This window comes from Lactuca virosa, chromosome 2 (genome assembly GCF_052849685.1).
Source record: "Lactuca virosa cultivar CGN04683 chromosome 2, Lactuca_virosa_CGN04683_v6, whole genome shotgun sequence".
Taxonomy (NCBI): domain Eukaryota; kingdom Viridiplantae; phylum Streptophyta; class Magnoliopsida; order Asterales; family Asteraceae; genus Lactuca; species Lactuca virosa.
Window position 1 is genome coordinate 17968241 of NC_136427.1, and position 72089 is coordinate 18040329.

At 37.4% G+C, this 72089-nt stretch overlaps 1 long non-coding RNA gene and 1 pseudogene across 2 annotated transcripts; both read left to right on the top strand.

Annotated features, from left to right (window-relative positions):
* The first annotated feature begins 4829 nt into the window (after positions 1–4829).
* Positions 4830–14062, top strand: LOC145158937 (DNA-directed RNA polymerase III subunit 1-like; annotated as a pseudogene). Its single transcript, XR_013737369.1, has 27 exons — positions 4830–5062; positions 5154–5289; positions 5849–5998; positions 6074–6251; positions 6473–6654; positions 6840–6952; positions 7493–7592; positions 7748–7966; positions 8045–8193; positions 8291–8432; positions 8517–8657; positions 8757–8945; positions 9036–9252; positions 9782–9875; positions 10017–10251; positions 10372–10563; positions 10694–10792; positions 10911–11114; positions 11214–11468; positions 11746–11893; positions 12064–12215; positions 12482–12640; positions 12894–13013; positions 13104–13177; positions 13274–13478; positions 13552–13754; positions 13891–14062. The product of XR_013737369.1 is annotated as a DNA-directed RNA polymerase III subunit 1-like (transcript).
* Positions 14063–14990: 928 nt separating this feature from the next.
* On the top strand, positions 14991–16584 carry LOC145156259 (uncharacterized). The gene is made up of 2 exons (XR_013736573.1): positions 14991–15170; positions 16027–16584. It is a non-coding gene; the product is annotated as an uncharacterized LOC145156259 (long non-coding RNA).
* The last annotated feature ends 55505 nt before the right edge of the window (positions 16585–72089 follow it).

Consider the following 72089-nt stretch of genomic DNA (forward strand, 5'->3'; position numbering starts at 1 on the left):
CGATCTTGAAGAACTTCAAGAGTCTAGCGATGAAGGAACCTCCAACACTGGCGCTCAACCCGAGGAGGAAACTCCGGTTGAACCGATTGACGAGTCCTTACCTCTTAGACGTTCCAGTAGAGTTAGTGTTCCGCCCGTGTTGTATGGTTTTCATATAATGAGTGAGGGTGATACGTTTATTAGTGATAGTACACTAGTGAATTTGGACGAACCTAACAACTACAAGGAAGCCATGGTAGGCCCGGAGTCTGCAAAATGGAAAGAGGCTATGAACAGCGAGATTCAGTCCATGTATGACAACCAAGTTTGGAATTTGGTTGACAATGTGCCAGGTCGTAAGACGGTCGGGTGCAAGTGGATCTTTAAGAAGAATACCGACATGGATGGGAATGTGCACACTTATAATACGCGATTGGTTGCGAAGGGTTTCACTCAAACTCCTGGAGTTGATTATGATGAAACCTTCTCACCAGTTGCGAAGATAAAGTCTATCAGGGTAATGTTGGCCATTGTTGCATTTCATGACTATGAAATATGGCAGATGGATGTCAAAACCGCTTTCCTTAACGGGAAGTTGGCTGAGGATGTTTTCATGGCTCAGCCAGAGGGTTTTGTCAATGCGAAGCATCCCAATAGAGTGTGTAAGATTGAGAAGTCCATCTATGGACTAAAACAAGCATCTCGCAGATGGAATCTTTGTTTTGATGAGAAAGACAAAGAGTTTGGTTTTCTGCGAAGCGAGGATGAATCGTGTGTATATGTCAAAGCCGGTGGGAGTATAGTAAGCTTCCTCGTATTGTATGTCGATGACATACTACTCATAGGAAAACGACATCCCAACCCTGAAGGAAGTTAAATCCTGGCTTGGGAAGTGCTTCGCTATGAAGGACATCGGAGAGGCTGCCTATATTTTGGGAATAAGGATAGTGAGAAACAGAAGTAAGAGACTAATAGGACTTAGTCAGAATACTTACTTGGACAAGGTACTAAAACGTTTTAGTATGGAGAATTCAAAGAAGGGGGAGTTACCAATCCAAAGTAATGCCAAATTAAGTAAGACTCAAAGCCCGAACCGAAGTCGAGATAGCAGAAATGAGTCGAGTACCATACGCTTCCGCAGTTGGCTCGATTATGTATGCTATGACTTGTACTCGCCCTGATGTGGCCTTCGCTTTGAGCATGGTCAGTAGATATCAAGGGAACCCTGGCAAAGCGCATTGGACCGCAGTCAAGAATATTCTTAAGTACCTTCGGAGGACCAAGGAATGGTTTCTAGTACTCGGTGGGAGTGATGACTTAAGGGTGCGAGGGTATAGTGACGCCAGTTTTCAAACCGACAGGGACAACTACCGTTCGCAGTCGGGCTGGGTCTTTACCCTAAATGGAGGAGCAGTGACTTGGAAAAGTTCCAAGCAGGAGATCGTAGCTGATTCAACATGCGAATCAGAGTATATAGTGGCGAGCGAAGCGTAAAAGGAGGCGATATGGTTGAAAAACTTCATCGAGACCTTGGAGTTATGCTAGCCATAAAGGAGCCCATGGAAATTTTCTGTGATAATGAAGGAGCGGTTGCCTTGACCAAGGAACCGAGGGATCATGGCAGATCTCGACATATCGACAGAAAATATCACTTTATTCGACATCGGGTGGAAGAAGGACTCCTCGTAGTGAAGAGGGTATCGTCGGAGGATAACCCAGCAGATCCCCTTACGAAGGGACTGAGTAGGGTTAAGCACTTGCAGCACGCTAGGAGCATCGGGCTGAAGGACAATATTAGTTTAGATTAGATAGTTTAGAAACATGTAATAGATAAATGTAATTGACATTTGATGATTAAATAAAAGAGTATTATTTATAAGTAATGTTACTGTTTTATGTTGATTATTTACCTATTGTTTCATTTTGCATGTTTTGACTTCCTGAATAATAAGATTATTCGAATGTTCCACAATCGTTCATATTTTGGGAGTAGGTATGAAAGAAGATTGTCATGAATTGGTGTTTAGATTGTCTACAGTGTATTAGACATAGCAAAGGTTTGCTACAACGTTCATGAGTGCTTATGAGTTTGATTTGAGCATTGGATTAGACCCGTGCTTGCTGGAATCACTTCATGGAATTTATCACGAGTGATCGCAAGACGATAATATCATATGGTCTTAAAACCTAGATATATGGTTTGTTGTTTACTAATTGGTTGTGCATTGATAATGCGTAAACGCATCAATAACTTGATGTTATAAAACACATTGTTGTGTATGATTTGATTAGTGAATAGTAAATGCATATAAGTCGAAGTTTATTTGTTCCTTTTATCCTAAGAGGGTAAAAGCGATATCAGGGCCCCTCGATGATTTTGTTTTGACTTATGTGCCGGGCCCGGTCAGGATTGAATTGATGTGTTCAATTAAGTTCTATGTCAGACGAATCAGAGATCGAGAACAAACTGCTGGACAATAAGTATGACTATGTTCCATGTAATTGTCCGCACGATATCTAGAACAGAGGATTATACGATCCCTTATTTAAAAGACTGGTTGCTGATAAGATCAGAGTTCGACAACGTCTTTGAGAGCTACGATTGCTAATCAGATTGTATTTACATTTGTAGTTACTAGACTTATCCAAGTGGGAGACTGTTGGATTAGTGTCTAAGCCCGTAACTATATGTGGTAAGTATTTGAACCGGTTGTGCATGGTCCTTTTGGGTTGCCTTCACCAAAGCAACATGATAGGATGATTTATGAATAAAGATGTTATTATGATTTATTTATATGTTATATGAATAATATATTAAAGAAGAAATCATATAGTTTAATTAATATTAGATAAGAATTAATTAGGAATTAATTCTGTGGCTAAAAGAGATTAATTAAATAAAGGGGACTGGAACTGTAAATTGTGTGATAGTTGATTTGGGCTGAGAATCCTTATGGAATTAAGGGGTGGACGAAATTAGAGTGGGAGCCCATCTAAATTTCGTCCAAGGCCTTTATTCTGGAAGGTTTCGTGGACTGCTTAAGGCCTAAGCTATCCAATTAGGGTTTTGACTGAAACCCTAGCAGCACAAGTATAAATAGACCCCTTAGGCTTCAGAAATCGGCTAAACCTATTCCTAAGAGTACTAGAGCCGAATTCTATAGCCTCCAACCTCTCTCCAAGATCATTCACTTGCTTGTGGTGTTTGTAAGCCATTAGAGGAGTGACATTTGTGACTCTAAGCTCAAAGGACAAGAAGATTCAAGCTTTGAAGAAGAGGTAATCATCTAGATCTGTTTTGTTATACTAATTTCGAATTATATACACTAGATCTAGGGTTTGCAAGACTTGGATGAATTACATGTACAATAGAGAAACCTAGATCCAAGTATTAGGGTTTACATGAGCACATAAGATGTTCTTTTGGCTCAAACCCATCAGTTACGCCATATATCTTGGTTCCAGTTTAGTTTCTTGGTCAGCAAGAAAATAGAAGACCGTCTCTTGGTCATCTACTGAGGCTGAATACAAAGCTCTAACTGACATTGTTGTTGAAGTTACTTGGCTTGAAACACTATTACGTGAGCTATGCATACCGGTAACCAAAGCACCGATATTGTGGTGTGATAATCGTGGTGTCACTTATTTATCCGTTAATCATGTGGTCCATGCACGTACGAAACATGTTGATGTCGATTTTCACTTCGTAAGAGAAAAGGTTGCTGCGAAAAAGCTCTTAGTACAGTTCATATCCACAGATGACCAGATTGCTGATATATTCACTAAGTCACTATCTTCACAAAGATTTGAATGGTTACGATCCAAGCTACAAGTTCTTACCCGACCTTAGCTTGCGGGGGAATATTAGATATGTATTATAGTATAAGGATTAGAGTGTAAATATATTTATTATATATTCCTATTATATTACACGTTAATGATATCAATCACAATTACAACTCTGATTTTTAATTTCAGTTTTAGTTTAGAAATAAAAATTCTCAAGTAGTCAAATGTTGTGCAAGTCTGTTGTTTCAGTCTTTTAAGAATGTTAGGAGAGCCTCGCAATTTATAGAACGTTTATTATGAAATTAAATAGAATGACCTACTTTACATATATAAATCTTACTAAAATGTGGATTTTAAATTTATGAAAATGAAAAATATAAGAAAATGACAAGTGGAAAAAAACTAATTCAAAAACTCTTAGAAAATTACATGTGTCAAATTCAATGACAATATGACATTTGACAAAATTATTTTCATTTATTAGGGAAGATTTAATATATAACACAATATTATAAGTATTAAATATTACATTTAAATAATAATTAGTAAGTAAAAAAACCAGAAATATATAAATATATAAAACGAGGGACTAAAACCGACAACTCAAAGTTCATCCTCATTTTGGGGGAAATGAATAGTATAACACCAAATATGGTGTTATACTATTCATTTCTTCCAAAATGGGGGAATAAATGGGGTAGGGTTGAAGAGGAATGTGTAAAGAAATGAGGGAAATAATGAAGAATGAGAATGGATTGGAGATGCTTTTAAAATGGTATTTTGATTAAGTCCGTATAAAGTCCAGGTTTTAATTACATATCGTGTACGAATGCAGGTAATGTATATTTTTTCGGGTGTAACTTTGTTTCTTCGGAGAATTATGGTTTAATTATGTTACCGAGTTGAATTTCTCGTTTTCAAATAAGAACATACGATGATCATTTATTTTACCCAAAACTAAACTTTAAGAAAGATATTAAACTAATTGATGAATGCAAATATAATATTATTTGCATGCAGCCGCTAGCCCGCTACACAATTATGAAAGATACGATCACCTCTTAATTACTTTCGTGCCAAGTTATAACTTTCTCGTTCAGATTTTACTTTAGAACCCCCGTTTTCAAAAACCCTAATCTGTTAACTCACCCCTCCTTGCTCGAACGAACTGCAAAACCAAATCGTTCAACTTATGATCTATGGCAAATGCGATGAATGAAAATAGAGGAGAAGCTGACAAAACCCTTACATTCACGAAACAACCTTATGTCGTAGATGTTGGCCCCCGAAGGATGTAAGAGTTTTCCTAATCATTTCACACTATTTTCGATTGTTCGATTGCTAATAATCATACTGATTCTGCTCAATGCTTGATTTGATAACAGCAAGGACGTTAAATTCTCAATGTTTTCTGGCGAGGATGTTCTCAAACTGGGGGAAGTTCAGGTTTCTCGTTCCCAATATTATGTGAGTCAAGAGGACAAAAGGCCTGTTGATAATGGTGTGTTGGATGCGCACATGGTAATTCGTTTTGCTCTGCATTGCATACATGTTATGTCATCTGTTCTAACTGTAATTGATTGATGGTTTGATCACTACCTGCAATTTGAAATCAGATCCCATTTTGCGGATGAAATATGTAATTGTTAGTGGTAGAATTGAGGATATTATTGCGTGTTATACTAAGGGGATTTGAAGAGTACACAACTTATTAACTGATGAAAATAGCAAGAGTTTTGAAATAAACACTAATGTTTAAGTTATGAATGAGGGTTTAGTGTTGAAAAGGTGGCTATTTTAGTACTTGGTGTATTACTATCATAATTTCTGTTTGTCAGGCCTGTGAAAAGATGTCCTGTTGTCCAAGGACCTTGCCACCTGAACTGTACAGGTTGTTTTCATCTCTTCATCTTCTGATTTATATGGGTTCTTTGAATTGAATAAGAACCTATGTGGGTATGTCTTTGCTTCTCACCTTATGCTACATCTTTTCTAGGTCTCTTGGCTTACTGTATTATTAATCTACTTTTACTTCATATTGTGTGTGAGGTTCTGAAAGGCATCTTTGTTGGTATCTCAGGGTCCTACAAACAAGCTCGGTACATGTGAGACATGCCATGGGGATTTTCATAGTTGCCCTGGTCACTTTGGCTACCTGCCACTTGTGCTGCCAGTTTATAATGTTGGATATATGTCTCATGTTGTGGACATTTTGAAGTGCATATGCAAGGTATGGTAGCTGCAATTTATGTTTGCTTTTCCCCTTACCCATCCCTTTCCCATTTACATGGTTTTTCCTTTTCAGTTTTGTTCCTGCATACTGTTGGTGGAGACAGAACGTGTAAACTTCTTAAAGAGGATCAGAAATTCAAATTTGGACCATTTGAGGAAGACTGGAATTTATAAGCAGGTAGTTAAAAGGTGTACCGCTATGGCAAGTAGTAAGAAGGTGGTGATATGCTCAAGATGTCATTATGTAAATGGTTCGACACTTACCCTATTTCTGTATCTTATTATCTTTTAAGTTTCTGTGTCTTGTTTACCTCACATAAAAACTTAATAAACTTTTCCCTGTTCCTATTTGTCTCTTATTCATGAACACGAAGACAAGTTTATATAACCATCAATTTTACCACTAAATATACCATAATTCTTTTATTTAGAAAATACATGTAAGTTAATGCTCATTTATAATACATTATAGGCACAGTGAAAAAGGCTGTGGGAACAGTAGGAGTCATACATGATCGAAGCAAAGTTCAAAATACTACCTCAAATGAGTTCGATGATACTATTTACCTGAAGGGGTCGAATACACCTGCCAAATTGTCACCTTCTGTAGGCCCTGACAAAGCTCTTAAGCTTTTTAAGAAGATGCTGGATGAGGTACATTTTTCTACCTTCTATGACTCTAGTTGACTTCTGTTTCCTCTGTCTCAAAAATGATTTCTTGCATGTAAACTGGAATGGGCTATCATTGGTAATCCTTTCTGTTTTGGAGAGAACTTGCAACATAAATAGTAGTTATTTACAGTTGTTGATGTTTACTTATTTTTTTTATTGTGTTACAGGATTGTGAATTGCTTTATCTTGCTGATAGACCTGAGAAGCTCATTATATCCATCATTCCCGTGCCTCCTATATGTATTCGTCCTTCTGTCCCAGTTGCTGGTGGAGCAATGAGGTGCACTTCAATTACAAATTTCTTGCTGAATTTGAGCTTTTCTATACTATTGTAGTATTGTGAAGGATTTGCTTTGTGCTTTGTATGATACCATGGCCTCATATAGGAGTGTGTGGAGGCTTAAAATCAGGGTAGTGGCGTATTTACCTGCTTACCCTTGCCCCACTTTGCTCAGCTTTATTGCTTGTATCTATTTTTTCTTTAGTCAAACATCATTGTCTACCTCCCCCTTACCCTTGTTCTTATGGGACTTGGATATTGTTATATTGTATGGTGGCATGTTTTATTGCAACTGCATAATTTAATGCCCTCCTAGAGGCTGTAGTAGACATAGTCTTCTGCAATTATTGGCCTTGTACCTTTAGTGATTGGTGTAGCTATGCAACTTCCTTTGTGGTCCAACTCACCAATTCATAATACAAGTTTTGCCTTTTTGTATCTAAGTAGGTTACATATTTTTGGAATATGGTTTCTTCTTTTTGTATTCTTTTTGTTATTAAGCTGCTATTTATCTTCTCTTTTCTCTCCTCTATGTTGCAGCAATGAGAATGACATTACATTGAGATTGGCAGAAATTATAAGAGCCAATGCATCTGTTCATGAGGCGTTATCAGGAGCAAGTGTCCATAACAAAAGCTTGGTACTGTTTTGTTTTTCTATTTCTATTTAATCTTATTATCCCTCTTAACTAATCTTTTTTCTGTTTTGTTTATTCATTGATACCCTGTTGTGAAGTGTTGAAGCAGATTAGCTAGACTATTAATCCAGATGTTCCTTTTCATGATGTTGTTGCAGGGTGTTTTATGGGATAATCTGCAACTTAGTGTTGCACAATATGTAAACAGTGATGTCCGTGTATCAGATTCATCTCAGCAGAATGGAAAACGAATTACTGGTCTTGTTCAACGCCAAAAAGGCAAGCAGGGGCGTATTCGGAAAAACTTATCTGGGAAACGTGTTGAGTATACTGGAAGGACAGTTATCTCCCCTGACCCTAATCTAAAGATTACAGAGGTTACTCACTCTCACTCACTTGCTTCCCCATTTTTCTTTTTCTTGAATTCTTTTTTATGAGAGTATTTATTGTTCCAGGTTGGAGTTCCTATCAAAGTGGCTATGACTTTAAGTTACCCTGAGCGTGTTTCAGATCACAATATAGAGAGACTGAAGCGTGCTATCCGTAATGGAACTTATGTATACCCTGGTGCAAACCATTTAAGAAAGTCAAATGGTAGCATCATGTAAGTAAGGATTGCTTGTTCTCAAGTGTTATGAACTTATGATGAATTCTGATTAAAAAATGAATTTTGGTTTGATGATATGTAATGCTTTTTGTAGGTCATTGCGTTTTAATGCTAGAAAGCGTTTGGCTGAGGAGTTGAAACTTGGTGACATAGTTGATCGCCATTTAAAAGATGGTGATATTGTCCTCTTTAATAGACAACCCAGTTTGCATCGTATGTCAATGATGTCTCATAGGGTGAGTAATTGAGTATAATGAAACTTTTCTGCATTAAAATTTTTGTTATTATTATCTCATGATTTGGTATGTGTATGTATGTAGGCAAAGATTAAGCATTGGAACACGTTTAGCTTCAATGAATCTGTTTGCAATCCTTACAATGCTGATTTTGATGGTGATGAGATGAATATTCATGTTCCACAAACAGAAGAGGCTCGAACAGAGGCTCTTATGCTAATGGGGGTAATCTTCATATCATCATATGCACTTTTACTGCATTGTATTAGTTATCAACTTATCATATCACATATTACTAAACGTTTGTTTTTTTGAATCATGAAGGTGCAACACAATTTATGCACACCAAAGAATGGGGAGATTTTGGTTGCATCCACTCAAGATTTTTTGACAACTTCTTTTCTTATAACAAGGAAGGACACGTTCTATGATCGTGCTTTGTTTGCACTTATCTGTTGTTATATGGGTGATGCAAACGATCCCATTGATTTGCCAACACCTGCTATTCGTAAGGCAAGATAAATAACACAACTTGCTCCAATTATTTTGTTACATTTGCTTATATGCAATTTGTTTGTTTGACATTGGTTTATTTTTATGCAGCCAATAGAGCTTTGGACTGGTTAACAGCTGTTTAGTGTGTTGTTGCGCCCATATGCAGATATGAGAGTTTATCTGAATCTCAGTGTTACTGAAAAGAGTTACACTAAGCCAAGTGGAGAAAGGGTGAAGCCTTATGAGACAATGTGCCCTAATGATGGATACATCTATATTCGCAATAGTGAACTCTTAAGTGGGCAGCTTGGGAAGGCTACTTTAGGTCAGTTTTCTTTCTAGATTACAGCTTGCTATATATACATATCATCTACATAAAGTTATATTCCTTTCTAGATTTGTTTCAAAACTTGTAATCTTTATTGTTTTAGAACATATAAGTATAAATATAAGTATATTACTAGAATCAATGTTAAAAAGATCGAGTGGTTACAGAGTACTTCCCAGTAGTCACTTATCTTGTACTCTTATTGTCCCTCAAGGAGGTAGAAGGGATGATGGATTAAATTTTAACTTTAACCATGTGCTGATGAAAATGCATCAAGAGACTAGAGTGGTAAGTTACCATTTTGCCCTTTTAAAGTGAAGCAACCGTATCACTTTGACACTTGATGCTAATGTTATGTTGAGAAGAAGACTGAAATCAGATAGGATTGACATTTGACAATACTTATTTTGAAACTCAAAATGAGTATGATCAGATCTTTTAGAAATTTCACAAATACTTTAATGTACATATGTTAGAAAGGTGTCCTTATTACAATGAATGTACTTTTATTATATGATTGCAACAGGGAATGGCAACAAGGATGGACTTTACTTGGTTCTTCTTAGGGACTACCATTCACTTGCTGCTGCTGTTTGTATGAATCGCTTAGCAAAACTAAGGTACTTTTCTATCACCATCTGCCATATGTTTCTTCAATCTGATGCAGTTAGTTTATACTACATATGTTATAGCATAGTTATAGATTATCATCTATGTTGTAATGTTTGCTGGAAGTGTGTGCTGATATTATTTTGATGCAGTGCTCGGTGGATAGGAGATCATGGATTCTCAATTGGAATTGATGATGTTCAACCTGGGGATAATTTGAATCACAACACAAACATAATCATTTCTCAAGGGAATAAAAAATGTGATAATTTCATACTCGATTTTAATAAAGGAAACCTCAAGTGTCAACCTGGTTGCAATGCTGCTCAGACCCTTGAAGCTCAGATCACAGGTGTCCTGAATAAGATCAGAGATGAAACTGGAAAGGTAATAGTAAATACCTCCCTCCATTTGTTTGTTTTCTATCAACTATTAATGCAAGAATGTTATGTTAAGACGAATGATGAAGATTGTTTCACTGATGGAAAACAATAAATTTTTGGACAGGTGTGTATGGAAAAACTACATTGGAGAAACAGCCCCTTGATTATGTCTCAATGTGGGTCGAAAGGTTCTCCTATCAATATTAGTCAAATGATTGCATGTGTTGGTCAACAATCAGTTGGAGGTCAACGAGCTCCAAATGGATTTATTGACCGAAGCCTTCCCCATTTCCCCACAAACTCTAAGACCCCTGCTGTATGTTTTCTTCTCTCATATTCCTTCTTAAGTATTAATATGATCACTTGCTTTATATCTATCTATCTTTCTGCATGGTTTCTTAATGTTCTTTTTCATTCTTTATTTTCTTTTCTTTTGTCAAATGCAGGCAAAGGGGTTTGTAGCAAATTCTTTCTATAGCGGTTTAACTGCTACTGAGTTTTTCTTCCACACAATGGGTGGACGAGAAGGGCTTGTGGATACAGCTGTAAGGAATAGGATCCTTTTACATGTTTATGAAATATGAATGGTAGCACTAGTTTTTGCATATCAAACCCTAGAAAAATGGGTAAGTAAAGTAATGCTTATGATTTACACTTTTACAGGTTAAAACAGCTGAGACAGGTTATATGTCTAGAAGACTGGTGAAGGGAATGGAGGATCTGTATGTCTGTTATGATGACACAGTAAGGGATTCCAGTGCAAGTATTATTCAGTTCACATATGGTAGTGATGGAAGAGACCCTTCTCAAATGGAAGGAAAAGCAGGATTTCCTCTCAACTTTGATAGGTTGTTGAACAAAGTCAAGGTCTTATATACTCTCATTCTAATTTCACTTTATCATAATTACTTTTTGCTCCATCCGTTTTCATATGTAATAAGTTTTTTTTATTGTTATTTTGAAAAGGCTACATGTCCAGCTGGACAACACAGAGGCATGTCTCCTACTGAGATCTGTGAAATGGTTGATGAGCGTCTTTCAATGCATGATATGAGTACAGAAGGAGGTTGCTCTGAGGATTTCAGGAGGAAGCTAAAAGAATTTCTTGAAAAAAAAGCTGCAACACTAGAATTCACTAAGAGAGTGCTTAATGGTGAAGAATCCTTAGTTCTAGAAAATGTTGCTCAAAGCATATGTGGCATCACTTCTCAGCAGCTCAAGGTATTTGAAATGTTTATCATTTTTCATTATGCATGCTCTCCACCAAAGACTTTTAGTTGCTATTTGCATTCTCTGTTAAGAAGGATTAGATAGGCTTACATGAATAAAAAAACTATTATATTTTTGTCAGTGCTGTGGTTTAACCACTAATACTTTATTTTTCCAGTCAAACCTTTAAACTTACAGACCATTTAGTCCTAGAATCAAAGTAGTAGGTATCTAATCTATTTAGGTTGTAATTAACTGATTGATTTGTTTGTTGTTAAAATAATATTAGGTATTTTTGGAAGTTTGCATTTCACGTTACCATAATAAGAAGATTGATCCTGGGACAAATGTTGGTGCAATTGGTGCTCAAAGTATTGGAGAACCAGGAACACAAATGACCTTGAAAACTTTCCATTTTGCAGGAGTTGCATCCATGAGTATCCTTTTTCTCCTCATACTTTTCTTCATACCATTGCTTTTGTGTTTATGTTTTGCTACTTTTCCCCCTTTTTCCTACTGCTTTTTTCTTTTTATGCACCATTTTGGGTATTATTGATGCTGTAGACACCCATACATACACATAGTTCCCTCCTTAACTCTTTGACAGATGTGACTCTTGGTGTTCCTCGTATAAATGAAATCTTAAATGCCACCAAGAAAATCAGGACACCTGTCATTACTGCAAAGCTTACATGTAATGACAGCATTCCATTTGCAAGGCTGGTAAAAGGCAAAATGGAAAGAACTCTCTTGGGCCAGGTCAGACTCACTCAGATAGATAACTAAATTACAGTTTTTTTTTTCTCTTAAAATGTCTGCCTTTTTCATTATGTCTAATACTTCATTTTCTTCATGAAAGATTCATTCAGTAATTATTAATGAATGAATAAGAGTAGGCTCAAAATTATACATACAATATAAAACATGTATTTCATTTCCTAGAGGCCAGACAAACATGTTAATGGAATATACAAGTGTTATGACATGTGTGTATCTCTTGAGATATTTTTGTTCCTTTTATGCAGGTTGCAAAGAGTATAAAGCTTGTAATGGGATTAAGATCTGCATCTATTATTATTTCTCTCGACACTGAAACAATTGGAGCACTACACCTCTCCTGTATAAATGCAAAAACCGTGAAAGAATCAATACTAAAGACTCCCAGAATCAAACTGAAGGACCAGGTAAGAATTGCCAACCTACTTTTATTGATTTCTTTATTATATATAGCATCTTATTTCCTGATAAGAAAAAAGTGAATGTACAATTCTCTACAATTGAGTAAATTTTTATAAGTACCTAAATAAGAAAAAGAAAATGAAAGTATGTTGCTATTTCTTGAAGTTATCCCTATATTTTTGTTTTGGCAATTGTTGAGGTGTTGTTGCATATAATTAATTAGCTAACAATTATTTGTAATGGATACATCCAATACAGCATATCCGCGTGGTGGATGATAGGAAACTTGAAGTGAATAATCCATCTATATGTGATAGAAACAAACTTCTTTTCGATCTTCAAATGCTCATAAATAAGCTTCCATCAGTCATTGTGATGGTGAGTCACATTCAAGATGAAATCTATATAATCTTCATTTAGATTTAATAAATTTAAATTATAATTTTCTATTTTGTGGTTTGTTGGCAGGGCGTTGGCACAATTGAACGTGCTGTGATAAACAAAAAAAAGGAGCGTGACAAGTTTAACTTGCTTGTAGAAGGGTTAGTTTTCACTTTACACTCTACACTTTACAATACAAAAGAATACTATTCCCTTTGTAGAGGGGTATTTTAGACATTTTTGATTGAAACTGTCAGGACGGGGCTCCAAGCGGTGATGGGCACGGAAGGAGTGAATGGACATGAAACGACAAGTAATCATATTCTAGAAGTAGAAGAGACACTTGGGATTGAAGCTGCAAGAAGGTCGATTATTAAAGAGATCCAATACACAATGGAAAGCCATGGAATGAGTATAGATATTCGACATATGATGCTTTTAGCTGATCTCATGACATATAAGGTAATAACTTTTTTTTGTTTTTTTTACTGTATAAAATTGTTGGTGGATGTAATGTAAATATGTAATGTAACAGGGAGAAGTATTGGGGGTGAATCGATTTGGGATTCAGAAGATGAAAGAAAGTGTGCTGATGTTGGCGTCATTTGAGACAACAGCAGATCTCCTTTTTAATGCAGCAGTGAAAGGACAAGTGGACAAGGTAGAAGGCGTGAGTGAATGTATTATCATGGGCATACCAATACAGACTGGCACAGGAACAATTAAACTCAAACAAAGGTAGGTAGCTATATATGGTATTTTTTATATTTTAAAATATACATACATACATACATACATACATTATTGGTGTCATAAGTTCTCGATTAATTCTGGGTTGAAAGGTGTCTAATATGATAATGATAATTTTTGGCAGGGATGCACAAGTTGAGAAGATGTGCAAGGGATTGGAGCTCATTTTATCTGAATGATTCATTCTCATTTACATTTTTATCTGAGTGCATGAAAATACTTAAATACTAGTGTGCAATTTTTTTTATATGGATTAATTTTTTGGTTCTGAATATATTGGTGATCTTTTTTGTGTTTGGGTTTATTTTCCTGGATGCATTTATGAATTAACGTGGAACTTGATTGTGAAATGGAATAAAAAAGTTTTCGGAACCAAAATCAAAAGTAAACTAAAGTTTCGGCTAAAACTGTAAAAGAAACAAAGTTGGGTGGGCAATGTGTTCGGATCTGGGCAAATGGGCGGGGAAACATGGTCTGGTTTTTTGACCCGAGCTAAAAATTTTAGGGGGGATAAACTGAGCCCTCCACCTTTAAGATGCAAATCATGCCAACCATCTCCACCATTGGGCTAGAGGTATTTTTGTGTGTAAAATGTCAGCAAATGCTTATAAAAACTAAGTAAAGTTATTAAAGTGGTTTCATAAAAATTAGTATTCATAGCCAAATTCATAAGTTTAAGTAGGGGACGTTAAAAAGAGCATTAATTTTTTATGAGGGGGGAAATTTCCTATTGTGGTCATCACTAGGGTTATTTATTAAATAAGTGAAAATTCTATAAAAACCATTCTAGTTTGGTTTTTATTAACCGTCTATTTTTTATTTATTTATTTATTTTTTTCTATTTTATATTGAAAATTTGTTTTTATTTTCAAAAAAAATCGCTACATAAAACTTTGAATTGAATAAAAGGAAAATTTAAAAATTATTTGGTTTAACTACTTGGAAATTTTCTTTTCAATTTAACCATAGAGTTTGAATTTTTTTTAAAAAAATCACCTAAAAATAATATTTCTTTTGTTATTTGCAACTTACTAATGGAACATAGAGTGATTTTTTGAAAAAAAAAATGCGAAATCTCATTAAACTAGAGAAAAAAAAATCAGTCATTAAACCAAAAAAAAAAAAAAAAAAAAAAAAAATCCAAAGGTTTTTTAGAATTCAATTTGACCTAAGTTAAACAAAAAATCAGTCATTAAACCCTAACTTAAACAAAATAAGATTTAGGAAATTTTATTTTTTGCATAAAAAATCATGAGGATTTACACAAAGAATCAGTCCCAGAACAAGAGATACACATAAATCGATCATCTCTCCGGTCTCAACCCCTTCACCACCGGCACGCGGCGGCAACGAAACTTCCTTCCTCGGAATCCAGTCCAGTTAACGGTGCACGTGGTGGAGAAGGTAATTGAATATAGAATGCTATTCCTATTCTATTGCCTTTAAAAACCTTATTTATATCATATGGCCATTTTACAATTTTAAATCTCTGTTATCCGATTCGATTGTGTATCTTTCACTCCCAGAAGGATGATGATGCATGAATGCTTCGACTTTACATCTTTCTCTATTCTTCTTCTTCTTCTTCGTGGAAGAAGACTGTAAAATTTGATTCGTTGAAAGTACTTTGTTTCAATTGCAATGCCTCTGATGATGTATGTTATATGTCATGACTACTTGACTACACTGAGACAAATCTTCCCGAATATTGAGCAAATTGATTCAGAAGTTTTTGCTTAATTTAGAAAGAATTGTCTGGATGGATTAAGATTAAATCCTCTTTTTTCTTCATCTCTTATTCATCAACATGACAATCGTGTTTGTGTGTGTGTGTGTGAATTTCTCATGTTAATTGGTTGTATGATTCCCATGAGATCATTTGTACAAGTACATTAACGTGATCCTCACATAACTTAAAAGAGTATATTTGTTAATATTAAGTTAATGTCAACTTCTGAAATTGCATTAGATTTTTTGGATTACTACATGTTTGTTTGGATAGTGATGTTGAAAATTAAAGTACTGAAACCGCATAGATTTTAGATTATATCTGGATCTGGGTTAGGAGTGATCAATAGGCTGCCTGCTTTGAAATTCTTTTAGCAAATGGCTTAATGTGATAAGCTATATCTAGTTTTTTCTTCGACTTAATACCGAAAGAATGATGCTTTCCCTATTAACTCTTTAACTTTTTACAAATTTCCTTCATTTAAATTATGTCTTACATTTCTTAAATATTTTTTAAACATCATTTATCCAGACAACACTCTATCGATCCCAAGGATATATATGATATGATGATTATAAACGATGTCACAAGCTCACTGAAGGCAATGCATTTGACCAACAGAGTTGACCATGAAAAAAGAGATATGGAAATTGATGATTTACAGACACCTGATCAGGTTGTTGATGAAATGGAGGTAACAGTTTCAGATGGAAAACGGGAAATGTATGAAATATATTTGGAACATTTATCAAATGAATCAACTGAAGAAATGGAGATTTACTTAAGCATTATGAGTGATGTTGTTGGAGGATATGAGAATGCAATACAAGTACTAGTGGGTAATAAGCATGATATGAATAATTGCTTTTTGGTCAACCTTACAAGAAGTGAGTTAGAAAAATTAGTGAAATTAGACAATGAGAGAATTCGGGGTATCTACCCACCCTACAAACCCATTTGATCAGCTTGCTTGTAGTACAAGTAACCACATAGGTTAGTTGGGGTGTGTAACATGGCATGACATAACACGTTGTACTGTGTTTTATGTGTAACATAAGTGAAGCTATGCAGTTGAATCATCTTCAAATATATATACCTAGTTGGATACATAAGCAGTTTATTTTAAATATATGAAGTTATTTTTTTGATCAAGTAAACATACAAATTGTATGTCCCACTTTCTTTGACCGATTACACCTCCTAGATCGATAACAACATACAAATGGTACTTTTTTTTTTCTTTTCCTGAATTAAGCATCATGGGTGTTGAGCGCTATTTGAAATGCAATTGTTCGTCATTAGGTAAGTATTGAGGTTATATTCTTTGTTTATGGATGTTATTATTCGAATTTTGTCTCAGATTGTTCAATAAAAAATTGCCCCTGATGCAGATTGTTGGATTAATTTGCTTGAAAATGTTGTTTTTGGGTAATCTTAATTCTTATACATGGTCATACATATGCAAAATCTATTGATTTTTGTTTGGAAGCATTATTCGTCAAGTCGTCTACAGTCCATATGTGAGCAACCTGTATTTGGAACAGTTAAAAGACGTTTTCATTCTTTCCTGGAATAAGAGGTTTGTAAAGTAGTAAATAGTTTCAAATATATTAAGCATGTCTTTTTTGGTTATTTTATATGTATAAGATAAGTCAAACACTTTTTGAAAAACAACTTATTGGCTTTTGTAATCATAAAAGGTAATCCAAACATTTTTTTAAAAATTCGTTTACCACTATAAGGCTGGACGGAGTGAAGCGGGAAGGGTGTGTGGGAGACATTCTTGCTCGGAGGAACACCGCACCGGCGGTGCAGGATAGGAGGTGGGGGAGGAGGGGTTGCCGCACTCTCTCTCTTTTTCTGATTGGCTGGAATTTGTTTTGTTTTGTTTTGTTTTTTTTGAGTTTGCAGGTTATAACGAGGAAGAAGGAAGACAGATGAGAAGTTTCTGGAAATGACATATTTGGCCCCTATGTTTTGGTCTTATGGCAGAATACATCCCAGTTTTGAATTCTCTTCACAAAAATAGTTTTCAAAAATTACAAAATAAACACTATACTTTTATATTCTAATTATCATTAAAATCAATTAATTTTATTTAAAAAAATCAAAAGAAAGTGATGGAAGCTTCCCACACATTCCTTGGGTTTATGTGAGGGAAATGAAAGTAAGAGAAATGATGTTGTGAATCACAAAAAGTGAGTGGAGTTTTCCACCCACACCCTCGGGTCTAAGTCAATAAACATTTTTACCAAAAAAAAGTTTTGGAGTTAAATAAGCAAATCCAAAACACCCTCTACATTAGACATGTTGGTTCTTTCCTATCTAGACTAAAATGGCTTTTGTGTGTGTGTTTTTATTTTAATATTTATTTATTTTTTCAGTTTGATATTTTCTTTACTTTTAATTTTGTAATAACTCTAATTCACATAGTATAATATTATTATATTCAAATTGCTGTTCCTTCGTAAGTTCGGCCAGATTCAAAATATTAAATGACACAATAAAATTGGTCCCAGTGGTTTGCAAAAAATTATGTGTAGGGTTCAAAAGGTTTTCAAACTTTTATTGAAGGTTCAAAATCAAGAAATTCTTGTGGTTTTGGTCCAAAAAAAGTTGAAATTATCGTTTTGTTCTCTTATTTATTATTATTATTAGTATTATTATTAGTATTATTATTTTGTATTTTATGTATTTCTTTGATATTTTATAATTACAAATAATAGAAAGGCCACTCTTATTATTACTACATCTGTCCCAAATTAACTGTCCACATTTGATTTTTGAAGCATTCTTCAATTTTGACCTTAAATATTTTTGTTTTTAATAGATAATACTTGATGAAAAATATATGAATGAATTGTATTTTAAATGTCTTTTCATTGTTATAACTTTCATCAAGTAATATATAACACAAATAAAAATATTTTAGGTCAAAGTTGAAGAAAAAATATTTCAAACGTCAAAACTGGACAATTAATTTGGGACAGATGGAGTATTGAATTGTAGATGACCCCACAACCCGCCTCAGTCTCTCCCTTGAAACTCGACGTCCTCATCCTCTTCCCAACGACTTCCTAGCCCTCTAACCCCTCTCTTCCTCGGCGAACCGATCTTCCAACATTGTCCTCACCCTTTTTTTTATTACATTATACTCTTACTCCATTCATTAAAACACAAAACCTGTCTCAATTGCAGATACAAACACATTTACACACAATAAAAATCTGCAACTTAAACATAACCCATATACACAGAAAATTAAACACACACACACACACATACATGTGTATACATAAACTCATTGGAAACCTACAACTCAAACACTTTAACACACATATACCCGTTTAGATTTTCATCACTCAACATCTAAAAAAAATCCGATGGCTGCTACATATACGAATCATAATATGGCAGTACATGTGGTGGCAGAAACATCTGAGAAGAAAAATGCAAGTAGAAATACAATTACGGTAGTAAGGGTGTATAATACGACATCGTATAGCTGTTTACCAGAGAGTGAGTTGTGCTGTAGTTGACTGTATAACTGCCCGGTTCTTCATCGTAGGGGTGGAGGTTTTCCTAACTATCTTCAAATCTTAACATGGTGCTGTGTCTTAAGTGTTGGTGGATTTGATTTTTTAACAGAGACAAGAGACTCTTCATGTATACTCCTTTGTCTGGTGGTGGCTGGTTTTCATTTTCCTTCACATAAATCTCAAGTGGCTTTTCTAGCCATAACCAAAGCCCTGAATCACCCATTGCTGCCTCTCTTGGCAATGAATGTATACCCTTTTGTCAACTTCTTTCCACAACCCAGTTCGGAAACAAAGGAACCATCGATTTCAAGCTTCTTTCAGTCGTGACAAGTCCGAGTAACGCCAGAAGGTGGGTTACAATGATAGACCTTCCTAGTTCGAGGTACCATGATCTATGAGCTTGTTTGAGACCGTAGAGTGATTTTCGTAGTTTGAAAATATGGTTTGGGAATTGAGAACGTGTATATCCAAGTGGTCGAGACACGAAGACTTCTTCATGTAGAGTACCGTGTAGGAAGGTGTTGTTGACGTCTAATTGGCAGAGGGGCCAATTTTTGGAAAGAGAAATAAATAGGATAGTACGAATGGTGACTGGTTTGGTGACAAGACTAAAGGTTTCAAAGTAGTCTCTACTAAATTCTTGTAGAAATCCTTTAGCAACTAGACATGCTTTGTATTTGTCAATGATTACATGTGTTTGCTGGTTATTGTTTATGTGTAAATGTCGACATATTTTGGTTGGGTTGAGGAGGTCATGCTTTGTGCTGTAGACCAAGATACCCGGACGGTCCAAGTGTACTGTAGGCCTTGCGAAGCGGTACAATCAGACTGTAGGCCCAAGGGAGCGGTCCACCTGTATTGTAGGCCTTAAGGGGCGGTCCGGTTAGACTATAGGTTCGTGAGAGCGGTCCAGACATACTGCAGGCCTTGTAAAGCGATCCACGTAGATTGAAGGCTCATGTGTGCATTCATTGTATGTGTATTGTTGTATGAGGTATTTTGGGGAACTCATTAAGCATTGACTTACAATTGTGGATTAAATGCTTTTCAGGTACTTTGACAGTTCGTGGGAAGGCGAATGCGTGAATGTACACATCATCACGTGGTTGTTCTGTTTTGAGAGATACTTGATTTTGATACTTTGATTTCATATTATGTTGTGAAACAATGTTTTGGTGACTTCTGGTTTTTTGAAAATGACTTTATCTCCTTTTATGAAAATGACTTGGAACGTTATAGGGTTATAAGTAGGGACATTTACCTTAAGGTGGAACTCCGATGATGCTGGTGAATGGCTGTGAATGAGGAAGGAGCAGACGGTGGGTGAAATCCTCATCATCATGAAATGGAGAAAAGAGGACAAATTGGGGGTCTTAACTGCAAACACCTTCAACGACGACACATGAATTAATTAGAGGGGGGGGGGGAGGGGATGTTCACGGCTTTTTTTTTGGGGGTATTAGTGGCGACTCCAGTCGCTGCTATTGCCTTTTTAATCAACGGTTGGGGTTCGTCCAAAAACACTCACACGGATCACGGTTACCGGGCATTACTGACGATACCTTTAGAGGCGACGCAAGCAATAACGAACACTTGAATGTGTGTGAAATAGATTGTTTTGAGTATAGGAGATAACTATATATATATATATATATATATATATATATATATATATATATATATATATATATATATATATATATATATATATATATATATATATATCGTAATTCCAAAGACTATTGTACTTTATTAAATATGTTGATAAAGTCTAGAGTCAAATATTCTATATTACATCAAGTTGAGTATTTCATATTGTTCTTTTAAATTTCATCTGTACAATACACCTCATATTGTATTTTACTAAATATGTTTGATAAAATCGAGAGTTAAATATTGTATATTACATCAAGTTGAGTATTTCATATCGTTCTTTTAAATTATATCCTCTGCGATACACCTTAATATATTGTTAATATTTCATGGGGATCCAATGTAAAGCCGGGATAGCCCGGAATGTCCCTTAATTTTTTTTTTCAGTAGTGTATTTTTTTTTGGAAATTTTTGTTTTATGTAGTGTATATATACATACATAATATAAATAAATTTAACGAAATAATAATAAAAGCTATAGTTGGAGAGGTGGTAATGACGTTAGGGTTTTTTTCTGGAAGTTGTAAGTTCGAATCTTCTTTCTAACATTTCATTTCTTTTGTTTTCACAGCTCTATAAAAGGAAAATGATTTAATATAATATTATACAGAGTTTATACCTTTATATTATGATGTTGTGAAAATTAAACACAAGTAACAAGTGGTAAAGTGCTAAACTTTTAACTTGGTGTCCATATGTTGAATCTCGACCTTGACATGGGTGTATTTTTTTTTATCAGTTTCTATCCTATATCCGTTCAACTTGTTTCTTATAATTATTAAATTGTCCCACATCGACCATAACATGAAACATATGATAGAAAAGTTTAGGATACTCCTATACATCTGTTATAAAAGCAACACAAACTTCTTAATTCTCAACAAGTTAACTTGCGAATGAGTTTGAGTTTAAATCCGAAATCGAGTTTGAAAAACCGAGAAACCGAACCCATCGGTTTGGGATACTCCTTTACTTTAACCCTGGTTCCGCCACTGACATGGTCCGTTTCTTCATCGATTATCAGTTAATGCTTGTTAACCGATTGCTGCTATATTGTTAAAAGTGAGTTAAAAAATAAATTCAAAATTCATTTATGTTTATGTATAATGATATGCCATAATTAATTTGAACAAAATCGGCAAAAATTGTCAATCATCAAATAATAAAGGGTCGCACATGCAGAATAATCATAATTATATTTAAGATTGTTAAGTGGGAGTAGTTTATATATACATAATAATAAAGCCAACGGTGTTTCTTGTAAATATGTTATAAATGAAGTTGACTTCACTTCTCTCTTTGGTTATATATACACTATTTAACTTCGGTAGCCAATACACAAGTACCCAATCAGAAAACTTTGTTCTCCCGGCTTGAAATGAGTTTTCCTGATGACAGTGGTGCTAGTCTTCCAGAGGTGAATGGCTACAGTTTATGGAAGAAAGATAATTCTGATTCTACTCGTAGTATGTCAGCTGAACGGTATGAGTATTTATTTGCAAAATTTGGTCCAGATTTGAATAGCAAGAATGAGAGGGATAAATACAACAATCGTAATAGTAAATCAGCTGTTGGCGTGGATCGAAGTGTGAATGGCCACCGTCAATCGCATGAATCTGATGATCCTCATAGTATGTCAGCTTTTTTGCATGAGGCTGATTCAAGGGTTGATACAGATGAGAGTAGCAAGAAAGTGTGGGATGAATACGACAATCCTAAAAGTATTTCAGCTTTCATACACGAGGCTGCTTCTGGAGGCGTTGATCCAAGTGTGAATGGCAACCATCGATGGGATGAATCTGATGATCCTCATAGTATGTCAGCTTTTTTTCATGAGGCTGATTCTTTAAGGGTTGATACAGATGTGAATAGGAAGAATGTGTGGGATGAATACGACAATCCTAGAAGTATTTCAGCTTTCACACGCGAGGCTGCTTCTGTAGGCGTTGATCCAAGTGTGAATGGCAACCATGCATGGGATGAAACCGACGATCCTAATAGTTTTTCAGCTTTTAGGCACCAGACTGTGCAGGAAGACACAGACTTTGCTGAAGAAGACAAAACGCACAAGATATGATCCACTAATATGGGGTACGAGGTACTTTGATGGATTTAATCCAACGTGTTCAAAAGAAAGTGTTTTAATTACTGCCAGGGCTATTTTCGTCCATTATCTCAATTTGAATAAGCAAAAGGCCATGTTGGCCATAAAGTCAATGTAGCATTTTCTTTGTTAAGTAGAACGTATCTTTCATTTGTTTTCCTTCGATAGCACTTGGAATAAAATAAGAAAATTTGGCCCGAAAAGTTCTTTATCCTCTGTACACTGTTTTCTTTTTGCACCAGGTCCAAGGGGTTGATTCCAACATACTTTAAAAAGGGATGCATTTAGCGACTGAAATTTTAATCCAACCGTTTGTATACATTTTGTCATTCTAGGATATGCATGTGTTTGAAGATCTGAAAGACAATAATATATTAACGTTTATTCTAAAATCTAAAATAATAAAGCTAATTACCTGTTGGCTGTTGAATGCATTTAAACAACAGCGATCAGTTAACAGGAGAGGCGACAGTGAAACAAGTGTCTCTACAGCATGCCCTGACGCTACCTGAAACCACAACTATATATGAAGCCTGCTGTCAATGGCTGCCTGAAAAACTGACGCTCTTGAACTCACCAACTCAAATGAGTTACTAAGTGGTATATTGACATAAAAGGTTTGTCTTATATTAATTAAAAGTCAACCCAAATTAATTTACCCATGTTACATGTATAAATGTAAGAATTCTATGTATTATATCAAGGTTACAGATCGACTTGTATACATGAGATAGACACAGGAATGTGCACTAATCTAGGAACTATACATGAAAAACATTGAATAGGAGAATCATTGACTCCAATAATCAATGAGCAGTAGTATAGTCAAGAATATCAAGGTATATCCTTAATACGCCCCCGCAAGATGGAGGATCTATCGGATACACCAATCTTGGACCTGAACTTCAAGAAGGATGCACGATCCAACGGTTTGGTGAGGACATTTGCTGGTTGGTCCGGTGTGTGAACATAACACACTTTGAGAGCACCGGCAGAAACCTGTTCGCGAACAAAGTGATAGTCTAATGTCACATGCTTCATACGGGAGTGGTAGACTGGGTTTGCACAAAAGGTAGGTAGCATCGGTATTATCACAGTGAATGGTTCTTTAGAAGACGAGATGCCAAGTTCAACCAACAAGTTTTTAACCTAAGAGAGTTTTGTAGCCGCATTGGCGAGAGCCTTGTACTTGGCTTCTGTGGATGGCCGCACGACCGCCTTTTGTCGAGTAGAGCGCCAGGATATGTGTAACACCTCAAATTTTAGACAAAAATTTTCATTTTTAAATTACCAAAATCAGAGTTTCACAACCAAGTTATAAAATACATAATTATCTCAAAACAACCAGTATCATAATTATCAGAGTTCATAAACATATCTCAGTAGCAAATTCCCCAGCGCATGTGTGTACAATCAGACATTCACCTTCCCGCGGTCCTGAGAAGTACCTGCCACATATAAATCAACAACTGTAAGCACAAAGCTTAGTGAGTTCCCCAAGATACCACATACAACACAACATAAATAAACAACTATAGGTTATCAGCAACCCTGGGGCTATCAGTAGTCCCAGTGGGCTAACAGCACGCCCGATGGGTTATCAACAACCATGGTTGGCTATGAGCAGCCTCATTCACATATAATTAGCATAACATAAACATAACAACTAGACCCAACTAGTCATCATAAATACAACTATCCTACCATACATGTTAGAGTAAGTGAGGAGACTCACCTGATACTGACGACACGAAAACCTAGCACCCGAACTGCCGGATCTAGACTCCACCTAGTCAACAAAATAATTAACCCTAATTAATAATTAAAGTCAAAAACTCACATGCGAGTCCAAATCCCATGGCTAAACCTTCTAAGGGCAAAAGGACCATTTTGCCCTTCTCATGGTCCAAAAACCCTAAAACTTGACCAATGGTCAAAGTCAACAAAAGTCAACACTCAGCGTGTACACTGAGCGTACAACTCATTACGTTGGGCGTACAATAGGGTCAGCATTCATCGGGGAAGGATCAGACTATGCTGCGCGTAGCCAGGAGTACGCCCGACGTACTCCATTAGCCTCTAATTCCACTAAGTTTGTGTCTTAATCCTTTAAGTCAACCAACCTAACCACAGATCTGACTAATTTAAGACTCTTAATCCATAAAGTCGTTGGCTTTAAGCCATTGCATGGCAATGAAAGGCTCAAAGCATCATTTCATCCATTCTAACTTACTTTACTCATGCATGAGCCAAAGGGGAAGATCAAACAAGCATTTTATGAATCTAAATGTCCTAATATGCATGAAAGGACAACTTAAACCCTTTGGAGAGTCCTAAAATCATAAAGGTCCAAACTTGGGGACTTTTAGCTCATAAATCTTAAACCAGAGAGATCTAGAAGAACACTTGTCAAGGTATAGACTTTATACCTGAAAATGATGTACAAAGAGGGAAAGTTTCTGGATCTTCAAGCTTGCTAGTACCTTCTTCTTCTTCTCCAACCTCATTCTTCTACTACAAGAGCCAAGGACACTTAAAACTTGCAATAACATACACACACAAGCAACTCACACGAGATTAGGGTTTTTGAGAGGGTTGGAGGCTGATAAGGGTGGCCAAAAATGAAGTCATGATGTTCTTTAAATAGGGGCAACCCTAAATATTAGGGTTTAACATCTGAGCTAGTACGCCCAACGTACCACATGTATGCCCAACGTACTAGCTGGCCATCCTTGTCCATGCATGCTGCATGAGTACGTTGTGCGTACTCATGTGTACGCCCCACGTACAACCACTTTTTCAAGCCTTTTTCTATGAGGGACCAAATGTGACACTTTTGATAAAGATTCAAGAATGATAAAATGTACCTTATTCAGGATGTTACAATTTTCCCCCACTAAAATCAGACTTCACCCTCGAAGTCATCCTCTAGAAACAACTCAGGGTATTGCTCACGCATCTCGGACTCAGGTTCCCACGTCCACTCCGAACCTCCACGGTGTTGCCACTGAACTTTGACAAAGTTCACAACCTTGTTCCTCAAGGTTTTCACTTTCCGAACCAAAATGGCTACAAGCTTCTCCACATAATTCAGGCGATCATCGACCTGAATGTTCTCCAAAGGAACCCAGCTGTCTCATCGGTTATACACTTCCTCAGTTGGGAAACGTGGAAGATATCATGAATCTGCCTCAGCTCCTCCGTCAGCTCTAACCGGTAGGCCACCTTGCCCACACGGGCAAAAACTCAAAAAAGGCCAACGAACCTGGGGCCCAGCTTGCCCTGCTTCCTGAAGCGGATAACACCCATCTAGGGTGACACCTTCAGGATCACTAGATCTCCCACTTGAAACTCTAACTCAGAGTGTCGCCAATCCACATAACTCTTCTGGCGACTCTGCATTGTATATAATCTATGTCGAACTTGTTGTATAAGCTCAGTCGTCTTGAGCACGACCTTTGTGCTCCCCATGACCCTCCGCCCTACCTCTCCCCAACAAATAGGAGTCCGACATCTCCGGCTATAAAGAAGCTCGAACGAGGGCATAGCGATACTGGCATGATGGCTGTTGTTATACGAGAACTCAGCCAACCGAAGATAAGAGTACCAAATCCCACCAAAATCAATAACACAAGCACACAACATATCCTCGAGCGTCTGAATCGTCCGCTCGCTCTTCCCGTCCGTATGCGGATGGTACGCGGTACTGAAGTGTAGCCGGGTACCCAACTCCTCTTGAAATCTCTTCCAGAATCTGGAAGTAAAGCGCACATCCCGGTCAGAAACAATAGACGTTGGCACCCCATGCCGAGCTACCACCCCTCGAACGTAAATCTCAGCCAATTTCTTTGTAGAAGAGTTCTCACTAACGGCTAAGAAGTGAGCACTCTTCGTCAAACGATCCACTATCACCCAGATAGTGTCGACACCCCTTGCAATCCTTGGTAGCTTTGTAATGAAATCCATAGTAATTTGTTTCCACTTCCATAGGGGAACCTCCAGAGGCTGCAACTTGCCGTGAGGGCGCTAGTGCTCAGCCTTGACCTTCCGGAAGCTCAAAAATCACTCCACAAACCATGCCACATCTCTTTTCATGCATGGCCACCAATAACTATCCTTCAATTCGAGATACATCTTGGTGGCCCCTGGGTGAATGGAAAATCTCGACTTGTAGGCCTCCTCCATCAAAATCCGTCGGGGTCCGCCCACATACAATACCCATACCCGCCCATGAAGAGTCAAAATCCCTCGACTATCAATATCAAATACCGAAATCTGACCGATCAGCCGCTCAATTTTTCGATTTTCCTCTTTTATGGCCTCCGACTGTGCCTCCTTAATGATCTATAAAACTAGAGTCATCACGGTCATCCTCATTCACACATCCCAGATTCGGGTACTTGCCGCCCTTCGGCTCAAGGCATCAGCCACCACATTGGCCTTGCCCAGATGATACAAGATCTCGCAGTTATACTCTTTCACTACATCCAATCACCTCCTTTGCCTCATATTCAAGATAGGCTGATCCATAAGGTATCTCAGACTCTTATGGTCGGTGTAGATGGTATACCGAACACCATAGATATAGTGGCGCCAAATCTTGAGGGTGAAAACCACCGCCCCCAACTCCAGATCATTAGTGGGATATCTCGCTTCGTGAGGCTTCAGTTGCCTCGAAGCATAAGCTATCACATGCCCTCTCTGCATCAACACATCACCCAATCCTGCAATGGATGCATAATAGTAGACCACAAAGTCCTCAACTCCCTCAGGGAGGGCAAGTACTGGTGCCTCACACAATCTCTGGCAAAGAGTCTTAAATGATGCTTGCTGCTCAGGCCCCCAACTAAAAGCTACATCCTTCCTTGTCAACTTGGTGAGAGGAACAACAATCTTGGAGAAGTCTCCGCTGACTCTCCGATAGTAACCTGCCAACCCGAGGAAGCTTCAAATCTCAGATGGAGATCTCGACACCTCCCACTGCATCACCGCCTCTATCTTGGCTGGATCAACCAAGATACCGTTTTGATTGACGAGGTGTCCCAAAAACTGAACCTCTCGCAACCAGAAGTCACACTTGGAGAACTTGGCATAAAGCCTCTCCATCCTCAAAACCCCAAAAATCTCTCAAAGATGCTCCTCATGTTGTTCCTTAGTGTTCTAATATACCAGAATGTCCTCGATAATAATGATCACTGATCGATCCAAAATGAGCCTACATACCCGGTTCATGAGGTCCATGAATGTTTTCGGTGCTTTGGTAAGCCCAAAAGTCATCACCACAAAATCGTAATGCCCATAGCGAGTTCGAAAGGCCGTCTTCAGAATATCCTCCTCCCGTACCCTCATCTGATGATAGCCGGACCTCAAATCGATCTTGGAAAACCAAGATGCCCCCTGAAGCTAGTCAAAGAGATCATCAATCCTCGGCAAAGGGTAACGGTTTTTCACCGTCAGCTTGTTCAGTTCCAGGTAATCAATGCACATCCGGTGTGAACCATCCTTCTTTCTGAAAAAAGGACCGGGGCTACCCAAGGAGAACGGCTTGGCCGAATAAACCGATTTCCTAACAACTCATGTAGTTGAGAGGATAACTCCTGCATATCAGAAGGTGCAAGACAGTGCTGTGCCTTGACGATCGACGCCGCAGCCAGAATCAGATCGATCCCGGAACTCCACATGTCTAGCAGTATGCTTATGATATGTTATTATGTGGTAGTGGTAGGGGTGAAATAGTCCCTGTAACCGGTTGAGATAAACCGGAGGGGTAGGTCGGACACCCCGGTATGTCTGACAGGGGTAGGTTGGGCACCCCGGTATGCCTAACAGGCGTAGGTTGAGCACCCCAGTATGCTGAACATGGTAGGTCGGGCACCTAGATATTCCTAACAATATAGTTATTGTATGGTATGTGGTATGATGGGGGAACTCACTAAGCTTTGTGCTTACAGTTTTCAGTTTTTGTTTCAGGTCCTTCTTCTTCGAAAGGAAAGGAGCCGGCACGGTAGCAGCACATCACACACATGAGATTCTGGGGATTTGTACTCTGACATTACTATTATCTGATGACATGCTTTTGAGACATATGGTCTATGGTTTTTATGAAATGAAATAACTTGATGATGTTTTCTATAAATTGGTTTATGAATCGTTATATCAAAAATGAAATTTTTGGTCTAGAATTTTGGGGTGTTACAGATGTGGGGCGCCGGAGTTCTTTGGGGCAAAGGACCCCATTGTAGCCAAACGATACATAACGGATATGGAGTGTGCTCAGATTACTAGCTTCTGCCTCAAGGGGTCGAAGGTGAGGTTCGTTGCAAGCTGTCTGAGGGAGCGAGCCCGTGATTGGTGGGATGATGTTGGTTATGCTCTGGGAGCTCCAACCATTTAGGCCATGACCTGGCCGGATTTTGTGACCCGGTTCCGAGCAAAGTTTGCACCAGTTGGTGAGGTGCAACAACTGGCGAGGGAGTTCCTGTATATGCGACAAACGAGAGACCATGGCGGAGATCACCGCTAAGTTCCGAGAGAGAGCTCTATTGGTACCCCAGTATGCTGCAGATGAGGAGATGAGGAGATGAGGAAGACTCGGTTATGATGCGATTACGATTATGTATCTTCTCGTTATCTCTTTAGTTGCTTATCATGCTTATTTATCTATGTTGTTTTTTAGGGTTGTTCCTTGTAAACAATAATCCTGTGTTGGTTTTGTTTAATTCGGGGGCTACCCAATCCTTTGTATCTCTTGCACTTAGCAAGAGGTTTGATGATGTTCTGGGGGAGCTGGATTATCTGTTAGAGGTGGAGATTGAGAAAGACCGTCTTTTGCGAGTGTCGAGGCTTCACCGGGGATGTACTTTGGAGTTATTCAGCGAGCAGTACCTGATTGATTTGGCTCCTATTCCCCTACGCGATAGCAAGGTCATCGTAGGGATGGATTGGTTAAGCCTTAAAGGGGCGATGATTGATTGTAGGCTTCAGTTGGTACGTGTTCAAACCATAAGTAGGGGAGAGTTGGTGATACACAGTGAGGGTGCTCAGCACGAATAGACTCTCTGTTCGGCAAAGAGGGCCAGACGTTATCTTCAGCATGGTTGTTCCAAATTTGTGACCTATATGATGGATACCTGGGAGAAGAATAGGGTGACTGTGGATGATGTGTTGATTGTTCGGTAATCCCGAACGTTTTTTCGGAGGATTTTCCTGGAGTGCCTCCGAAGAGACTGGTGGAGTTTCGGATCTACTTGGTTCCAGGTGCGGCTCTGATAGCTAAATCACCTTATCGGTTAGCACCTCCAGAGATGCAGGAGTTTTCCAGCCAACTGCAGGAGCTGTTGGACAAGGGGTTCATTCGGCCGAGTAGTTCACCATGGGGAGCGTTAATCTTGTTTGTGAAGAAGAAGGATGGGTGGCATAGGATGTGTATCGACTACCGGGAGCTGAATAAGCTAACGGTGAAGATTCGTTATCCACTCCCGAGGATTGACGATTTGTTTAACCAACTTCAGGGTGCATCTTGGTTTTCCATGATTGATATGCGTTCATGTTATCATCAGATGAGGGTCATAGAGGAGGATATGTAGAAGATGAGGGTCATAGAGGAGGATATGTAGAAGACGGCCTCCCGAACTCGTTATGGTCATTACGAGTTCGTGGTGATTCCCTTCTGGCTCACCAACTCTCCAGCATCGTTCACGGATCTCATGAACCGTGTGTGCAGACCTATGTTTGATCGATCTGTGATTGTGTTTATTGATGTCATCATGATCTATTCCAAGACTCAGGTGCAACATGAAGAGCATCTGAGTGAGGTGTTGGAGACTTTGAGGAGGGAGAAACCATATGTAAAGTTCTCCAAGTGTGAGTTTTGATTGCGCGAGGTGCAGTTTCTGGGGAACCTTGTCAACTAGAACGATATCATGTTCGATCTGGCCGAGGTTGAGGTAGTGATGAAGTGGGAGGTTTCGAGGTCTCCATTCGAGATTCGGAGTTTCCTTGGGTTGGCAGGTTACTATCGGAGATTCATTCATGATTTCTCCAAGATAGTGGTTCCTTTGACCCGATTGAAAAAGAAGATTGTCACCTTTCGTTGGGGGTCTGATCAGCAAGCAGCTTTTGAGAATATGAGGTAGAGATTGTGTGAGGCATCGATTCTAACCATTCCAAAGGGCGTTGAGGATTTTGTGGTATACTGTGATGCGTCGATCATGGGTTTGGGTGCAGTATTGATGCAGTGGGGTCATGTGATCGCATACGCTTCGAGGCACTTGAAGCCTCATGAGGCGAACTACCCTATGAGTGATTTGGAGCTGGGAGCTATGGTTTTCACCCTCAAGATTTGGCGTCATTACTTGTATAAGGTCTGTTGTACTATTTACACGGATCACAAGAGTCCGAGGTATCTAATGGATCAGCCGAATCAGAACATGAGGTAGCGCATGTGGCTTGATGGGGTGAAGGATTATGATTGTGAGACCCTTTATCACCCGGGGAAGGCCAACGTAGTGGCCGATGCTCATAGCCGCAAGTCGGATAGCACACCGATCAGGGATGTTTGTCTGAGGATGATGGTGATTACCCCACTCCTAGAGCAGATTCGGGAAGCTCAGGTTGAGGCTATGAAAGAGAAGAACCGGAAGAGTGAGCGCATAGTAGGTCAGGTGGCTTCATTTGATTATGACAGGTGGGGATTATTGACCCTTCATCGGAGAGGCTGGGTTCCATACTGCGGGGTGTGCGACAGATTTTTTAACGCTTGGTTTCCAATATGAGCTTATTTTCCAATTGTTTATATTTTTCTTTGGGACACAACGTGTTGGAAGCCTCAACATGGCATGTCAAGATGACTTTGGCCGTGGAGATTAATTAACCAACACGGCGTGTCAAGGTGCCTCAACACGGCGTGTTGGCAGCTGGGAAGGAAACCCTAATTTTTAGGGTGTTGCACCCTATTTAAATCCCTTAAGTCCCTTGGTTGGCCTCCTTACCAGCCTCCTCTGTCTAGAAACCCTAAAATAGAGTATCATCTTCTTTTGTTGAGTGTGTGAGCTTGTGGAGAACCTTGGGTGTTCATTTTTGGTGCATTTTGAAGGAGCTAAAGAAGCTAGGAGTTTCTTGGCTTGAAGAAGAGGTCTTGGATCTAGAACCACCATCTTATTTTCCAAGTTTTTGAGGTATCAACTTCTCACCTTGCTTGTTAGTTGCTTAGATCTCTTCTTGGGTTAGATTGTATGCTTTTAGCCATGGTTGGGTGGATGTTGGGGAATAGGACGTCCCAAATGCTTATTCTTTCATATCTAAGGCCTACATGAACTCTTTTGGCATAAAGGTGCCAACTTTACGGATTTATGGGCTTCATGCATTCATTAAGTCCTTCATGTAGCTCCTTTTGAGCATTTGAGCTTCTCCTAGTCATGCATGAGTGTAAAGTTGGAAACTTTACATGGCCTTCTAGCTTTAAGGGATCAAATATGCATTTTGGGGCTATGTGACAACCCGAAATTTCTATCTTGTACAGCAATACAATTCAATCAAATATCAGCCTTGTTTCTGTTGCCTGTTAGCCTTGTTAAGGGTCATTCTAATGAGTTCTAAGCCTAGTACAGTTAAGGATTGAGTGTTAGGAAGTGTTAGCTTGAGATCGGGAGGATAAATTCGAACTAAAAAGTCACTCACAAGGTGTTCACGGCCGCAAACTAGGTTCACGGCCGTGAATCACCTCCCATATATGTTAGAGTGACTTCATTTTCTTCTCACTTCTCCTCCTCCCAACCGTGAACACACCCATTCTCTCTCAAAAAGCTTCAACTGTGAACACCCTAAAGCTTCAAAAACGTAAGTGTTTCATCCTTAATCTTGTTATACTTGAAAGACTACTAGATCCAAGCCTTGAATCCTCAAAATTCATCACCATATTCATGGGTTTGAGGTGTTCACGGCCGTGAACCCTTCATGAGTTCATGCATGGCCGTGAACCCTTCATCCATTTGGGTCGTGAACACTTCCCTTTGGCCGTAAACTCCCTTTGATCAATCACATGTGATTTTAACACTTCATTTCAAGTGTTTCCTAGTCCCTAAGGTAGTTTCCTTGCATGTTAGTTGTTTTAAACACTAATTACATGCCTATATATGCCATTATATGTCATTTAGGACTCGTTTGTGTCTCGGGAATTCATTCGTGGAGCTTCTCATCCTTACGCGCATATTCAATTGAATCACCCACATAAGGTGAGTTCATACCCCTATAATCAATCTTTTAAATGTTTTAAATGCTTTTAAGGGGGGAATACAAGTTGAACACAATGATAATTGTGTAAATGTTTTGTGATAAACATCATTTTAAAGGATTGCTTATGTGTTTATAAGCGATCAAATCATTTCAAAAACTCTTTTAAAGTTATGTTACTTTATTGTTTATAAAACTCCGTTTTTAAAGTACAATCATAACTCAATAGATAATCGAGTCTTTTCTACAAATCAGATACAGTTCAAGTAAACATACTAGTAAACTATAATAGGTATAGTTTAGGGGTTTAGTTCATACTATAACTAATACAAGGAGGAACATACTACACTAGAACAGGAGGAACATACTATACACTAGAACAGAGAGAACATACTATACACTAGAACAGAGAGAACATACTATAACAAGAACAAGATAACAATAATGTGAAACCACTACTTCACGGCTTAGCAATATACTTGTTATGTCACGTTTTGTAACCAGAGTCTCCTGGAAGGAGAGCGTGAGTTTGTGTATAGATCTATACGGGATTGACCATCCTACACCTTGCTGCTAGCTACAGTGGGACCTGCAGGTCTACGGGTGACGAATGTCATACCATTTTAGACGTCTTTGGGACGTCGTGTTTTACACTAGTCAAATCAAGCATGGTTACAACCTCATCACATTTTAACCTTAATTAACAAACTGGTTTTAAGGTAGTCAGTACTTCAGTAGTCATTTTAAAATACTACTGTATACTTTCATTTTTCCCATTACATTAATATTGTGATATTCTCACATAAAAATTAATGCAAACTATTTTCGAGTAAAGATAGTTATAAACTAGGGAAAACTTACATCATTACAAACGACAAGCAAAATAGTCGAGTCTTAGTACATTCAGTTAGAAGGGGACCTATAATGCTAACTTTATGATTCCTCGGTAGATACATCATGGATATATATTAATCGGATCTGACAGACAGTAGGATGTGTGCTTTCTGCTTCATTTCCTGTTCCTTGTTTCGTTGTGGGCTTAGAGCAGATTCACCCAGTCTACTATCTATTCGATCTTAGCTATATATATATTCCGTATACACCAAGTAATCATAAGGAGTACCTGGTATGGGTCAGGTCATAGTATACAAACTAAATACACCGTTTTCTAGTTCAAAACATACTTTTCAAATAGAACATTTGGTAGACAAAACTAGGAACTTATCCGTAAAAGGGTTTAATCCATTTTATTAAACCAGTATAACTTAAAGGACCTTTAGTGGTTAATTTTATAATACCTTAGTTTATACATCAGAGCATTGTTTATAGTGAACTAAGTATATCAACCTATAAAAGATATACAACTATAAATGAATGTGTGTGATTACTTATTATATGGTATATGTATGCTGGGCGAGGTGGGGGCTGAACTATTACCGAGTGAGGCCGGGCGGGGCCCGATGCCAGACAGGGTCTGATAGCGGGCGGGGCCCATTGTGTGTTATTATATGTAAGGTATGTGGTACTTTGGGAAACTCACTAAGCTTTGTGCTTACAGTTTCCAGTTTATGTTTCAGGTACTTCCAGTTCCAAGGGGAAGAGCTTGGGTTGACTGCAGCGCACACACCATTGGGATTCCGCAAATACTCTGATTCTATGACATTTGATACATTGGTTTTGTTTGAAATGTATGAATGATATTTGGAAATCCTATTTTACCTCATTTAAAATGAAATTTTTGGGACCATATTTTGGGATGTTACAGATTTTGATGGAAGAGGCACACAAGCCAAAATTTTCTATTCATCCGGGTGTAACAAAAATGTACAGAGATCTCCGATTTGATTATTAGTGGCCCTGCATGAAGCGGGATGTGTCTTGGTATGCGGAGAGATGCTTTACTTGCAAGAAAGTCAAGGCCGAGCACCAGCGACCTCACGGTAAAATGAAGTCGTTGGGGATTCCCGTTTGGAAATGGGAGGAGATCACGATGGACTTCATCACGAAGTTGCCACGGACCACGCGAGGGGTGGATTCGATTTGGGTCATTATGGACCGATTGACCAAGATCGCTCATTTTATTCCCATTCAGGAGAGCATCTCTGCATAGAAATTGGCAAGCATTTATATCCAAGAGGTGGTGGCATGACATGAGGTTCCAGTATCAGTAGTTTCAGATCGAGATGTACGTTTCACTTCTATATTTTGGAAGCGATTTCATGAGGAGTTGGGTACTCGCATGTGATTCAACATAACTTTTATCCACAGACTGATGGTCAGAGTGATCCGACTATCCATACCTTGGAGGATATGCTTCGGGCATGTGTGTTGGATTTTGCTGGTAGTTGGGATACGTATCTCCCATTGGTTGAGTTCTCTTACAACAACAACTACCATTCCAGCATTGATCGACCTCCTTTTGAGATGCTTTATGGGAGGAAGTGTCAGACCCCGATTTGTTGGGGCAAGATTGGTCAGCGAGTCATGGGTAGCACAAAGGTGGTGCTTCGGACTACTGAGTTGATTCAGCAGGTGCGTGGGAGATTGCAAACCGCACAGAGTCGACAAAATAGCTATCCAGATAGGCGCCAATTTAATTTGGAGTTTCAAGTCAGAGATATAGTACTCCTAAAAGTGTCACCTTGGAAAGGTGTCATCCGGTTCAGGAAGCGGGGCAAGCTGGGCCCCAGATATATCAGTCATTTCAGGGTTATTTCCCGGGTGGGCAGGGTTGCGTATCAGTTAGAGCTGCCTGAAGAGCTCAATCAGATCCACATCACTTTTCATGCCTCTAAACTGTGGAAGTGTATGGTTGATGATTTCGCTGTGGTTCCTTTGGATGACATTCAGATGGACGAGCGCTTGAACTGAATAGAGAGACCAATCACGATTTTAGATAAGAAGAAGAAGACCTTGCAGAACAAGGTTGTGAACCTGGTGAAGGTGCAATGGAAGCACCACAAGGGTTCAGATTGGACATGGGAGCTCGAGGATGAGATGAGGGAGCATTACCTAGAGTTGTTTGCAGCAGCGAACTTCGAGGGCGAAGTCTGATTCAAGCGGGGGAGAGTTGTAACATCCGGTTTCCTGGAGGTATTTAATTTTAATTTTAATTTATATTTTGTAAGTGACCACGTCATGGTGAAGGCATCCCACGACGTGGCAATGTTGGAAGATTTTCAGATCATTTAATGGTCACCACGACGTGGAATCCCTTGGCCACAACGTGGCAACCCTGTGTCGTGATAAACCTAATTTTCAGTTATTTAAAGGAAAGTGGGGAGGCTTGGGTTGCCCATCTTCAACCTCCATCACTCCCAAACCCAGAAACCCTAACCCTAATCCTCCTTCGTTCTTTTGTGCTCATTTTAGTGAATTTGTGGTGGTTTTGAAGGAAGAAGAAGAATTAGTGCTTGGTTCTTCAAGTGATCCTTTCCTCCTTTGGTGTGCATCTTCTGGACTCCTTGTAAGTCCTCAAGCTTCAACCTTTTGTGTTATTCTTCATAGATCTAGGTTTTTGAGCATGACTGGTCCTTTTTGAAGTGGTTTGGGTAATATTAAGAGATAAAGTTTGCAACTTTATGGTTTCTCTATGTCCCTTGAATATCATATCTCATAGATCTGGATTTTTGTAGTAATATGGGAACCATGCATGGATTTTGGGTCATTTTGTTCCCTTTTGACCTATTTTGAAGAAGGACATGCATGGGTCATGCATGTCCATAAAGTTTGGATTTTTATGGATCATTAGGGATCCTAGAAACATTATGGAAAAATTAGACTAAGGACTTTTAGGATTAAGTGCTTAATGGTTGAGTCCTTGCCATGTTTAGCCTTTTGGATCTAGGACTTGAGATCTAGACCTTTTGATGGGTCTCAAGGGATAAAGGTGGAAACTTTATCCATTTGGACATTAGAGATGATCAGATTTGGAGTTTGAAACTTTGTTAATGGAGGATTCGACTTAATCTATTAATTCATTTTAAACCCAGTGCCCATGGCGTGACCTAGGTCGCCACGACGTGCCAATTGGGGGATATCGTGGCTGTCTTGTCGTTTGAAGACCACGACATGGAAAGGATGGACACGCTGTGGAGGGTCAGATTTGATAGTTGACTTTGACTTTTGGACTTGCGTTGACTTTAGGTTAAACTCGTAGTTTTGAAAAGTAGACTAAGGGTTTACCTTGTATCACTGTCTAGGTGGGGTATAGCTGATGGGTTTTAGGTACAACAAATAAACTAGAAAACAATTCCTAAGTTCACATGCAACCTACTTTGGATCTATGTTTTAACTATTGAACATACAACTTTGAATTGCAAAACAAGAACCCTAGAGGAGAGAGGTTATTTTCAAAAATAGTAAACTAGGGTTTAGGAGTTACATACCTTTCAATTGTTATAGCAAACAATTGATAATCCTCTTGATCTTGATCTTGATCTTCTTGGAAGCTTAGCACCACAAATGTAATGCCTCTAATGGAATCACACCCAAGAACTAGCAAGAAGGAAACTTGGAGGAGAGAGGATGGAGAGAGTATGCAATTTCGGCCTTAGGGTTTCTTCCAAAGAAATCAGTACCCAAAATGTGAGCCAGGAGGCTCCTTAAATAGTTGAGGGAACTAGGGTTTAGGGAAAACCCTAGTTATCCTTTGCTTAGGGCCTAAGCAAGACCCAAGGCCTTATCTTGGACCCCTTGGACGAATTCTCTAGGGTTTCCCCTAGGGTTTTCGTCCACCCCCTTCCAAGGGAGTTCTGGATCCTTCCATTCAACTATCAGTTAATTGCAAACTAGTCCCTGCACTTTATAATTAATTCTTTTAACCCCAAAATCAATTCTGATTAATTTATGGCTAACAATTAATTAAACATAATGATTTCTAATTAATATATTAATCCATTAACATATTAATAAATCATTTATATATATATATATATATATTAATTTATTAATCTTATAAATTAATATCTCCCCTTTCATAATTTCCTTGTCCAGTTGCTAGGTTGAGGGCAACCCAAAAGGACTGTGCTGCTATCAATTCAAGTACATACCAATTATAGTTATGGGCTTAGACACCTAATCCAACAGTCTCCCACTTGGATAAGTCTGTAACTATAATTGCTAGTATGCCTTCTAAATTTGACCAACAAATTGTAGCTTCCAAAAAGCTGCTGCCGAACTCTGACCCAGTCAGTTATGTGTCCTAAGATAAGTGATCATATAACCCTTCGTTCTGCTTGATATCCCCAGACAAAAGACATGGAATGTAATCAATCTCTTTGTCCAGAATCTATGTTTCCCGATTCCTGATTTGTGATGATGAAGGACTTCTAATCGAACACATCAATTTAGTCCTGGCTGGGCCCAGCACATAAGTCAACACCAAATCATCGAGGGGCCCACAGATATCGCTTTTCCTGTTAGGGCAAAAGGAACGAATAAACGTTGACTCATATGCTTGTATCTTTTACTCATCAAATTATGCATGACAATACGTTTTATAACACCAAGTTACTGATGCGTTTTCGTATCACCAATGCACAACCGACTTGTAAATTACAACTCATATATCTTCGTTTCAAGATTATAAGATATTACCATCTCAGTATTACTCGTGATGAATTCCATGAAGTGATACTCTGAGCGAGGGTTTATCCAGTACTCAAATCTCAATTTCTGAGTACTCATGAACGTTGCAGCAATTCTATTGCCATGTCTATCCTTAGACAATCTACAATCCAGTTCATGACAGTCTTAATTCACTACTTACTTCCAAAAGTATGTGTGACTGTGGAGTTTGAATAATCTTATTATTCGGGAAGTAAAACATGCAAAAATGAAACACAATAATAAACAATTGACAAAAGGCAGAAACCAAACTTATAAATAATACTTTATTATTTAATCACCAAAAGTCAATTACATTTACTTTGTTACAAGTTTCAAAAACTAATGTAACTACTAAAACTAATATCATCTTTCAGTCCTATGCTCCGAGCATGCTGAATATGCTTAGCCCTACTCAGACCCTTTGTGAGAGGATCTGCTGGGTTATCTTCAGATGACACCCTCTTTACTATAAGATGGCCTTCTTCTACTCTATGTCTGATGAAATGGTACTTTCTGTCGATATGTCTGGTCTTACCATGATCTCTCGGTTCCTTTGTCAAGGCAACCGCTCCTTCATTATCGCAGAACAGTTCCATAGGCTCCTGGATGGTTGGAACAACTCCGAGATCCCCGATGAAGTTCCTCAACCAAGCTGCTTCTTTCGACGCTTCACTTGCTGCTATGTACTCTGATTCACAAGTAGAATCAGCCACCGTATTTTGCTTGGAACTCTTCCAAGTAACTGCTCCTCCATTCAGTAAAAATACCCAGCCCGACTGAGAACGGAAGTTATCTCTATCCGTCTGAAAGCTGGCATCACTGTAACCATCTACTCTCAAAGTATCACTGCCACCAAGCACAAGAACCCAGTCCTTTGTCCTTCACAAATACTTGAGTATATTCTTAACTGCTATCCAATGAGCTCTACCTGGGTTTCCCTGATAGCGACTGACCATGCTCAAAGCAAATGCCACATCAGGGCGAGTACATGTCATAGCGTACATGATCGATCCGACAGCGGAAGCATAAGGTACACGACTCATGTCATCTATTTCAACATCTGTACTCGGGCATTGAGTCTTACTCAATTTGGTATTGCTCTGGATAGGTAGCTCTCCCTTCTTGGAATTTTCCATACTAAACCTCTTTAGTACCTTATCCAAGCATGTGCTCTGACTAAGTCCAATTAGTCTCTTCTTTCTATCTCTCAATATTCTAATCCCAAGAATATAGGCAGCTTCTCCAAGGTCTTTCATGGCAAAACACTTTCCAAGCCAAGACTTAACTTCTTTCAAGGTTGGAACGTCGTTACCAATGAGTAATATGTCATCGACATATAACACCAGAAAAGTTACTATACTCCCACTAGCCTTGATATACACACAAAACTCATCTTCACTTCTAGAGAAACCAAACTCTTTGACTTTCTCATGGAAGCAAAGATTCCAACTGCGAGATGCTTGTTTCAATCCATAAATGGATTTCTCAAGCTTGCACACCCTATTGGGGAACTTTGCATCAACAAAACCCCCTGGCTGACTCATGTAAACATCTTCAGCCAACTTCCCATTAAGGAAAGCAGTTTTGACATTCATCTGCCAGATTTCATAATCATGAAAGGCAGCTATGGCGAGCAATATCCTAATAGATTTAATCTTAGCCACTGGCGAGAAGGTCTCATCATAGTCAACCCCTGGGGTTTGAGTGAAACCTTTTGTAACCAGTCGAGCCTTGAATGTGTGCACATTTCCATCCATGTCTGTCTTCTTCTTGAAGATCCATTTGCACCCAACTGTCTTACGACCTGGTGCACTATCAACCAAATTCCAAACTTGGTTGTCATACATGGACTTAATCTCGCTGTCCATTACCTCTTTCCACTTGGAAGCCTCTGGGCCTGCCATTGCTTCCTTATAAGTAACTGGTTCATCTAAATTTACCAGTGTTCTGTCACTTATGAATGTGTCACCATCTGAAGTAATATGAAAACAATACAACTCAGGTGGCACACTCACCCTAGTGGATCTTCTAAGAGGTAATGAGTTATCGATTGGTTCAACAGGAACTGTTTCCTCTGGTTGAGTGCTAGTGTCATCTAAGGTTCCTTCATTGGCTGACTCTTGAATTTCTTCAAGGTCAATAGTGCTCCCACTGTCCTCTTTGAATATGAGCTCTCTTTCAAGAAGGACTCCTCTTCGTGCTACAAAGACCACGTTCTCACTAGGCCTGTAGAACAAATATCCAAAAGACTGCTTTGGGTAACCAATGAAAACACATTTCTCACTTCTAGCTGCTAGCTTGTCGTGAGTCTCTCGTCTTACGAAAGCTTCACAACCCTAGACTTTTATATGTGCTAACGAGGGAACTTTCCCTGTCCACATTTCGTGAGGTGTTTTGGCAACCTTCTTTGTAGGGACAAGATTGAGGATGTGGGCGGCTGTCTCTAAGGCATACCCCCAGAAGTGAATGGGAAGCGAAGCCCGACTCATCATAGAACGAACCATGTCTAACAAGGTTCGATTACGCCTCTCAGCTACACCATTTAACTGTGGTGTCCTAGGAGGAGTCAATTGTGAGACTATCCCACATTCTTTCAGATAGTCGTTAAACTCGATACTAAGATACTCCCCGCCTCCATCGGATCTAAGTATCTTTATTTTTCTGCCCAATTGATTTTCGACTTCATGCTTAAACTCTTTGAACTTTTCAAAAGTTTCTGACTTATGCTTGATCAAGTAGATATATCCATATCTGCTATAATCGTCAGTGAAAGTCACATAGAATCGATTAGCATCTCTTGTAGTTGATCTGAAGGGCCCACACACATCTGTGTGTATGAGATCCAACAGACCTTCACCTCTTTCACAAGACCCTGTGAATGGTGATTTTGTCATCTTTCCCAAAAGACAAGATTCACACATATCATCTGATTTTAGGTCAAATGATTCCAACACTCCATCCTTTTGGAGTTGGGCTATGCGTTTCTTGTTAATGTGTCCAAGACGACAATGCCACAAGCATGCCTTGTCTACACTATTAGACAAGTCAATATTAAGTACACTATTTCCTAAGCTATCAACACAAGTCACTGTTTCATACACACCATCACAAGGTAAAGCTTCAAACATAAAAACACCATTCTTATAAACAGAAATTGAACCATTCAAGTCATTAAAAGAATATTTGAAACCTTGTCTGAACAATGCATGAAATGAAATAATGTTTCTCGTCATCTCAGACGAATAGCAACAATTTATTAAATCTAATCTAACATCATTGCTAAGCAGAAGCTGATAAACTCCGATCTTGGTCACTGGTGAAGACTTTCTGTTTCCTATGATCAAGTTTATCCTTCCTTGCTCTATCTCCTCACTTTCCTTTAGTCCCTGCAAATCAGAACAGATATGAAAACCACATCCTGTATCAAGGACCCATGAACGAGAAGATAATGAGTTATTAGCAGAAATAGTGTAAATACCTGCCGAAGATGGCTTCACTTTTCCATCCTTGATATCTTGCAGATATTGTGGGCAAGATCTCTTCCAATGCCCCTTTTGATTGCAGTAAAAGCAAACGGCCTCTTTTGGATCAGAAACATGGGGAGTGGAACCATTGGGCTTAGCCTTTGGGCCATTACTAGACGACCCAGCTTGAGCCTTGCTCTTCCAGTTTTGCTTGGGAGGACCTTTCCTCTTTTTCCCCTTTCCCTGTCCAATAGCCAACACAGGGGCACTTGTAGGCGTGGAGGGTATACTTTTACCCTTCATTCCTTCCTCAGCTGTCTGCAACAAGTTGTGCAATTGGGCCAAGGTCTGCTCAGTATTGTTCAAATGGTAAGTTAGAATAAACTGACCATAACAATCAGGTAGTGAGTTCAAGACCATGTCAATGGCCAATTCCTCATCAAAGTGAATGTTGAGCTTGACCAAACGCTCTATGTAGCGTTGCATTCTTTGCACATGTGACACAACCGATTCCCCTTCTTTCATCTTGCAAGCCATGAGTGACTTGACTACTTCAAACTTTTCTTGACGAGCTCGCTTATGGTACTTTTCCATAAGGTCCTTGTTCATCTCAAAAGGCCAGTAGTCCTCATAGTACCTCTGCAGTTCTGGGGACATGGTTGCCACCATGATGCACGCCACTTTGGTAGCATCATCGTAATGTTTCTTGTAGGCAGCAAGATCTTCAGGAGTAGCTTCAGACTCATCAAGCTCTTTGAGCTCCTTTTCAAGAACATATTCTTTGTTCTCAAAACGAAGAGCCATCTTGATGTTGCGCATCCAATCGTTATAGTTTGAGCCATCCATAACGACTTTGGAGCAGATATTGAGCAAAGAGAAGTTCTGGTTGGAGGAGGATGAAGCAGAAGTGTTTCCAGGAGTAGACATCTGAAAAGAAAGAAAGTTTTAGTTAGATTTCAAGATACCTCGATATAATAACCCAAAGATAAAATATCAAGGTTAGGATCCAACTATGAAGATTCACAACTTAGAAATGGGATGCCGAGATCCAAGTGTAAATTTCATAAAGGTAGGTGAATGACGATTCACCAATTCCACCATTAGACGAAACAAACGAAGTGAAATTCCTAATTCTTTTGAGATACATTGAAACTATTCAATGGCATGTTTTAATCTCAGATTATGCTCTTCTATTTGTGACTGGGATGCCGAGGATCACAAACAAGATGTGAATAACCATGCAAATGTGCTTGGTAACCTCATTGTCTTTATCATTAACTATTGATGTGCTAGTAAACCACACACGCTCCATCAAAATGACAATTATGAGATACCCATTACTACTCTTTATTAGTACCCTTTAGTGTGCTGGTTAACCATACACGCTCCACTAACGACCAATAAAGCATAATGTGCAATTTCATGGATTAGCATACTTTTCACATTTTTCCTAAAGTAAATAGAGTTGGGATTTTAAAAATAATGTTCTAGTACTTTCTTTAATGTCATTATACTTTTAATGAGAAGTAGTTGTCCTATCAAATCCGTTCTGCTAACGACCCTCCACTAATCAAGGAAGCGGTGGGTGAGAGTGGACACCCATTCAACTACCATTTTATAGGCAGTTTCCTTATACCCCCCTTATAGATTAGCTTCGTGAATGAGGCATACTAGCGATTTGACTGACCATATTCTTATACATATATAATATTAAACTTTTAATCATAATACATATATAGGGTGTGTTTTAAAACATTTTAAAACTTCAAGGGTTTATATAAATTTCAAAATTCAAACTATTAAATTTAAATTTAAATAAACCAATTAACTAGATTTAATATTTATCTTTTAATTAACTATTAATCAAATTATTAAATCTTGTAAAGATTATCTGATTAAATTAATCCATTAATTTAATCCTAATCCTTATCCCTCTAAATTTCGAAAAATAGGGTAAGGATAATTATCCAATTAATCTAATTAAGTAACAATTATCCAAAACAAGAAACCCTAGTTATCCTCTAGCATATTTCGAAATTCACAAGGGAGTAGGCTAGGGTTTTCAAAACCCTAACCCTAATTTCGATTAGGGTTCTTTGGAGGCTAGGGTTTTCGAAAAAACCTTTGATCCAAAACCCTAGAAATCGCAAATTATGGCCTTTAGGGTTTAATAGCTATAAACCCTAATTTGCAATTCAATAATTGTAGCAATTCAATTTAAAACAACAATGACTCTGATACCACTGATGGGTTTTAGGTACAACAAATAAGCTAGAAAACAATTCCTAAGTTCACATGCAACCTACTTTGGATCTATGTTTTAACTATTGAACATACAACTTTGAATTGCAAAACAAGAACCCTAGAGGAGAGAGACTATTTTCGAAAATAGTAAACTAGGGTTTAGGAGTTACATACTTTTCAATTGTTATATCAAACAATTGATAATCCTCTTGATCTTGATCTTGATCTTCTTGGAAGCTTAGCACCACAAATGTAATGCCTCTAATGGAATCACACCCAAGAACTAGCAAGAAGGAAACTTGGAGGAGAGAGGATGGAGAGAGTATGCAATTTCGGCCTTAGGGTTTCTTCCAAAGAAATCAGTACCCAAAATGTGAGCCAGGAGGCTCCTTAAATAGTTGAGGGAACTAGGGTTTAGGGAAAACCCTAGTTATCCTTTGCTTAGGGCCTAAGCAAGACCCAAGGCCTTATCTTGGACCCCTTGGACGAATTCTCTAGGGTTTCCCCTAGGGTTTTCGTCCACCACCTTCCAAGGGAGTTCTGGATCCTTCCATTCAACTATCAGTTAATTGCAAACTAGTCCCTGCACTTTATAATTAATTCTTTTAACCCCAAAATCAATTCTGATTAATTTATGGCTAACAATTAATTAAACATAATGATTTCTAATTAATATATTAATCCATTAACATATTAATAAATCATTTATATATATATATATATATATATTAATTTATTAATCTTATAAATTAATATCTCTCCTTTCATAATTTCCTTGTCCAGTTGCTAGGTTGAGGGCAACCCAAAAGAACTGTGCTGCTATCAATTCAAGTACATACCAATTATAGTTATGGGCTTAGACACCTAATCCAACAATAGCATTGTGATTCAGCAGTGAGAGCAGCGGTAGTTAGTTATCATCTGTTATCCATTGAGGTGATTTCCTTCACTATACTCGTGGGTCGAAGGCACCAATGCCAACCCACTAGATTATGTTTGTAGGATGATAGTTGTTTTGTGACACTTATTGTTATGCCTATATGTGCTTGTTGTCATTGTGACTCTTGCTGATGTGATTTTATGCTTAGCTGTAGGGGTGAAATAGACCCGATACCGGTTGAAAGAGACCGAAGGGGGTGAAATAGACCTATTACCAGTTGAAAGAGACCGAAGGGGGGTAGAATAGACACAATTATGTTTTGACTGTTATGTATGTATGGTATGGGGTATTTTGTGGAAATTCACTAATATTTATGCGTATAATTTTTATGTTTATGGTTTCAGGTATTTCTAGTTCGAAAGGGAAGGGCTTGGCATGATCGCACTGCATCCACCAGCATTCCACATTATATGGCATGATTTGTACTATGATAACTATTTCATACATTATCACGTTTAGATGGGTTTTGAAATGAATGAATGATGTTTCTATTGGCTTTTAAAATGAAACTTTTACTTAGTAATTTTTGGTACATTACAGAAATGGTGTAATGAGAGATGCACATGGATTGTAACATAGGATTAAGAGCTTGATACTCCCCACCATTATCAGTGAACATAGATATAATGGGTGTATTAAAATATTTTTCAACCAAGGTCTTGAATTGTGGAAATAGTTTGGCAACATCAGATTTATACTTAATTGGATAAAGCGATATGTATTTGATGTAGTAATCAGCAAACACCACATAATAGACAAAACCATCAATGGATTTTTTGCATAAGGCCCCATACATCTGACTAAATGAGTTGTAAGGTTTTGTTGCAACAAAAGAGTTTTCACCAAAAGGAACTTTGTGACTTTTATTAATGGAGCATGAAGCACAGTGAAAATTAAATTGTGAAGAGGACTTGAAACTAAGATCTAAGTCTTTAACAAGATGTTTTAAAATATGAGTAGATGTATGGCCAAGTGTGTGATGATAATCAAGAAGTGATGCTTTGATGGTGGTGTTGATTTGCGGCTTCAAGGATGGGTTGGTGTAGTAGACATCATTTATGTTCTCCCCCCCTCCCCGCATTAGAGGTGCCCCCGTGCACAAATCCTTCATGAGAAAATGAAAAGGAAAGAATTCAATGGAAACTTGTGTTGGATTAGGTGTCTAAGCCCATAACTATTTTTGTAATGTATTTGATTTGATTAAGAGCATGGTCCTTTTGGGCTGCCTTCACTTATGCAACTTGATAGGGTTTCCACCTGAAAACCCTAGTAGCCACAGCTATATAAGGAACCCTATACTAAGGATTTTCGGCCACCATGTCTTCTAAGAGAACCCTAGCCGAAATCCTTCCCTTTCCTAAGTCATCTTGTTGCAAGAGTGTTTGTGACTCCATTAGAGGTGCAACACTTGGGGCACTAAACTTTCAAAGATGAAGGAGTTCTTGTTATTATTGCATAACAAGTTGAGGTAATCATTCTAACTTATTTATCATGTCAATTTCGAAATAAGCATGCTAGATTAGGGTTTATTGCTTTGGTATTCATAGTTGTATGTTCAAATTAGAAAAACTTAGATCAAAGCAATTAGGGTTGCATGTACACCATAAGAATGATGTTATGCTCATAACCCAACAGTGGTATCAGAGCCTAAGTCGTTTTTCTATTGAATAGATGCAAAAGTGAACTGCCAAAAGATCAGGAAATCGAAAAACTTGTTGTTTGACTGGCTGACTCGCCGAGTCCATGTATGGACTCGACGAGTTGCATGAACTCGATGAGTTCCATAATGGACTCGACGAGTTGGGTGTCCTGGTGCCGAGATTTTCAATTTTCTGGCCATATTTTGATTTGGATAACTACCAAAACTCGTTTTTCTTGCCTAAATTCGATTTTTTAAGATTGGTATGGATATCCTTATCAAAATTGGTGGATTTGGGTAAATATGGATAATATAGGATTATTTTGATTCAAATATTTAACCTAGTAAGGTTGAAAAGTTTCAATTTACACCCTTTGGGTTTTATAGTTTAAATTTGAACTTAAAAGTTTTAGTTTTTGAAATTTAAATAGTTAAACCCTAATTTTGAAAAGTTTCAAAATTTGTCCTCAAGTTTTGGAATTTATAATTTAATTAAAAGGTATCAATTTTGAAATATTATATTCTAAAACCCTAGTATTTTGAAAAGTTCAAATTGCACCCTTATGGTTTTATTAAATTAATTAAGTGTTTAATTAAAAGAGAGAATTAATAAACCCATAATGACATGGTTTAAATTTAACTAAAAGTCTAATTTAAAGTTTAAATCACCTAGTATTTTAAATGTATAAAATACACTCTTATACTATATAACATTAAAAGTCTAATATATTATACATGTATAAGCAAAGAGTCAGTCTTACCGTTAGTAGGCCTCATTCACGAAACTGGTCTCTAAGGGGTGTTTATGGAAGCGGCCTGTAAAATGACCGCCATTGGGTATCCACTCTTACCCACCGCACCCTTGACTAGTCGAGGGTCGTTAGCCGAATGGGTAGGATAGGACACAATCTTCCATTATAAGTGTAATGAAATATGAAGTAGCTAAACTCTTTTATAAATTCCAAAATCTTAGTTACTTTAGGAAAAATGTGAATTTGGTGCTAATCCATGAAATTGCACATTGCACCTTGTTGGTCGTTAGTGGAGCGTGTTTGGTTAACCGGCACACTAATATGGGACTAACAAAGGATGACAATGGGTTTCTCGTTGATTATCATAGATCAATGGAGCGTGTGTGATTAACCGACACATTGCTTAGTTGATAAACATCTTCGAGAGTACCAAGCTAATTTGCATGGTTATTCACACCTTGTTTGTTATCCTCGGTATCCCAGTCACAAACTTGAAGGGCATAATCGATATTAAACACGCCATTGAAAAGTTCAATGAATCTCAAAAGATGTAGGAATTTCAATTCATTTAAAACCTAATGTTCATTTCCGTTTTTCATGGTGGAAATTGGTAAATCGTCATTTACCTACCTTCAAATATTCTGCAATTGGATTACGGCATCCCGCTTCCGAATTGTAGAATATTGTGTTGGGTCCGAGCCTTAATATTTCATTTGGGTGTTATATTAAGGATCCAATCAACTAAATTGAATTTTCTCCCCTTGTAGATGTCTAGTTCCGACAACTATGGTATTCCCGAATCTTTTGGAAAAAGCTTTCCACATGAAAATAATGTTCCACGATTGGATCATGGAAACGGAAATCATTCTTCACTTCCTCCACCTCCTCCAATAATTCTCCTTGACCCACGTGCTCGTCGACTTGAAAAGTTTAAGGTCACTCAAGCCCTATTGGCAAGCAAACACGAAGATGGAAAGTCTGTATGTTCTCACATCTTGGACATGAAGTTGCATATTGACAAGTTGGGAATGTTGGGTGTCGAAGTCTCGAGGAGGCTGGCTGTTGACTTGGTTCTTCAATCACTTCTTGATTCATATAGTGAGTTCATTAAAGATTACTATATGATGGACCACGATGTGACCCTCATTGATCTTACCTATTTGCTTATTGCTGCTTAATCAGCAATGATTTGGCGCACTAGTAAAACAAATTTGACTAGTAGATCAGCCTCCCAAACTTCCATAGGCATTGACAATGGCAACATTGGAAGTCCAGAAAAGTATTCTCTTCCCAATGGAAAGGGATTGGCCAAGGTCAAACCGTTTGACTAGATGGTAAAGAGAAAGGTTGAATCTGAAATTGTCCCATGTGATATTCCAAAAGAGTCTGTTTGCTTCTACTGCCAAGAGAAGGGGCATTGGTTACGAAGCTGCTCTATTTACCGGAAAAATCACGAGGATGGGAGAGTTAAGATGTATGACCCTGGTTCAGGTAAAATCCACTATCTAACTCTATTAAGTTCCTATTTGTAGATTCTTAATACATGATGTGATAAGATTGCATTTTGATGTTTTTGTTGGATTAGTGTCTAAGCCCGTAACTATATTTGGTATGTACTTGATCCGGTTGTGCATGGTCCTTTTGGGTTGCCTTCACCAAAGCAACTGGACATGATGATTTTATGGAGAGAGAGAGAGAGGTTATTATGGTTTATTAATATATTATATGTGTTGGGTTTTGAGCATTCTAACACTCCTATGGTGTACATGCAACCCTATAAACCTTGGATCTATGTTTTCTCTATTATACATGCAAATATTAAATATTCCAAGGTTTCATCCTAACTAGCATATTATGAAGCACCTATACTACAAAGTTCTAGTTAGATGACATACCTTTTGATGTAGCTTGATGTCTTCAAGCTTTAAGAGCTTAGCCCCAATAGTGTGGAAGCCTCAAGTGGAATCACAAATCACCAAAACACCTTGGAAAACCTTTAGAGAATATGGATACTTGGCTCACACTATGAAATCGGTTATTGCCCTCTTTAGTGTATCCACACTAGCCACTAGCATAATTTCATGAACCATAAGACCCTTTATATAGTGTGGAGGATTAGGGTTAAACCCTAATACCCATGACCTTTCATTTCCTAGGATCCATGGGTTAAAGCTCCATGGACTATCCCTGAAGACTTAGCCCAACCTAAATGAACTTGGCCCACTACACACACACACACACACACACATATATATATATATATATATATATATATATATATATATATATATATATATATATATCTAAGAGTCCATATTTAATTAGTTCCTTTTGATCACTTAATTAATTATAAATTAATTCTTGATCAATACTAATTAAATAATATGATTATATATTAATATATTAGAACTTATAATATATTAATATAAATCATAAATATACTATTCTCAAAAGACTATCCATATAAATTGTGTCGGTGAAGTGCAACCCAAAAGGACCATGTCGGGTCGGGTCAAGTACATACCAAATATAGTTATGGACTTAGACATTAATCCAACAGTCTCCCACTTGGATAAGTCTAAAACTATTATTGAGTATGACTTCAAAAACCAACTGGCAATCGTAGCTCTTAAAGCCGCTGTCGAACTCTGATCTTGTCAATGAACTCTGACCTTTGTCAATGACTTGTCCATTAGATAAGGGATCATATATTCCTCCATTCTAGATATCATATGGAATGAGACATGGATTATCAATCATTCTCTCTGTCCATTTGTTGTTTCCCGATTTCCGATTTATGATGACTGACTGATTGAACAAATCAAATCAGTCCTGGCTTGGCCAAGCACTCACATGTGTCATCACTAAATCATCGAGGGGCCCACATATATCGCTTTTATCCCGAAGGTAAAGGGAATGGATAAACTTCGACTCATATGGCTTGTTCTACTACTTGTTGAATCATACACAAAGGCACGTTTTATAACATCGAGTTACCAAATGCGTTTTCGTGCAATCAATGTATAACCAACTCATAGTAACAACTCATATCTCTAGGTTTGAAGAATATAAGATATTATCGTCTCATGATCACTCGTGATAAAATCCATGAAGCGATTCAAATGAGCGCGGTTTGAATCCAATACTCAGAACTTATGAGCACTCATGAGTGTTGTAGCACCACTTTGTCCACCAACTTGGACCTCTACAAACCAACCCATGACAGTCTTGATTCATATCTACTTCCAACATATGACCGACTGTGGATGGTTTGAATAACTTAATCATTCAGGAAGAGCGACTTAGTTATTCTGGAAGTCAAAACATGCAAAGTGAAACTCAAGAATAAATGAATCAAATATGGTATCAAACCCTATGAATATAAATAAACACTTTTATTTATCACCATACTGATTACTCATTATTCATTGTTTCGGTTTTATCAACTTTATACTTGAATTAAAAACATTAGTTGTCCCATGCTCCAAGCATGTACACTATGTTTTTCTTAAACAATAGCTTTGCCATACACCAAGTATGCACTCTATATTTGTCTATGATCCTTACTTTGTGAAATAAACCAATTGAACATAATTTCAATGATTCTAATTTCACACTCCCAAATCCTTATCGAAAAATGTGAGAATTTCAAATTCCTATCATTTATCGAAATCTGTTTAGATTTTAAACTTATATGCACTGACCCTCCTGTAATGAATATGTACAAAGTCACAAAGACTTGTCAACAGTCATTATAAGGTATTCCAATGGAGATCAACTCCATGGAAACTAAGTTTCATTTTCAAAGTACATTGCTTTGGACATGCTTCTTGCATTAAGTTTTCTAATCTTACACAGATAACTTCCACCTATGGAGACAACTCCATATTCTCATTTTGACTATCACTTCTGAATAAGAGATGCCTCTTTTTAGAATATGTCAATATGGTCCTTCCAAAATTAGCACTATACTTTCAACTGTCCCTGAGCAACCAATCTTTGGTAAACCTCAGATTGTCCTCGACAATTGCTTAATCATTTTAGTCATATCCAATTCTATACCTTTTCCCTTCTTAATGCCCCTGGGCATTTGGAAAAATTTAGAAATGACAAATATTATAGCACATGCATTCGATCCTGTACCCAAAGCAAATGGTACACAATTCATGATGTCTCACATAAAGACATGATTCTAGACCAGTCTTTTGCTACAATATTTTTATTTGCCATGTTTTCAAAATTTGACTATGAAGAGGGATGCCGTAATCATAATCGAATTTTGAGAACGCAATATATAGAATTTCCTTAAGTTGAACCAATCCAACATGAAATTCATATATATATTCTTGACTAAAGATGATTAAGGTCTCGATCTAAGCCTTTAGAACTGAAATGAAGTATATCCTCTCCCTTAATTATAGCAAAACAACTTTTTCAATCCCTGCAGCCTCACGAATTGAAACTTTTGTTTTCTATAATTAACATTGCTAACTTGCAACACTAACAATAATTATCATGCTCCCACTAACATGATGATTATTAGCATAACACTTATGCTCCCACTAGCTTTGACATGTACTCAGAAATCAACTGGACTTCTAGAAATCAATACTTTATTGACTTTCTTACCAAAGTTCAGATTTCTTATACGAGATGCTTTGATAAAACTTTATCAAAATCATACACCTTTCCTTAGATAGCATGCATGTGTGTCTAAACAATTTCAGAACTATGAAAAGGGATGTCGTAATCATAGTCTCAATTGTTTAGACCTTTTGCCATCTGCTTCAAATCTACTTGGTGGAAGTGTTTCCTCACCATCATTTTCATGAATCGGAGAGAAACCTTATGACCCTTAGATTTTATGGTGTATGTGTTCTTATCCATGTGAATCGTCAAAACCATAGTCACAAGACATGGATAATGACAAATCCAAACTCATATGGACTGAACTTATGCAATCTTAACTTCTTGCCACCTGGCAGTACAGGGCCTGCCATTGCTTCCAAGTTGTTATGCAACCAATTGAGAACTCTCAGAACTCCTATGCAAAGCCAACTTTAACTGGAATGGGCACAGAATATGTCAACACGATAGGTTATAAACCTCAAGTCGTGTGCTAGTGAAGAACCTCAAGTTTTATTCTTCATTAGTTCTTGGAATTCTTTTTAGGATCTTTAAGACTCCCACTATCCTCTTGACATATAAGACTATCTTGCCAAATATTCAAGAGATAGTGCAGATTCTTTATCAAGACAAACACTTCACACAATTGGCCTTAGTTGGTCTTTGTTTTATCCAAAACATCACAAATTACCAATTTCAAATGTACAAGAGTAGGACACTTTTACTCTTACATTTGACAAGTGTTTTAAACCTTTCTTTAAGATATGTCACTCAAGTTACAATCTTGGAGTATGACTCTAAGAATTGTTTTGGAACGAAGTATGACTCATCTTCCTGATCTAACCATTTCAACAATTCATGACTCCTCTTCTTAGTCATAAGAATGCACTAAGATGACCTTTAGAGGACTAATTGTGATATGATTTCTAAATCATTAAGATGATCACAAACATGATACTAAAGTACTCTCCCATATTTTCATATTTGAGAAACTTTTATATTTCTGCCTAATTTGATTCTTCCCATTCGTTCTGCCATACATTGAGACTTTTCCAATGTTTCAGAATTATACTTAAACTTGTAAGTATAACCATATTTACTAAACTTTAGTAAATCAAATAGTCTTAACGAGCTTTGTGGTGGACATGACCAGTGCACAAGAATGTGTACTCGATCCCTTTAGTCCTTCACTTGACTCACACATCCATGTGAACAAGTAATTAGTCTTGATTTTCCAATGCTTGAAAGTTCTCATTCATCATACTATTCAACTTGCATGATTCCAAGTTTCGGTCCAATTGAAACTTGGGTGATGAGGAACTTTCCTGATTTGGTAAATTTAGACACTACCACAAATGAAAGAATCAAATCCATTTTCCTATATTGCTGTCAGTGGAATCATATAAGCAACAATTTTCCACAAATGCCATTGTAAGGATACTTCAAATAAATAAAATTAAACAATTTTCTTTTATTCTAAAACTTTGCGGAAAAACTTATCCTTACAATCCACATGGAAAATTGTTGTTATCTATTCCTTAGAAATATATCATAACTTCTTAAGCAACTGCTCAAAATTCTGATGCGATCGAAATCCACCTTCGCGATCAGAATCAACATATACTTCCTTTAAGATTTCTCTCTATTCTTTGATTCTTAAAACATCAACATGTGACCCAGTCACATCATGTAATGAGGATCTCAGAATAGAACTTAACAGAGTTAGATAATGGGCTCTACCTGATGTAGAGTCAAACTTATTGACTTTAACATCCTTAGGTAAATTTGGCAGCTTTGCAATCAACGCCCCTTCCTTTGGCAAAATAAATATATGGACCCTTTGGTAATGGGACTATCTCAGACTTAGCCTTTCTCTTTACCATTTGGTCAACCAGGTTGACTATGGCCAATCCCTTTCCATTGGGAAGAGAATGCTTTTTCTGGATTTCCAGTGTCACCATTGTCACTGTCCATAAAGTTTTTTGGGAAGTTGATCTTCTAATCAAATTTGCTTTACTATCGTTCCAAATCATTGCTGATTCAGCAGCACCAAGCAAATAGATATGATCATTAAGGTTCATGTCATAGTCTGTTTCATAGTAGTCCCAAAGGAACTCACTATGTGACTTAGAAAGTGATTGAACATCCAACTTTCTCAAGACTTTGGCACCCAACTCTCCCGGCTTGTCAATATGTGACTTCATCTCTAAGATGTGATCACACATAGACCTTGCTTGCCATTAGGGCTTGAGTGACCTTGAACTTGTGGGTTAGGGAGAATAATTGGAGGAGGTGGAGGAAGAGAAGTATGACTTCCATGAACCAAACTCGGGAAGTCATATTCATTAGGAAAGCTTGGTTTGGGAAGATCATTGTTGTCTAAACCAGACATCAACAATGGGAGAAATTCACGTAAAGTTGATTTAAGTCCTTAATATAACACCCAATATGAAATATTAAGGCTAGGACCCAACAAACTATTTTATAACTTGGAAGAGGGATGCCGTAATCCAAGCTATAAAATATTTGAAGGTAGGTGAATGACGATTCACCAATTTCCACCAAGATAAACGAAATGTATTATTAGGTTTTAATTGGTTTTGAAACTCCTAGATTCTTTTGAGATTCATTGAACTTTTCAATGGCATGTTTCAATCTCGAGTGTGCCCTTCAGGTTTTGTGACTGGGATGCCGAGGATCACAAAACAAGGTGTGAAGTAACCATGCAAATATACTTGGTACCCTTAATATTTACCCCTCAATCGATGTGCCGGTTAACCACACACGCTCCAACGATACTATGATAAACATTAAGTTACCCTTTGCCTACCTTGTTAAGTCCAGGTTAGTGTGTCGGTTAACCACACACGTTCCACTAACAGCTTAAACAAAGTGCAAAGTGTAATTTCATGGATTAGTACCTTATTCACATTTTCCTAAGTAACTAAGATTGTGAATTTATAAGTGTTTAGTTACTTAGTATTTATCATTATACTTATAATGAAGGGAGAATTATAGTCCTTGTCCTACCTGTTCGGCTAACGACCCTCCACCGGTCAAGGAAGCGGTGAGTGAGAGTGGACACCCATTAAACTGCCATTTTATAGGCAGTAACCTTATACCCCCCTTATAGACCGGCTTCGTGAATGAGGCCTACTAATGGTAAGACGACTTGCTCTTATACATATAATATATTAAACTTTTAATATTATAATAGTATAAGGGTGTATTTTAGACATTTAAAATACTTGGTGGTTTAATCTATTAATTAAACTAGACTTTTAATTTAATTAAACTCAAACCATATATTTATGGATTAATAATACTCTTTTAATTAAACGCTTTAATTAACTATTAATAAAGTCCATAAGAGTTAATTTGAACTATTCAACAAAACATCATAATTCCAATTATTAAACTCAAAATTAAATCCATTTAATTAATTGTTTAAGTTATGAACCCAAGAGTTTTAGAATTCAATTCTTTTTTTCATAAAAAACTTTTCTCAAATTCCAAAACTTGAGGGCAAGTTTTGTAATTCTTGAAAACCTTTGGATTCCATAACTTATGGAATTAATGGTGTTTTATGATGAAACTTTCCATGTTCCATAACTTAAGAACAAGTTATGGAATTCTTTAAAACATTAACACCAAATTTTGTAACTTCATAAAAACTTTGAATCAAATTTTTTTTTTTAAAAAAACTTTCATATCCATAACTTATGGAAGTTTCAAAAACCCTTAAGATCACAACTTAAAAAAAAAAACTTTTGAGCTCCAAAATTTTATGACAAAATATGTAACTCCTTAAAACATTTAGATCAAACTTTTAAAACTAATAAAATAATCATATCATTTTATCTTTTACAAAATTTGACCTAATTCAACTCATATAACAAATGATTCAAATTTTACAAATAATTCGTTTTTCACAAAACAAGTAATTATCTTAAAATTTGACAAACGTCATGTTTTTTTTCCTTTTTCTTCAACATGAAAATAAAACATTTGCATCAATATAACAGAGAACAACCCATGGCTCTGATACCACTGTTGGGTTTTGAGCATTCTAACACTCCTATGGTGTACATGCAACCCTATAAACCTTGGATCTATGTTTTCTCTATTATACATGCAAATATTAAATATTCCAAGGTTTCATCCTAACTAGCATATTATGAAGCACCTATACTACAAAGTTCTAGTTAGATGACATACCTTTTGATGTAGCTTGATGTCTTCAAGCTTTAAGAGCTTAGCCCCAATAGTGTGGAAGCCTCAAGTGGAATCACAAATCACCAAAACACCTTGGAAAACCTTTAGAGAATATGGATACTTGGCTCACACTATGAAATCGGTTATTGCCCTCTTTAGTGTATCCACACTAGCCACTAGCATAATTTCATGAACCATAAGACCCTTTATATAGTGTGGAGGATTAGGGTTAAACCCTAATACCCATGACCTTTCATTTCCTAGGATCCATGGGTTAAAGCTCCATGGACTATCCATGAAGACTTAGCCCAACCTAAATGAACTTGGCCCACTACACACACACACACACACACACACATATATATATATATATATATATATATATATATATATATATCTAAGAGTCCATATTTAATTAGTTCCTTTTGATCACTTAATTAATTATAAATTAATTCTTGATCAATACTAATTAAATAATATGATTATATATTAATATATTAGAACTTATAATATATTAATATAAATCATAAATATACTATTCTCAAAAGACTATCCATATAAATTGTGTCGGTGAAGTGCAACCCAAAAGGACCATGCCGGGTCGGGTCAAGTACATACCAAATATAGTTATGGACTTAGACATTAATCCAACAATATGAATAATATATTAAACGAGAAATCATACAGTTTAATTAATATTGGTCAAGAATTAATTAAGAATTAATTTTGGGGATAAAAGAGACTAATTAAATAAGGGGGACTGAAACTGTCAATTATAATATAACTGAATTTGGGCTGTGAATCCTCATGGGCATAAGGGGGACGAAATTTGGAGTGGAAGCCCACTCTAATTTCGTCCAAGGAGGCCTTATTCCAGAAGATTCTTAAGCTGCTTAGGGCCTAAGTTATCCAATTAGGGTTTTGACTGAAACCCTAGCAGCTCAGCTATTTAAGGGATCGCAAGGTTTTAGTTTCGGCTACACCAAGAAACCCTAGAGTTACTATAGCCAAAATTATGCCTCTCTTCTTCTCTCTTCTAGATCATCTTCTTGCTTTGGTGTTTGTAAGCCATTAGAGGTGTTACACTTGTGACACTTAGCTTCTTGAAGATCGAAGGTTCTTGCAACTATTGAAAGGTATCATCTAAACTTGCTTTGTTATAGATATCGTTTTTCAAAGTATGCTAGATTAGGGTTTACAAGCTTTGGATGATTTGCATGTACAATAGAGAAACTTAGATCCAAATGCTTTAGGGTTTTCCATGTGCACATAGGATGTTCTTTTGCTCAAAACCCATCAGTGGTATTAGAGTCTTGGCTGTTTTTCTTTTGTATTTGATGCATAGATTAATCATTCAAAGCAATTTTTTTCGTTTTTTTTGCTTCTAGCTGGTGACCACGACGTGGTGGCGAGTCAGAGTGCAAATCTCTGGATTTTGGCTTATTTTGACTTTGGATAATTACAAAATTTCTTTTTAATAAATAAAATCCGATTTTTATTAATTCCATGTGGTTATCTTAGTCAAAATAACAGATTTTTTTTCATTTAATTAGATAATTATTGCCTTATTTGATAAACCGTAATTATTTGAATTATTTGATCAATTATCTTGCATGAAATTGGATTAGAATAATTAGATAATCACCAATTAATTGTTTAATTATTATTCTTTGAATTTTGATCTAGATAGTTTTGAAATGTTTCAAAACTTGCCCTCAGGTTTTGGAATTTATTATTTTGGATTAAAAGTTTAATTTGAAATAATTAAATTCCAAACCCTAGAATTTTACAAATTTAAAATTCACCCTATACTAATATAATATTATAAGAATAATTATTATATATGTATAAGATAAATGCTAGTCTTACTGTTAATAGGCCTCATTCACGAAGCCGATCTATAAGGAGGGGGGGGGTATAAGGTTATGGCCTATAAAATGGTCGTTTAATGGGTGTCCACTCTCACCCACCGCTTCCTTGATTGGTGGAGGGTTGTTAGCCGAACAGGTAGGATAGGGCAACCTAATTCCTCATTAAAAGTATAATGATTAATAAAGTAACTAAATGTTTTTATAAAATTTCCAATCTTAGTTACGTTAGGAAAAATGTAAATTTGATGTTATTCCATGGAATTACACTTTGTACCCTTGCTAAGACGTTAGTGGAGCGTGTGTGGCTAAGACGTCAAATGGTGACTCGTTGTTTGTCTTAGATCAATGGAGCGTATGTGGCTAACCGACACATTGATTAGGTGACTGTAACATCGAGGGCACCAAGTATATGTTGGATTAATGTCTAATTCCATAACTATAATTGGTAAGACTTGACCCGACCCGACATGGTCCATTTGGGTTGCATGGCATCATGCATTTGGATAGACTATAATGAGAGAAATAACACTTAAGGTTGGTTAATATATTATAAGTTCTAATATATTAATAAGGTTATTTAATTAGTATTGATTAAGAATTAATTTGGAATTAATTAAGTGATCAAAAGGAGACTAATTAAATATATGGGTTGATTGTGTAAATCATTCATTCTTATATATGTGGGCTTGTGATCCAAGATTCCTTATGTTGGACTAAGTCCATGGGGTGACCCATGGATACTCCATGGAGGTTAAAATCCATGGAGCATAAGGAATGAGTAAAGTTATGAGTTACATGGTGTAACCCTAATAGCCACCATATAAAAGAATCCCATGGCTCAAGAAATCGTGCACTAATGTGTGAATGTGAGGGCTAGACGATTTCAAGGAGTGTTCAAGTTTCTCTCAAGTTATTCCAAGTGTATTTGGTGTTGTGTGAACCATTTGAGGTGTCACACTTGGGGTACTAGGCACTCAAGCTTCATGAAGACATTCTACATCAAAGAGGTATGTATTCTATCTTGTTATATTTATTATTTTGTATGCTAGATTAGGATAATACCTTGGATGTTCATAATTGTATGTATAATAGAGAAAACATAGATCCAAGGTATTTAGGGTTGCATGTACACTTAGGAGTGTTAGAATGCTCATAACCCAACAGTGGTATCAGAGCCTAGACTTGTTTTCTTGTTATACTTGCAAAAGTAGCTGAAAAATCGAGTTGGATGCATATATTCGATTGTTTTGGCTGGAATTGGACTAGGAACATTACCCTAAGATGTTTTTGGACTTATAAACTTGTTTTTGATGTGGTAATGTTCATGTTAATCCAATTTCTAAGATAATTGTCATAATTTCAAGATTTGTATTAGTTTGTATGTTCATGCTAATTTCTTGAAGATTGATGATTTGAATTATCTTGTTCTTATGAGGTTCTTAGATTAATAGAAAAGTTGTGTGAAATAGTTGTTTTCAATCCATTTTAATCTAAGAGTTGATTCCAAAGTGTGTTTTTGTAACTTCTCCTCAAGTTATATGAAAAGTCACATTTAAGAATCATAAAACTCATAAAAGTTGGCAAATGTTACAAAATGAAGAGTCTAGTTCTAATTAAATGGTTTTATGACTCCATAACTTGTCCTCAAGTTATGGAGGTTCAAGAGTCTCTTCATTAAATTAAAAAAAAATGTAACCTTAATTAGTTCCATAAGTTACAATAAAAAAAAAGTTATTATTTTTATTAATTAGTTTAAAGTCTTCCATAACTTGTCCTCAAGTTATGGAACTTGAAGAGTTTTTTTTTTAATTAAAACTACTTTAAACTCATAAGTTATGAAATTAATTAGTTTTGAATAGTTTCAAAACTTGCCCTCAAGTTTTGGAATTTGAAAAGTTTTCACTTATGAATACTTTAATTCCAAGTTAGCCCTTAGAATTTTAAAAGTTAAAATTCAACCCTTATACTTTATAATATTATAAGTTAATAATATTTATATATATATGTATAAGAATAAAGTCAGTCTTACCGTTAGTAGGCCTCATTCACGAAGCCGGTCTATAAGGGGGGTATAAGGTTACTGCCTATAAAATGGCAGTTTAATGGGTGTCCACTCTCACCCACCGCTTCCTTGACTGGTGGAGGGTCGTTAGCCGAACGGGTAGGACAAGGACTATAATTCTCCTTTCATTAAAAGTATTAATGATAAATACTAAGTAACTAAACTCTTATTAATACCCAATCTTAGTTACTTAGGAAAATGTGAATTTGGTGCTAACCCATGAAATTACACTTTGCACTTTGCTTAAGTCGTTAGTGAAGCGTGTGTGGTTAACTGGCACACTAACCTGGACTTAACAAGGTAGGCAAAGGGTAACTTAATATTTATCATAGTATCGGTGGAGCGTGTGTGGTTAACCGGCACACTGATTAAGGGGTAAATATTAAGGGTACCAAGTATATTTGCATGGTTATTCACACCTTGTTTTGTGATCCTCGGCATCCCAGTCACAAAACCTGAAGGGCACACTCGAGATTGAAACATGCCTTTGAACAGTTCAATGAATCTCAAAGATCTAGGACTTTCAAATCCAATTAAAACCTAATAAATTATTTTGTTTTTCATGGTGGAAATTGGTGAATCGTCATTCACCTACCTTCAAATATTTTATAGCTTGGATTACGGCATCCCTCTTCTAAGTTATAAAATAGTTTGTTGGGTCCTAGCCTTAATATTTCATATTGGGTGTCATATTAAGGACTTTAAATCAAGTATCTTGAATATCTCCCAAAAAGATGTCTGGTCTAGACATTTATGATCTTCCCAAATCTCTTGAAACAAGCTTTCCTAAATGAAGATGATGTCCCATGGATATCATACTTCTTTCACCTCCTCCAATTATTCTCCCTAACCTACAAGTTCCTAAAAAGTTTAAGGTCACTCAAGCCCTATTGGCAAGGCAAGGTCTAGGTGTGATCACATCTTGGAGATGTAGTCACATATTGACAAGCCGGGAGAGTTGGGTGTCAAAGTCTTGAGAAAGTTGGTGGCTCAACTACTTTCTAAGTCACATAGTGAGTTCTTTTGGGAATCCTATGAAACAGACTAAGACAAGACCCTTAATGATATTATCTATTTGCTAAGATCAACTTCCTAAAACGCTATGGACATTGACAATGATGACATTGGATATCCAGTAAAGCTCTCTCTTCCCAATGGAAAGGGATCGGCCATAGTCAACTCGGTTGACCCAATGGTAAAGAGAGAGGCGAAGTCTGAGATAGTCCCATTATCAAGGGTCCATAGGTAACTATTGCCAAAGGAAGGGGCATTGGTTACGAAGCTGCCAAATTTACCTAAGGATGTTAAAGTCAATAAGTTTGGCTCTACTTCAGGTAAAGTCCATTGTCTAACTCTATTAAGTACATGCTGATTCTGATCGCGAAGATGGATTTCAATCGCATGGTTCGGTGATCAGAATTTTGGGCTATTACTTAAGAGTTATGATATTTATATTGCTTAGGAATAGATAACAACAAGGTTTTCATATGGATTGTAAGGATAAGTTTTTCCGCAAAGTTTTAAAATAAAAGAAAAAGGTTTTGATTTTATTTATTTTAAGTATCCTTACAATGGCATTTGTGAAAAGTTGTTGCTTATAAGATTCCATTGATAGCAATATTGGAAAAATGGATTTGATTCTTTCGGTTGTGGTAGTGTCTAATATTACCAAATAAGGAAAGATTCTCATCACCCAAGGTTCAATTGGACCGAAACTTGGAATCATGCAAGTTGTATAGTATGATGAATGAGAACTTTCAGCTTGGAAAATTAAGACTAATTCCTTATGTGAATAAGGAAAGGACTAAGGGATCGAGTACACATTCTTGTGCACTGGTCAAGTCCATCACAATAGATCAAGAAGACTATTCATCATGATTTACTTAAGTTCAGTAAATATGGTTATACTTATAAGTTTAAGTATAAGTCTGTAGCATTGGAGAAGTTTCAATGTGAGACAGAACGAATAAGAAGAATCACAGTATGGCAGAAAGATAAAAGTTTCTCAAATCTGAAAAGATGGGAGAGTACTTTAGTATCATGTTTATGATCATCTTAATGATTAAGATACCATATCACAATTGGTCCTCTAAAGTCATCTTAGTGCATTCTTATGACTAAGAAGAGGAGTCATGAATTGTTGAAATGGTTAAATCAAAAAGATGAGTCATACTTCGTTCCAAAACAATTCTTAGAGTCATACTCCAAGATTGTAACTTGAGTGACATATCTTAAAGAGGGTTTGTTAACACTAGTCAAATGTAAGAGTAAAAGGTTATCTACTCTTGTACATTTGAAATTGGTAAGTTGTGATGTTTTGGATAAAACAGAGACCAACTTAGTCCAATTGTGTAAAGTGTTAGTCTTGATAAAGAATCCGCACTATCTCTTGAATATTTGACAAGGGAGTCTTATATGTCAAGAGGACAGTGGGAGTCTTAAAGCTCTTGAAAGTTTCAAGACTTAATCAAGAATAAAACCTAAAGTCCTTCACTAGCACACGACTTGAGGTTTATAACCTATCGTGTTGAAATTTTTGTGCCTATTCAAGTTGGCTTTGCATAGGAGTTCTGAGAGTTCTCAATTGGTTGCACAACTACTTGGAAGCAATGGCAGGCACCTGAGCTGCCAAATGGCAAGAATTTAAGATTGCACAAGTTTAATCAATATGAGTTTGGATTTGTCACTAACCTTGTCTTGTGATTATGGTTTTGAAAAATTCACATGGATAAGAACACATACACTATTAAATCTAAGTGTCATAAGGTTTCTCTCCGATTCATGAAAATGATGGTGAGGAAACACTTTCACTAAGTAGATTTTAGCGAGATAGCAATTGTGATATTTGCATTCTCAAAGTCGTTAATGGAGCGTGTGTGGTTTACCGGCACACTAACATGGACTTGTGAGAAGTGGCAAAGGTCTAAACAATTGAGACTATGATTACGACATCCCTTTTCATAGTTCTAAAATTATTTAGACACACATGTGAGCTATCTAAGAGAGGTGTATGATTTTGATAAAGTTTTATCAAAACAATCTAGTATCAGAAATCTGAACTTTGGTAAGAAAGTCAGCTGATTTCTGAGTACATGTCAAAGCTAGTGGGAGCATAAGTGTTATGCTAATAATCATCATGTTAGTGGGAGCATGATAATTATGACAAAGGTTGCAAGTTAGCAATGTTAATTATAGAAAACAAAAGTTTCAATTCGTGAGGTTGCAAGGGTTGAAAAAGTTGTTTTGCTATAATTAAGGGAGAGGAAATTATACTTCATTTCAATTCTAAAAGCTTAGATTGAGATTTTAATCGTATTTAATCAAGGATATATATATGAATTTCATGTTGGAATGGCTCAACATAAGGAAATTCTATATATGGGTCCATTATTTGCGTTCTAAAATTCGATTATGATTACGGCATCCCTTTTCATAATCTGAATTTTGAGAACTTGGCAAATTGAAATGGAAATATTATAGCAAAAGACTGGTTTAGTCTTTATGTGAGACATCATGAATCGTGTCCCATATGCTTCAGATATAGGATCGATTACATGTGCTATATTCATCCTTTCTAAAATTTTCCAAATGCCTGGGGCATTATGAAGGGAAAAGGTCTAGAATTGGATATGACTAAAATGATTAAGCAATTGTCGAGGACAATCGAAGGTTTACCAAAGATTGGTTGCTCAAGGACAGTTGGAAGTATAATGTTAATTCTGGAAGGACCATATAGACATAATCTGTAAGGAGGCAACACTTGTTCAGAAGTGATAGTCAAAATGGAATATGGAAATGTTTCAAAGTTAGAAATTATTCAATCTGTGTAAGATTAGGAAACTTAATGAAAGAAGGATGTTTCCAAGGAGCTGATCTCCTTTGGAATGCTCTGTAATGATTGTTGTCAAGTCTTTCTGACTTCGTGCATAATCATTAAGAGGATCAATGCATATAAGTTTAGAATCTAACAGATTTCAGTAAATGGCATGAATTTGGAATTCTTGCATTTGCGGTAAGGATTTGGGACTGTGAAAAGAGGATCATTGGAGTGATGTTCAATTGATCTATTTTACAAAGTAAAGATCATAGACAAACATAGTATGCATACTTGGTGTATGGCATGACTAGTGTTTAGAAAACATAGTGTACATGCTTGGAGCATGGGACAACTATTGTTTTAAATTCAAGTATAAAGTTGATAAAACTGAAACAATGAATAATGAGTAATCAGTATGGTGATAAATAAAAGTGTTTATTTATATTCATAGGGTTTGATACCATATTTGATTCATTTATTCTTGTGTTTCACTTTGCATGTTTTGACTTCCAGAATAACTAAGTCGCTCTTCCTGAATGATTAAGTTATTCAAACCATCCACAGTCGGTCATATGTTGGAAGTAGATATGAATCAAGACTGTCATGGGTTGGTTTGTAGAGGTCCAAGTTGGTGGACAAAGTGGTGCTACAACACTCATGAGTGCTCATAAGTTCTCAGTATTGGATTCAACCCGTGCTCATTTGAATCACTTCATGGATTTTATCACGAGTGATCATGAGACGATAATATCTTATATTCTTCAAACCTAGAGATATGAGTTGTTACTATGAGTTGGTTATACATTGATTGCACGAAAACGCATTGGTAACTCGATGTTATAAAACGTGCCTTTGTGTATGATTCAACAAGTAGTAGAACAAGCCATATGAGTCGAAGTTTATCCATTCCTTTTACCTTCGGGATAAAAGCGATATCTGTGGGCCCCTCGATGATTTAAAGATGATACATGTGAGTGCTTGGCCAAGCCAGGACTGATTTGATTTGTTCAATCAGTCAGTCATCATGAATCGGAAATCGGGAAACAACAAATGGACAGAGAGAATGATTGATAATCCATGTCTCAGTCCATATGATATCTAGAATGGAGGAATATATGATCCCTTATCTAATGGACAAGTCATTGACAAAGGTCAGAGTTCATCGACAAGGTCAGAGTTCGACAGAAGCTTTTGAGAGCTACGATTGCTGATCGGTTCCTGAAGTCATACGCAATAATAGTTTTAGACTTATCCAAGTGGGAGACTGTTGGATTAATGTCTAATTCCATAACTATAATTGGTAAGACTTGACCCGACCCGACATGGTCCATTTGGGTTGCATGGCATCATGCATTTGGATAGACTATAATGAGAGAAATAACACTTAAGGTTGGTTAATATATTATAAGTTCTAATATATTAATAAGGTTATTTAATTAGTATTGATCAAGAATTAATTTGGAATTAATTAAATGATCAAAAGGAGACTAATTAAATATATGGGTTGATTGTGTAAATCATTCATTCTTATATATGTGGGCTTGTGATCCAAGATTCCTTATGTTGGACTAAGTCCATGGGGTGACCCATGGATACTCCATGGAGGTTAAAATCCATGGATCATAAGGAATGGGTAAAGTTATGAGTTACATGGTGTAACCCTAATAGCCACAATATAAAAGAATCCCATGGCTCAAGAAATCGTGCACTAATGTGTGAATGTGAGGGCTAGACGATTTCAAGAAGTGATCAAGTTTCTCTCAAGTTATTCCAAGTGTATTTGGTGTTGTGTGAACCATTTGAGGTGTCACACTTGGGGCACTAGGCACTCAAGCTTCATGAAGACATTCTACATCAAAGAGGTATGTATTCTATCTTGTTATATTTATTATTTTGTATGCTAGATTAGGATAATACCTTGGATGTTCATAATTGTATGTATAACAGAGAAAACATAGATCCAAGGTATTTAGGGTTGCATGTACACTTAGGAGTGTTAGAATGCTCATAACCCAACAGTATATTCACATGGTTATTCACACCTTGTTTGTGATCCTTGGTATCCCAGTCACAAACTTGAAGGGCATATCGAGATTTAAACATGCCATTGAAAAGTTCAATGAATCTCAAAAGATCTAGGAGTTTCAATACATTTAAAACCTAATTGTTTTCGTTTTTCATGGTGAAAATTAGTGAATCGTCATTCACTTACCTTCAAATTATTTGTTGTTTAGATTACGGCATCCCTCTTCTAAATTGCAAATAATGTTGTTGGATCCTAGCCCTAATTTCTCATTTGGGTGTTTAATTGGGGATTTTTATCTAATCAAACTTTGTCTCTTTTCTTTTCAGATGTCTAACTCGAACACCAACAACGCTTCAGGCTCAACCTCTTCAGGCTCGTTCTCACTCATGAATTTGTGCCGGAAGGTGATTTCCAATGGGACCAATTTCAATGATTGGATCTGAAACATTTGAATGGTTACCCACTACGAGGACAAGGAATATGTCCTCGACAAAGAGCTGAAGGAGGTGAATGTCAACACTGCTACTCCAGAGGAGATTGCTGCCTTTGAGGCCCACGAGCGAGATGCTATGAAAGTCCATTGCATCATGCTCGCAAATATGACTGCAGAACTCCAAAAGTCCTACGAGGACTACTATCCCTATGAGATGTACCAAGATTTTCTGGACAGGTACCACCAGAGTGCCAGGCAGGAAAGATACGAGATCATCACTTCGATGATCACGACGAAGATGAGAGACAGAGAGTCTATCACTGCTCATCTGTGGAAAATGTAGAGATATGTTGACCGCCTGCTAAAGTTAAATGTTAACTTCGATGAAGAGCTGGCGATTGACATCATTCTTCATTCACTGCCACCCTGCTTCAAGCAGTTTCACATGACCTACCACATGAACAAAGAGGAGGTTAGCTTGAGCGAGCTTCAAGGCTAGTTGAGGACTGTTGAGAGCAACCTCAAGGACAAATCCGTTGCACCAACTCCTACTTCTACTGCTGCCCCAGTCTTGGCTATTGGGCAAAGAAAGGTATTAAGAGGATGGCCCATTCAAAGAGCTACCATAAGGGAAAGTCTCATGATGGCACCTCTTCTAGTGGAACCAAAGCTGGTACCACTGCATCCTCCTCCAACCCAAAGGATGTAGAGTGTTATCACTGCCACGACAAAGGGCGCTGGAAATGAAGCTGCCCGAAGTATCTGCAGGACATCAAGGATGGAAAGATAAAACCATCCTACGCAGGTATTTATACTATTCAATCTAATGACTCATCGCATGCTATTTCTTGGGTTCTCGATACATAATGTGGTTTTCACATTTGTTCTGATTTGCAGGGCCTAAGAAGAAATAGAGATGTGGAGCATGGGAAGATAAACCTGATCATGGGAAAAAGAAGATCATTGTCTGTCACCAAGATTGGAGTTTACTCTTTAGTGCTTAGTAGTGGGTTAGGACTAGAGTTGAATAATTGTTGTTATTAACTAGAAATGGATAGAAACATCATTTCTTTTCATGGTTTGTATAGACAAGGATTTAGATATTCATTTGATAATGAAAATAGTTCTATTAATGCTTATCTTAATGGTGTTTTCTATTTTGAAGCATTGCCTTGTAATGGAATATATGAAACTGTGATAGTTGTAGACAATTTAGGAAATGATGTGTTGTATATCGATTCTTCCAATGATTTGGACAAAGCATGCTTGTGGCATTTTCATCTTGGACATGTTAACAAGAAGCGCATAGCCCAACTCCAAAAGGATGGAGTGTTGGAATCATTCGACCTTAGGGACGATGACGTGTGCGAGTCTTGTTTACTTGGAAAGATGACCAGATCACCCTTCACTGGTACTTGTGAAAGGGGTGAGGGTTTATTGGATCTCATACATATAGATGTGTGTGGGCCCTTTAGATCTACCACAAGGGATGCAAGCCGCTTCAATGTGACTTTCACCAATGATTATAGCAGATATGGCTATATCTACTTAATCAAGCACAAGTCAGAAACCTTTGAAAAGTTCAAAGAGTTTAAGCAGGAAGTGGAGAATCAATTGGGCAGGAAAATCAAGATACTTCGATCTGATCGAGGTGGAGAGTACCTTAGTCTTGAATTCCACGACTACCTCAAGGAATGCAGAATTGTTTTGCAATTAATTCCACCTATGACACCACAGTTGAATGGTGTAGCTGAGAGGCGTAATCGAACCTTGCTGGACATGGTTCGTTCCATGATGAGTCATGCTTCGCTACCTATATCATTATGGGGGTATGCCTTAGAGACTGCCACCCATATTCTTAACTTAGTCCCTACAAAGAAGGTTGCCAAAACACCTCACGAGATGTGGACATGGAAAGCTCCCTCGTTGGCACATATCAAGGTTTGGGGTTGCGAGGCTTTCGTAAGACGAGAGACTCACGACAAGCTCAAACCTCTTAGTGAGCGATGTATTTTCATCGGCTACCCGCATAAGTCCTTTGGATATCTCTTCTATAGACCGAGTGACAATGTTGTCTTCGTTGTGAGGAGAAGGGTTTTCCGAGAGCGAGAACTCATAAGCCAAGGAGACAGTGGGAGGCAAATCGATCTTGAAGAGCTTCAAGAATCGAACGATGAAGGAACCTCTAACACTGGCGCACAACCTGAGGAGGAAACTCCTGTTGAACCGATTGACGAGTCCTTAACTCTTAGACGTTCCAGTAGAGTTAGTGTTCCGCCTGTGTTATATGGTTTTCATATAACAAGTGAAGGTGATACATTTATTAGTGACAGTACACTAATAAATTTGGATGAACCTAACAGCTACAAGGAAGTCATGGCAGGCCAGGAGTCTGCGAAATGGAAAGAGGCTATGGAAAGCGAGATTCAGTCCATGTACGATAACCAAGTCTGGGATTTGGTTGACAATGTGCCAGGACGTAAGACGGTCGGGTGCAAATGGATCTTCAAGAAGAAGACCGACATGGATGGGAATGTACACACTTATAAGGCACGATTGGTTGCGAACGGCTTTACTCAAACTCTAGGAGTTGACTATGACGAGACCTTCTCACCAGTTGCAAAGATAAAGTCTATTAGGGTGATGCTAGCCATTGCTGCATTTCATGACTATGAAATATGGAAAATGGATGTCAAAACCGCTTTCCTTAATGGGAAGTTGGCTGAGGATGTTTACATGGGTCAGCCAGAGGGTTTTGTCGATGCGAAGCATCCTAATAGAGTGTGTAAGCTTGAGAAATCCATTTATGGATTGAAACAGGCATCTCGCAGATGGAATATTTGTTTCGATGAGAAAGTCAAAGAGTATGGTTTTCTACGAAGCGAGGATGAATCATGTGTATATGTCAAAGCCAGTGGGAGTATAGTTAGCTTCCTCGTATTTTATGTTGATGACATACTACTCATAGGAAATGATATCCCGACCCTGAAGGAAGTTAAGTCCTGGCTTGGGAAGTGTTTCGCTATGAAGGACCTCGGAGAGGCTGCCTATATTCTGGGAATAAGGATAGTGAGAAACAGGAGGAGGAGACTAATAGGACTTAGTCAGAATACTTACTTGGATAAAGTACTAAAGCGTTTAGTATGGAGAATTCCAAGAAAGGGAGTTATCGATCCAAAGTAATGCCAAATTGAGTAAGACTCAAAGCCCGAGTACCGAAGTCGAGATAGAAGAAATGAGCCGAGTACCTTACGCTTCCGCAGTTGGCTCAATCATGTATGCTATGACTTGTACTCGCCCTGATGTGGCCTTAGCTTTGAGCATGGTCAGCAGATATCAGGGGAACCCTAGCAGAGCACATTGGACCGCAGTCAAGAATATTCTTAAGTACCTTCGGAGGACCAAGGAATGGTTTCTAGTCCTCGATGGGAGTGATGGCTTAAGGGTGCGAGGGTATAGTGACGCCAGTTTTGAGACCGATCGAGACAACTACCTCTCTCAGTCGGGTTGGGTCTTTACCCTAAATGGAGGAGAAGTGACTTGGAAAAGTTCCAAGCAGGAGACCGTAGCTGATTCAACGTGCGAATAAGAGTACATAGCGGCGAGCGAAGCATCAAAGGAGGCAATATGGTTGAAGAACTTCATTGGAGACCTTGGACTTGTACCAGCCATAAAGGAGTCTATGGAGATTTTCTGCAATAATGAAGGAGCAGTTGCCTTGACCAAGGAACCAAAGGATCATGGCAGATCTTGACATATCGACAAGAAATATCACTTTATTAGACATCAGGTAGAAGAGGGACTCCTCGTAGTGAAGAGGGTATCGTCAGAGGATAACCCAGCAGATCCCCTTACGAAGGGACTGAGTAGGGTTAAGCACTTGCAGCACGCTAGGAGCATTGGGCTGAATGACGATATTAGTTTAGATTAGATAGCTTCAAAACATGTAATAGATAAATTATAATGAACATTTGATGATTAAATAACGGTGTATTATTTATAAGTAAAGTTACTGTCTTGTGTTAATCATTTACCTATTGTTTCACTTTGCATGTTTTGACTTCCTGAATAATAAGATTATTCGAACAGTCCATAGTCTCTCATACTTTGGAAGTAGGTATGAATGAAGATTGTCATGAATTGGTTTGTAGATTGTCTAAAGTGTATTAGACATAGCAAAAGTTTGGTACAATGTTCATGAGTGCTTATGAACTAAGATTTGAGCTTTGGATTAAACCCACGCTTGCTGGTATCACTTCATGGAATTTATCACGAGTGATCGCAAGATGATAATATCATATAGTCTTTAGACCTAGATATATGGTTTATTGTTTGCAAATTGGTTGTGCATTGATAATTCATAAACGCATCAGTAACTTGATGTTATAAAACGCATTGTTGTGTATGATTTGATGAGTGAATAGTAAATGCATATAAGTCGAAGTTTATCTGTTCCTTTTGTCCTAAGAGGGTAAAAGCGATATCTGGGCCCCTCGATGATTTGGTTTGACTTATGTGTCGGGCCCGGTCAGGACTGAATTGATGTGTTCAATTAAGTTCTATGTCAGACGGATCAGAGGTCGAGAAACAAACTGCTGGAAAATAAGTATGATTGTGTTCCATGTATTTATCCGCATGATATCAAGAACGGAGGATTATACGATCCCTTATCTAAAGGACAGGTTACTGATAAGATCAGAGTTCTTGTCACACCCCAAAACCTGAACGGCGGAAACGTTCGGGGGCGGAGGACGTTATGTACAGTATCACAACAATGCATAATAGTAAACAAGCAACAACATCATACATTGCATTAATAGTAATAATTGTAATACAAGTGTGTTCTGAAGTTTATAAGACACCAAAAATATGAATCAAAATAAAAGATGAGTCTTGTATGTGCTCCATCTTCTCAAAACCTGGTCATCGGTACCTGTCTATTGGCGACCTGAGAATACAAGTTATTTTGAAAGCGTAGATCAGCATTTAAGCTGGTGAGTTCATAAGTATTTTAGTGTCATTGTTTGTGTAACAACGTAAATTTTCAAAACAATTTTTCATTTTTAAAACATACTTTTATTCATAAGGTAATATCAAAACATAATGTATCCAATGTTATCATGACAAAACATATCCCAGAATCTCAAGACATAAACTCCATGAGTGTGTACGGATCATGCCGGCGCCTTCCCGCGATCCTCGCTAGTACCTGAAACACATAACACAACAACTGTAAGCATAAATGCTTAGTGAGTTCCATAAAATACCACATACGCACATACGCCACTCAAGGCTATAAGACCTTCCGGTCATTGTGTCTCAGAGGACTTCCGTCCCACAACCCTGGTAGACCTTCCGGTCCTACCCGT